Genomic DNA, 72,089 nt, shown 5'->3' on the forward strand with positions numbered 1-72,089 from the left:
ATAAAGTGTTTTTAACTTTAAAAATTCTAACGGGCACATACAAGATCGATATTTCATTGCAATGTTTTTTATGAATATAAATATAACAATTATATTATAAATAGTGTTTATATTATTAATACTAGCAAAGCTGCCCGTTTATTTTCCAGTTGGCCGTGATTACCAGCAAAGCCGAAGGTCCTGATGTGAGTTCAAAATGTTCAAATCCCGGAAAGCAATTGATTTTGTATTGAAGATGAAAAAAAATTGAATTATTCATCAGTCATGTGTTTTCTGCGTATTTATGTATTATACTACCTAAATATATTACTTTGAATACCTGTACCCCTAGTGTAACTTTGATCGACATCATAACGTGACGAACGCGTTTGCTTTAAGTCTCATTTTGTATAGGATTTTGAGGTTCCAAAACGTCCCGCTTGGCGCGCTCTTTCGAAATCCAATACAAAATGAGACTAAACGCAAACGCGTACGTCACGTTTGGAAATCGAATTTATTTACACTAGGGGTACTGTACTTTCCTTTATGAAGAATTCCATACTGGTAGTCCCACGGGAAAACCTCGTCCCTGAATCAATGTGTCGTAATAAAATGTCTGTTTATGATGATCTTGGTCCTTAGTGCACAGGAAGCATACGGACCTTTATCTAATGGAAAGCCACATGACGTCCCAATTTTCCTCCCTGGAAACATTGTGGAAAATATTTTTACATAATTTATTGTACAGTCAGCGTCAAATACTCTGTAGCAGTCAAAGTGGCCAAATAGTTCGGTACACCATACTAAATATATGGTGTACCAAACTATTTGACTACTTTGGTTGCTACAAAGTATTTGACGCTGACTGTATATTAACGATAACTATGCCCCCACGTTTGATTTTTTTTGTTTTGTTTTTTTTTTTTATTATTATAAGTAGCTTCTAGCAAAAACTAATTACATACAAATTTTCAAAAGCTACTTACTCCTATAATAATAATAAAACATTATTATTATTATTATTAAACAGGATTCTCTGCCTCTGGCTTGCCTTAGCCGGCCGGCCAGAGTGGAGTCGTTAGAGCTATAAGCTCCAGGGGTGGAAGTGAAAAATTGCATAAGACGCGAGTTGGCACTGTGGCTGCTCGCAGCCACTGGGTAGAAAGCGGCGTACACCTCTCAACACCCCTGAGCCGCTCACACCGGTGTTGCCCTTGAGCCATCCTAGATGTCGCTTTTTGTTGGGGCCCATCTTGGGGGGCGAGTCACCGTCTGCCGGAAATAAAATTGAATACCGTTTTATTAGGCAGGCGTCCGGTTTTTTATCCCATAGCCCAGTATTTAGTCCATCGCTTTCACCCAATAGCCCAGTTCATTTTAGATTCCATCAACTCTCAAATAGTCCTTACACCCTGGCGGGTGCTGCCTCTCCGTGCGTCCCACGGGCAAGGGCAACATCCGCTAGGTGTACCCCTTACATTTCATTAAAGTGTCAAAAGGGCCTCTACGTGTTGGCTTCGGCTCCGCGCACGCCTCCCAAAGGTCCGGAACACCATTGTTCCGTGATGGGAAAGACAAACATTATTATGGCAGCTGCCCGGACAAAGATACAACAACTCAGTCTCATTATCCATCCAAACTACAATCCATAGACCATTATACTGTTCACATTTTCTGCAATATTCCCAATGCCTGCTGCGACCGGTACATGGGTATCTATTGTTGCGACTATGAACGTGTTCCAGCAGGCGTTCTACATGACATTAACGCTCTCCAAGGAGCCTCTACGAGTTGTATCTATGTCCCTAAGCAAACCTATCAAAAAACGGAATTTATAGGCCCGTGAAATCCAAGGAGTTACAAATAAAAATACAAACGAAGGGGCATACCGGTGGTTAATACACATCAAATTGTATAAAAATATTTTTTATAACATTAATATCCAGGGAGGAAAATGAGAACTACGTTTGTATTGAGAAGTGGTCGTTACTTTTTCTTGTTAAATAAATAGTGTTCCGAAACGCGAATAATTTTCATTCGACATTTTAGCGTAGGTGAACTGCGTTGCATTAGCGTCAGCTCGTTCAATCTCGATTTCTGGATGGCTGCGTAAATAGTCACCAAATTCCGCAAAATCGTCGTTCCTGTGCATCTAACCGCATAGTTGTTGGCCATGGTAATGTTGAGTATTTTCACTAGTGGCCAGACGTCTGAATTTTGCGGGACGTCCCAATTTTCAGCTACTATATTTGATCATTTCCCGAAATTTAAGGAGTCCAATTCAGGACAGAATATAATTTAAACGTTTACCATTAGGCCGGCGCCCCACTGCAGCGCACGCTATGTACACGACCCACGTTCCTATACAAAATTTCGTGGGCTTGCCCACGGTTTGTATTAAAACGTGGGCCGTGGATGTAGCGTGCGCAGCAGTGGGGCGCCGGCCTTATGGTGGATGTCACGGGAGGTCATGCCGACTACAAGACAAATTGCGTTAGGTTGCTGTTTTTTGTCTGAAATGTTTTCATAGTTAAGCCGATAAAAAGATTTTGATGACAGAATATCTCTGAACAAAATTGTATGCAACTCATTGTTCCGTAGCCAAATGGCAAAAAACGGAACCCTTATAGATTCGTCATGTCCGTCTGTCTGTCCGATTATGTCACAGCCACTTTTTTCCTTGGTAAGTAGATGTATTCTATGAACCGCATTAAGATTTTTACACAAAAATAGAAAAAAAAAAACAATAACTTGTGGGGGTTCCCTATACTTAGAAATGAAACTCAAAAAATCTTTTTTCATCAAACCCATACGTGTGGGGTATCTATGGATAGGTCTTCAAAAATGATATTTAGGTTCCTAATATCATTTTTTTCTAAACTGAATAGTTTGCGCGAGAGACACTTTCAAAGTGAAAAAAATGTGTCCCCCCCCCCCCCTGTAAAATAACCCTTCAGGAACAGAAAGTTGAATTCCTAAAATGTTGAATTCCCAAAATGTTGAATTCCCAGAAAGTTGAATATTTTTAGTTTCGCAAAATTTTGAATTCTTATAATGTTGAATTCCCAAAATATTGAATTACCAAAAAGTTGAATATTTTTAGTTTCGCAAAATGTTGAATTCTTATAATGTTGAAATATCAAAATGTAGATTTCCCACAACGTTGACTTTGTGATATCCTAGGAAAGTATACAATTTGGGATTTTATCTTTATGAGAATTCAACTTTTGGCTCCTAAATGCTCAAAGAGTTACCTCGATTACTTATAGATCCCATAATGTAACCGAAGACCTTTGAAATACTTCTCATCGCTGGTCTGCCGTAGTCTAGTTTTACTTTATTAGGCGTCAATTATGGAAATTTCAATTTAAGATGCTGTTAAAACCTCTGCCGTAATACCGAATCATGACTCGTTTCTATAGGCACTTAGTAGTTACTGCAAAATCTCTTTAGATAACGTTGATTGTCAAAGTCAGCCAATGTCACTATTAGAAGTAATCTGCTCTGTCAAGATATATTTAAATCATAATTCATAATTTATTTATTCGAAATGAATCCCTTTAAAACTATTTATTTTAGTAAAAATAAAAAATAAACCGGAAACTTCTTTAACATTCTGCAAATTTAAATTTTTGCAATCTCAACATTTAAAGAATTCAACATCCTGCAAGTTCAACTTTTTGCAATCTCAACATTTAAAGAATTAAACATTTTAATAATCAACATCCTGCAAGTTCAACTTTTTGCAATCTCAACATTTAAAGAATTCAACTTTATGCAAATTCAACATTTTAATGTTCAACTTTCTGAGAATTCAATATTTTGGGAATCCAACATTTTAGGAATTCAACTTTCTGTTCCTGAAGGAAACTACGATATACATTACCATGCAAACTTCCACCGAAAATTGGTTTGAACGAGATCTAGTAAGTAGTTTTTTTTAATACGTCATAAATGGTACGGAACCCTTCATGGGCGAGTCCGACTCGCACTTGGCCGCTTTTTTTCTCCTATAATCTTCTATTAGAATTTTGTGAATGTTCAATAATAGAGTGAATTTTGGAAGCGACAAGATAACAAAATCAAATTTCCAAATTTGTGATCGCATTTCATGATAAAAATCGCGATGAGATCTTTGTAAAACAAACCTGCAAAGTTATTAAAAACGCAATCGAGACCTAATCGTGATTCAAAATCATTCATTTTAATTTGAAATCCTGTAAGGCGGCAACACCCTTATTGACGCGCTTATTTACATCAGGCTTCAGCTGAATTGCAATAGATTTTGCAATATCGTATGCAATATATTGGGAGCTGAGATAAAACCATATTCGTCTAGACGGCAAAACGATGCATTGGATGATATTGGATAGCAAAGTTGTTTCAGATGTTTTGTATATGTTTTTTCATATAATACCTACAAATATAAAAGCATTCGTTAAAAGTCAATTTTTCTATTTTGTTGTATGTATTTCCTGTGGTATGTTTGTAATTAGGAAATTTCTTTTACACTTTATTAAATTCGTCGCGTAAATTTTAATGGCATTTTTTTCATTCCATACTTCGTACGACACAACGACAATATTGTACCTGTAAACCATAGCATGTTATGCAGGAGAAGGACTAGGAGGTCTATTTAGATGGTATACATATGTAATTTGTGTTGAGTGACATTTCTGGTTGAATAAATGTCAATTTTATATAACAGCTGACAGATCATATCCATTACAACTGAGGGACAGAGGCTTCGCCCCCCGGGCTGGATATTATCTGGTCCAACAAATATCCGTAGCCATTCAGCGTGCAACGCAGCCGGCATATTTGGAACGTTCGGGCCAGGTAGGGAACAGTTCGGGGCTTAAAAGGTAGGTAATTTTTGGCGGGGCTAGTTCTTCTTTTATTTCTGCATATAGGTAAATATATTATAATCTAGTGTAACTTCGTTTATATTTCACTTTATAATTAGACAGTATTTTAGTCTTTAGTTAGCTTTATTTTAATCTACAAAATGTACTGTACAAAATTATGTTGTAAATAAATATCCAAAACCAATTAATAACAATAAATGACTATCTGAATCTCCATGTTGTTAGTTTCCTTCCAAATTAATTGTTGAAGCTACGAAACCAACTACAATTGTTTTTTTATTTTCTTTTTTTTTAAAGAATATTGCATAATTTGTGAAGCTGTGCTCAGTTCTTTCATTAAAATATCCCCGCTCTTATATTGAGGCCGCCGGGACTCTACTAGTCGTAATAGAGTTGTAAATTAATAAAGTTATGACAAAGCGGTCTTTCTTCATTTAATAGAAAACTTTCAATGCAAAGAAGAGACAACTTGCTAACTATCAGGCCAAATATTAAACAACGCTCGCGTTCACACCTTAATCCTTCGACAAGGAAAAATGTTTTTGTTAATATTAAATAATAATTAAATTAACAATAAATAAATATATATAAATATATATTAATAGTAAATAAATATCGGTGAAAGAAAACATCGTTAGGAAACCAGACTAATCCCAACAAGGCCTAGTTTACCCTCTTGGTTGGAAGGTTAGATGGCAGTCGCTTTCGTCCTACTTTTTAAAACTAGTGCCTACGTCCAATCTTGGGTTTAGTTGTCAAGCGGACCCCAGGCTCCCATGAGCCGTGGCAAAATGCCGGAACAACGCGAGGAAGAAGAAGAAGAGTAAATAAATAAAGAAATATTATAGGACATTAATACACAAATTGAGAAAGGTAATTTACTCGTACTTGGCGCCATTCCGTGGCGCAAGAGTTGGGTGTATTGGGTGGGGATGGAGTGGGAGGAGGACCCAAGCTGCCCAGGACCGGGGTCAGAGGAAGAAAATGGTTCGAGCCCTACACCCCAGCAGGGGGTAACAGGATGGAAAGAAGAAGTAAGGTAAGTATGTAAGCAGAACCGGAGCAGCTAACAAGTTTTTTGGATAAAATATAATATTATTTTACAAAAATATTATTTTGTTTGAATTTAATAAAAACCTATGTATTTTTTTATAACACTATATTGCTAGCTATAAGCTAGTGTTTAAAAAAACAATTCTGAAAATAAGTACAAATGTAGTATATTGTTTATTTTGCGCCTTATTATTTTGAGCTGTCAACCTTCGAAGCTCTGTTACGTGGTTTATATTGAAATATATAAGTAAATTAATACGAGTTGTTTAAAAAACACTAGAAAAACACGCTTTCGTGTTCAAAGTCCATTACGTGACCTTTCTCACAAGTGCAAACACGACTATGATACGATATTCCATCATGGAATGCCAGTGTCTATCTTCCGGCTTCATCATCAAACCTTGAAACCTAATCGTGGTCAAAGTTCATTACAAGACTTTTCTACCAAATCCAAACACAGCTACGATACGATGTTGAAGTTTCAGTTCATATCTTCTGGCTCCATCATCAGACCAGTTCGACAGTACCATATTATTGTATTGTCATCAGAACTACATATAGCTGCCAATTTTCATGACGCTACGATCCTTGGAAGATTAAATTAAATTAATTACCTTAAGGTAGATTCCATTACACCGAAAATTGGTTTGAACGAGATCTAGTAAGTAGTTTTTTTTAATACGTCATAAAATTAAAAAAAAAAAAAATCTTCAAACCCATACGTGTGGCATATCTATGGATAGGTCTTCAAAAATGATATTTAGGTTTCTAATATAATTTTTTTCTAAACTGAATAGTTTGACCGAGAGACACTTCCAAAGTGGAAAAATGTGTCCCCCCCCCCCTGTAACTTCTAAAATAACAGAATGAAAAATCTAAAAAATATATATGATATACATTACCATGCAAACTTCCACCGAAAATTGGTCACGAGATCTAGTAAGTAGTTTTTTTTAATACGTCATAAATGGTACGGAACCCTTCATGGGCGAGTCCGACTCGCACTTGGCCGCTTTTTATGTTTTTACATTCTGCCTCTTTTGCAAATTTGCACTCACGAAATGTACATATACGTGATGCCTTACTTTTGCGCACTTGAATTATGTTCAAACGTTAGCGTCATTAAGTCCGATACATATTATTAAGTTCAAAAAGATAAAATGATAATTCCGGTATATTATTCACGAGCTATAAAAGCGGTAGGTGGTTTTTAAAGGAGTAATAGTGTTGTAAAGGTTTTTCAAACAATTCTAGCACGTCATGATTTACTTATAGAATAACACGAATTGCTTAGTTTTATTTATTTATGTAAACTTTATTGCACGATATAAAAATCATACAAATATCTGGACTAAATGCCTTAAGGCATTCTCTACCAGTCAACCATTGGAGAAAACAGATACTTATATATATTCTATTTTTACAAGGTTTTATTTAACTTGCAATGTTTGTTTGTTTTTTTGTAATATGTTTGTTCGGGTCAAATCTTAAAATCTTAATTTAACCCAATTTCCATTTTTCAATGGGGCTGAAACTTCACATACATATGTGTAAGTGGGGTGACGATGCAATATTATGGTATCATCAAGCTGATCTGATGATGGACACAGGAGGTGGCTATGGGAAGTGGGAACTCTGTGTTAAAACAACGCAAAGAAATAATGTTTGGATTTGTTAGAATTATCTCGACGACCATTAGTTGCCTGGTGTAACAAATTTAACAAAAGTGCAGTCAGTGATTAAAACTTACATAATAATATATCCTAAATGAAATTATTGACAAAAATCTTTTTCTTTGTGAACCTATATATGTATATTTTTAGTTTAATTGATTAATGTACTTAGCCTCAACAACAAGTACAATGAAGTTTGAGGTTGTGAGGAAACCGACCTAGCCTAGGGGATGCTCCCAGTTCTGAGTTTGTATGGCGAGAACCGGGATTTCCAGGATCTGGAAAAGTCTTATTTTGAAAATCAGTAGCAGCCATATATGCTCTAAATCGACCTTAACCAGCATAGACACTCATATGAGTGTTAAATGTTGTGATCAAATGAAACAGTGAGAATGTATTGATCAAACAGCATATGATGTACACGTATTAACGGAGAAAATCAAAGGAAACATGTTAACTGATCAAAGTGAACAATGAACAAAGGTACTTCTTGGTAACAGACAAGGCCATAAATATAGAAGAAAAGACACATTTGCCAAAACATATTGAGGTCTTGGATATGACGAGATTAATTTTGTAGAGTAGAGAAGTCATACTCACTTTAACGACAGTCACGGCCGCTCATACTCGTACACTTGTAAACTGTCATCCCGAAAGAAACTCACGTTGTTTAATTTTTCAAGTTTACAAAAAAGAACTCCTTGTTACATAACTCTTGAGTATTGTTACGTAAATTGTGACGGGAAATAAATAAAAGAATTTGTATATGTCACTAAACATAAAAAGGCCTAAATTTTTAACGGTTTAAGTCAGCGGTTTTATAATACTTTAGGCCGATTCTGCTTCATGCATTTGATATGATTTTTATCTCTTTTTGGGACGATATTGAGGTGTGTCATCAGGCATCTCACGAGAAAGTGTGAGCAAACTGCTTTATGAAACGACTCCACTTATACCACTTTCCACTCCATCAGAGTGACCCGCTAACACTGATTGGCTTACGGTTCACAAATATATTAAATTGTTAAAATTTAATCGGCCTCTTGGTATCCGAATGCCACAATTCTCTACGAAATCCGCACGATCCACAGTCAAATGCCAGCTTAACTCCGGCACCTGCAGTAGTTCGGAGTATTTCAGTGCTAGCTCGGCAATCTAGTTAGCTTAGTTATCGAGTTGAAACCGTTCGAGTTTAATTCACACTTTACTCACACCGTATGCTAGACTGATAGCCAATTAATAAGGAAGCCCTCTTCATTAAATTTATTGTAATAGAGAGGTAAAGTCTAAGACGAGGTATGGACTAGCAACAACTTGCATGCAATTTTCATTACATTGCGGTATCTGATTAAACTTTTGAATGTAGTTTACCTTTGTAGTCGGCAATGTAACGTAAGTTGCATGCAAGTTCTTGCTAGTCTAAGCCTTGCTTAAGGAAAAAACGTGCCCCTTAGTTTAACATCCAAACCAGATGGCGCTGTACTTCACCATATGTTTTTCGGTCACTGCATCGTCAATTTTTGACAATCAGAGTTACCGCAAAATGTATGAAGCCGTACAGCGCCATCTCGTTTACCTATCTAATTGAGAGCACGAAATTGTCTTAAATTTTACACATCTTACTCAATCAATGTATTTTTGATACAAATCATCAAAAGAAAACATTAAATAGAGCCGCCTGTTGTTTACCTCTTATCTGCATTTATTATATATGTGTTTCCATGTACCTTTGTTCTGAGGTTGTGTAATAAAGAGGATTTGTATTGTATTGTATTATAATAGAGAAATATATACAAAACGCAACATAAATGGGGCATTTTCAAAACCGTGGCGAAAATTTAACTGCTTTAGCACCGATCGTTGTGGAAACTCTTTTCTTCACGATGATCTATCCTTTCCTAGCAATGTAGGTACGCGATAGTATTTCATACTCGATCACTTTGAATTAATAGGTAATGTATCTCGGCCTACAGCAGATGTGGAATTACGCAGAGTAATTACGTTTCCTCCGATTGACGCCTGTTTGCTAATCCATGTATTTGTTGACTCAACTAGATTTGAGTAGTAAATCGCAATCAAGAATATGTCAGGTGCGGAGATAGGAATATTTCATATTTAGTTAGTTCTGTTCATTATGGAAAGTGGAGAAATCCAAGTCATATTATTAGATTTACCTATTAGAAACCTGCAAATACTAAACAATCAATACTTTCTAGCATTTTGGACAAAAAAAAAGGGAAGTAATAGGTCTGGTATAATGCACAAAGTCAACCATTTTACCACGGGAAATTTATCAAGACTATATTATCTAAAATACTCCAGCTTCGCTCCTCGGTAGAGAGCCGAGGTTTTCTCAAGGTATAGAATGGAGTTCTGAGCGAATAGATTCCTAGGTTTATATAATAAAGTACTTCAAAACCAACGATCTCTGCGTAGTACATTCGCCCCTGTTTAGCGAAAATTCTACGATATTAAACTTCTCCTAGCATATTGGAAATGCATTTCGATTTGTTGGGGCGTTATTCAGAAACTGGAATAAAACGTAAATTAAAAAATAAAATAGTGTATCGCGTAGCTACTGTGTAAAACAAACCAGCGCGAAAAACTAATTCACTTTTAGTGTAATTTTATACCTTAATTTTAAATTTAAGAATAAGGAATAAGGGGCACGCTGTGGCTGAGTATTTTCACAACGTCACGAGCGTATTTGCAACTGAAGTACGGATCATATTTTTGAAATTCTAGTCTGCTGCATTCTCGATATGCCTCAATGAGACTGTAATCTATATGCTTGCGTACAATTCTGTTTATTCAGAACAATTCCATTTATTTCAATTCCCATAAACACACACTTACAATGGACCTGTTTATTAACTTATGAATGACATAAGTTAGTTATTCGTGTCCCAAGGGAGGAAAAGTAGGAAATTGCGTGCCGCGTGTAAAATTGTTACCCGAGGCGAAGGCGAGGGTGGCAAACACGCAGGATGGAATGTCCTACGATTCCTCCCGTGGTGCGCATACTATTTTTCTGCTCTACGGAGGCGGAAAGCGGCAACTTCGTTTAGCGCAATGGGAGCAAAGTTGACACTTTCCGCCCGGAGGGCAGAAAAATACATTGTGCAATAAGGGAGGTATGGCCAAAATTGTTAACGAGAGTTTTTATGACTCGAATTTTCAATTTTAATACTAAGCTTTTAAATCAATGTTATATAAGCACAGTAAAATTACAAATAGCATTCGCCATTTTGTTTATTATTTGACGTAAAGGCATGAAATGTTGAGACCCATTCGGCTTTCGGCCACGAGTGAAAATTGTGGTAAAAATATTTTTCATCACACTTGCTCGAAAAAGAGTTTATTTCATGCAGGTGTGTTGAAGGACAAAGGCCAATTTTGTTCCCGCGGGAGTCATGGATTGTGAAAAAATAAGCTATAGCTCCCTAGGGAGTTATACCTTTTTTTTAATATGTCACTTATTCATACAAACCTACTGGGTTAAATGAGTTTTACTTTTAAAATCCAGAGGTCCTTTGAAATTCAAATTTTCTTATCATTAGTTACTTATAATTGTAAAACTACTAAGGCTAGGTTATATTTCCTGAAATCCTAGTTGCTATTATACCTTTCGTGTCAAATGATGGTCCCTAGGACAGTTCATTTCTATATGGAGTAGATGTCATCTAAAATGATCGAAGTAATTTTTTGACATATTCATTTTTATAGAAATAACCAAGGGCCGCACCGTGGGACTAAAAGCGGACTTACTTTTCACCCTTACATCCTTTACTCTGCCACTGATTCGCACTAAACGCTACGCATTCAGCTTTATCATGCGAAGGTCTAAGTAGTGGAATTCACTTTCTTTGGAATTCTTTTAAGTAAGCATGTTCACTTACCATTGTGGTCAAATGCTTACCTTTTCTTAAAACAAAAACAAACATTCAAGTATTAAAAATACGGTTTAACGAATTATCGTTTTTGTTAATCAAGTCCAACCAAAAGACAGTTAAAGGAACTGTCATTAGGGCATTTAGGACCATCATTCGACGCAAGGGTATAGGAACTGGCAGTCAGCATTCAGCAGGAAAGCATATGGATTTGTGGATTCAAACCGTTTCGTTAAAAATTTGTATCTTGAAACTAATGTATACCGTTTAATGTTTATACCAATTGCTGTGCGGTGAAGAAAAACATCATCAAGAAACAAAACTAATCCCAATAATTCCTATTTCTTCTTGTGTGGCAATTCACGGAATGAGATTACCAAGCGGACTCTAGATTTCCTCAGAGAGCATAGGCAGGAATAATATTTTCTAAATAACGAAATGGAACATTCTTCATCATGTAAACATGATTTTATATGAGTACCTACTATTAACTGATACTGAAGACAATAAGTGTATCAAAGTACTTAGTTCACTTTTTACACACGAGTTTTTTCGACGATGCACTTCGGAAAAAAAAATCTCACCCTTTTTCTGATAGGTAGAATATACAATATGCATATTGCACATGCTGTCTGCCAGACATTCGCTATCGGTATGCAGTTTGTATCAAACTTTGTTTACTGTTTTTGAATAATAAACCACTGCTGCTGGCTTTGTTACTTCCTGTCCTGCTACAAGCTTTTATTTAACTTGCCCTATTAATTGGTATGTATGTTAGTTTGTTTTTATTCAAGCTGTTAATGTTGAGAAAGTACAGTGGGTTATAAATGTTAGTATTAAGAATAAAACTTACAAACTATTTACCGATTTTGTACCTGAGTCATGAGTGTTTTCTATGTATTTATGTATTTGTATGTTATATATATACATATATCTTTGTCAGAGTACCCACCACACAAGCCTTCTTGAGCTTACCATGGGACTTAGGCAATCTGTATAAGAATGTCATATTTATTTTATTTATAAAAAAAAACATATATTGAACTAAAATTCCCCAGTAATTATTACATGAATTCAACCTTTTTTTAAGCCTGCGGCTGATCGCGGGTTGCGTGCAGCCGCATACGGCATGTGGTCAACCAGGCTGAAGACTTAAAATTTCAACAATTCCCGATGTAACGGGTACCCGACGGCCTTAAATTTTAAGTCTCGGCCTATGTACTTGTACAAGTGCAAAATGAAACTCTAGTTCTTATAGAAGTAAAATATTATCGTTCACTATTGGTTAAAGTTTCATGTCTAAGCATTGCATAATAAGGGAATTTATACGGATTCTAACTCGAGAAAAGGGTTCACGGAAAAATTATATACTTACTTGTAATATGGTATATTTTTCGAAATATCTGTAGACATAATTAAACAATATATAGCAAGCAAAATATGAGATACAGAACATTTGTTCATACAACGTTCAAGCATGCTATAGCGACTTAAAAACAAATTTGACCTCTTAGTCCCTTAATTTTTTTTTCTGGAACCATATTCACCTCTTCTTTTTGTTACTTTAATATTCAACTCATAATGTTTTCACAATAATAATGATTCCCGTTTTTGTGAATCGATGAAAACGAAATATTAGGTTAATAATGATCATTTGTTCAATACTAGTTAATGCTGGCAAATCCGGGGCCATAAGTAGAAACATAAGTTCAAAGCCAATATAATATCAATTTAATATGAAATGTTCATCACTCTCTTGCATAATTGTAGTTCGTTTTAGAAAGACGGAGATCACCCGTTACTAAGACGATTTCTATATAGTTCGTGATACTGTACCGAATTAGAGATACGTTCAAGAGGTATTAAGTAGTATTGAATAAATTACCATTGCTTTGGTTTGCATTACGCAAAATCTTATTGTAACTTACAATAAAATAACAGTATGAAAATCTTACATATGTGAATTTCAAACGTTAATGTTAAAAAGGTTTCAACATTAAATAAGGTGATTGTTTTGACTTTTATTTGATACGATCAAAGCACAAGATATTTCAAAATTAATAATTTTGAAATGTATTCTGCAAGGAGGCATCAAGGGCTCTTGCTGAAGTCAGTACAATATTATATAAAAGGCCTCCATAGCAGAGAAAATAATAATGAGATTTAAGGTGTAAAAGGCTTTCTAAGCGTCAAAAGTGAAGTTATATGAAATACCAATAAGCTAACAGTCTTGTAAACTAATGCTAAGAATATGTACATAACTAGTATGTAATATGTATCCAATAAGTAAATATTATATAATATTATAGAGACGTATAATCTCACTAGTAGGTCCACACGGTCTAAATAATACCTAATAATAAGATTTGGAGGTGTTAAAGGTCTGCACGTGTCAGATAAAAAATAAAAAAGCGTATAAAATAAATAAATGTTTCACGAGTTCACGACTGTCGAGGGGCCGATTTTTTAATTTCGAACGCTCGACTTCGTCACTCGAAAAACTGTGGATAACGGTGAAATTCATTAATTACGCCGTTATATTATTAATTATTATAACGTGCATTTCATTAATTTCAGTGATTGTACACTTTTGTTTGTGTTTATCATTGATTCACCGTTACTTCTGTTTTACTCATTTCCTCAAAGGTTAACTGGAAGAGATCCCATACAGGGATAAGTTCGCCTGTGTTGTATTTAATTTACTCTGCAACTGTGTTTTTCGTGTTTTTATTTCTATGTACAATAAAGTATATACATACATACATACATAAATGCTATTTTTAAGATACGAGCCATATAAATTGGAGATACAGTATGCCAGTAGTGGGGATAGTATTGTATTAAAGAGAGAACACGAAATCGAGCGATCGAAACTAAAAAAATCGACCCCTTGTAAAGTACAATGTGACCACAATCTTAAATTAATTCAACAAAATACAAAACTAGTATGTATTTAGTAAGTCAATAAACTGTCAAAAATCTTAACGGTCGAAATTCTGAATCTTTCGCATTACATTTTAATCCGCATTTTTATTCCTGTAATTTTCCCGAAAACATCTTATTGAAAAATATACCACGATCACGTCGCCTGTCGTCGTCGTCGTCTGTCGCTACGCCGCAGCCCACAAAATGGTTTGGCGGAATTTAGCGATGATGCTTCGTAGAGACGAAACGTATTCTCAGGTTGCTATGCTATGAATAATTTATTACATTCAAGGTTCGGAAATTCGAATGCATTTTTTACCTAAACTTTGGCGTCGATGTTGAGTTGGATTCGGTATAATTTAATAATAAATTTGTCAAGATTTTTAAATAAAGCAATAAAGTCAACATAAACCAACACTTACCTATTTATTTCAATGGTTTATTTTAAGTTATTTTACATGCACCTACAACACGTCCACAAAATATTATCTGGGGGCACGGCAGTGCCCCCACCAAGTCGAGCAAAAAAGCACGGCCGTACCATCCTTTTCTCGAAGCAATTCAGACCATTTTCGACCCCCTTTAACTTCGTTGTGGATAAAACTAGAAGACTGAAATTTTCAGTAACCATGCAGGCATTGTAAAGACACGGTATATTTCAAATTTCATTCAATTTGAACCAGTATTTTAAGAATTATAACGGGTCAAATTTCTTAATTTTGTCACTCACTGACTCACCGAACATCAAAATTCTAAGGCACTTCTAGCAGACCTAGAAGCTTCAAATTTGGAATATAAGTAGTGTTTGGTGTATGAATCAAGGAAAAACTAAAAAATCTAGAAAAGACCGCAAAGAAAATTAAGCCCATACAGCCAAGTCTTCAGTAAAATTTTTCAATATTGGCTTTATTTGTAACGATGTTTTATGTTTTATTTATACATATATACAATAAGTAGAAGGTACCGAAAAGGAAAAAAGTAGAACTGTCTACAAAATACAAAAAGAAATGAGATCCCATCAAAAACAATACTTGTCAAAAAAACCAAGTCTCGCAACTCAGTTGTTCTGCGGTAAAAAGTTGTGAGATCCATGTAATACCAAGTCGGTTATTAATTTATTCAGTCTCTACTTAAGCGAATTTCTGTCTTAATACGTCCAGTCTCTAAGACCACGGTCGTGGTCCATAACAATTGAAAATCAATTGTGTCTGGAATCTCCGTACTCGAAGCATTAAGTTGTTACGTAATAATTAACAGCATCTTATAGTGACGCATATCAATATTAAAATTCTTTAATGTTTTATATAAATATATTGAGACTTGGCCATCGCACTAAATACCTAATTGAATTTACATTTGTTTTCAGGCGATTGAATTTACACGTGTTTTCAGGCGATGGCCATCGCTTAAGTAGAGACTGAATAAATTAATAACCGACTTGGTATTACATGGATCTCACAAGTTTTTACCGCAGAACAACTGAGTTGCGAGACTTGGTTTTTTTGACAAGTATTGTTTTTGATGGGATTTTATTTACCTACCTGCAATTTATATATTTGCTTAATTTTTTCTATGGTTTTGACACCTTTAGGTAAACATGCATCTGCATTTCGGATCCCAGATTATATTGCATTGGTTTTTCATAAAGATGCAAAGTTATAACCATAAAAATATAGTTCATGAGTTATCAATTTATCATATCAAGCACAAAACTGCGTTTATGAATCATATGTGTTTTATGGGAAAGAAGGAACGCCGCAGATCGAATGCATTATGGATTCCGAATGCATACCGATTGTAATAAAGTTTTATTGACGTTTGCCACAGGGAAATTTTCCGATATTTTGGTTGATTTTATGGTTAGAGGAGGAGTAGAATGCAGGCCACTCGAAAGATGTAAGTTTAAAACTTAAAAGTTATAGTATTCCAAACGAACTGTGTAGTTTCGTTACTTGCGAAATCATAAACCATATTCCGGGGCTAGCTCTCCCTCTGTAACCATTACATAAGGTAAGTACCTACCTAAATTCAGAAAATTAGAGATGACGTCATACCAAGTTTTGTAAGGCGATGATGTCACGCCAAACTGTTGAATTCTGTAAAACAACAGACCATAAATAAACCGCGGCTCCAATGACATAACTGTTGATATAAATGTAACCAAATTACGAGTTAAGAGGAAATACCAGCTAAGCCCCTTCTCAGATTTGAGAATTTTAGGTAAATATCTCCGTGTCGCTAATGGGGGTGGCTCCTAAAATTACAACACTGACAACCTTAGGCCAGCCAGCCAGCTGCCAGCTTAGGCAAAAAATCCTGCGTGTAAATCTCAGAAAACGAGGATTTGTTCTCGACAGTCTCCTCCTCCAAAACTTAACCAATCGTAAAGAAATTTTGGGAACGGAATGAGAAAGAAATCATCCGTGTCTGACCGTGTGGACTTTTATGTTTATTGCTGCCGATTTTGTATGCTAGGCGTCTGTTGACGGCGCTTTGAAAGTAAACTAATTCTTATAGAAACTAGACTATCAAATAAGCAAAACGTACACACTAGTAATATTTAAAACATAAAATAAACATCTAGGTCCAAAATTTAGAGGGAAAAATGTCGAGAACGTTTCATCTTAAACGAGTTAAGATCCCTGGAAAATTATCACAAAATTACCATCGTTAAACAGCTAATTATAGTCCAAAATCTAAGTATTTTTAAATTTTTAGCTAACCGCGAGGTCTACAGCTCACAGAGCCACTACCCACTAGTTGTAGTACTGGACAACAGTTTTACGGCACCTAACAAATTGTATGCAAAATCGCAACTTTACTTTCTGCTATTTGAGCGCTTTGACTCGAGTTTAAATAAAATATGAATTATTATCTCACCAGCTCGTTAAGATTTACTTTAATTGTTGAAATCAGAAGGCATTGCATTGTAGCCTGTGAGAGGGTTAATCATCCTAATAATTTAAACTATCATTTTCAATTAGTGTGATATTGTGACAAATCAAAATTAAAAGTAAGTAATTTTGGTGAAAAAATAGTAAATAATTTATGATATTTTTTATATTATTATATTATCAATACGTATCTTTCTTTACAGTACATAATTATACAGTACATATTTCGCACTTGTGTCGTAATGTACAGCTATTATCGTATTGTAAGATTTTGCATCCTATTTTCCACGTTTTTGCTACAAAATGGTATCCAGGTATATAATGCCTATTAAACTGGAAGCTTTGCTAGCAGCTTTATAGTGTTCATGTACACATACATGTATGTTTGCCGGTCAGTTGGAAGCAATATAGCCGGTGTAAATCCCCAACGCTCGGATAGCGGGATTTATTCCCTTCCGCTACCCTTTACTATAACATAACAGCCTTAATACAACAGCCTTTTTTCTCCTCTGTTTCATATTCACTGCTTGCTGGGACAGTATGGAATGATAGGGAGCCCTCAAGTAAACGCAATGGATGAGACTAAAAACGGGGTTGCTGCTGCTACGCCTGGTCGTGGTAAAATGCTACTGATAATATTGTAAAAAGGCCCAAAAAGAAAAGCACTCTTGTTGACTATACAATAATGTAATAAATTCAATAGAGGTACAACTGTTATAAAAGCTTGACAATGTTTAGTACCGGCCAGACGTCATGTTTCTCGGAAAAATCTTAACACCGCGATCTAGGATTTTCAACACATGGTATAGCGACATCTAGCAGGCAATTTGACAACTAAAATTAACTTCTTGCAAATAAAGTTAGGAAATACATACAGAGGTTGGACATTCCGCCCACCAAGGACAATAATAACACGAGTGTCCTTATTTCCGCCCACCATGAGACAACTAACTCTAACAAAAAAACAAAATGTCATGTAACATGGCACAGTGGAAAGTAATTGTAACATGTGATATCCAAAATGTATAACTACAAACTCAGAATTAAAAAAACTTCAACTTATATTTGGCAAGAAACAAGACACAAAAAAAAAAACAACTAACAACCTAAGTTTCTATTGGCAAAAAACATAGTTTGCCAACAGGTCGTTTGATAATATTCCCTTTGCAACGTAAACTAACTACTCTAGTGATTCCATCCAGACCTGGGTATTTATCAGTGACTACACCATATAACCATCTTGCTGGAGGCAAATTATCTTCCTTTACTAACACCACACTACCTACCACTGGCTCGGGAGTTTGATGGGCCCACTTATAACGGTGGTAAAACTGAGTCAGATATTCACGCGACCATCGGCGCCAGAAATCTTGGACCATTTTCTGTGTTAGCTGCCATCTTCTTAAACTACCTACATTGGTACACTCATAGTTAGAGTCCGGGACAAGTACTAGGGGCTCTCCAACCAGAAAATGCCCAGGAGTGAGTGGTATAGGATCATCAATGTTGCTACTATTAATTCTTGACATAGGCCTTGAGTTAAGGCAAGCTTCGATTTGAGCTAAAACTGTTGCCATTTCCTCAAATGTCAAGGTGGAGTTTCCAATCACTCGTCTAAGATGATGTTTTGTGGATTTGACTCCCGCCTCCCAGAGGCCTCCAAAGTTTGGAGAATGTGGAGGAATCCAATGCCAATTAGTGGAATTTGTAGCAAGCTGGTCGGCAATTTCCACAGCTATGCTTGATCGTTCTTCCGCGTATAACTGCTTCAGCTCACGAGCAGCTCCTACGAAGTTTGTTCCATTGTCGCTCCACAAATCAGCGCAATGACCACGGCGTGCTGTAAAGCGTTTAAAGGCCGCAATAAATCCCTGAGCTGTCAAGTCACTGACTGCTTCAAGATGTATTGCTCTTGTAGCCATACAAATGAAAAGGCAGATGTAGCCTTTGTAAGAGCGGTGGCCTTTTCCCTTTGAGGTGCGCATGTTTATTGGACCAGCATAGTCCACACCACTCTGAAAAAAGGGGCGATTGACAGTTCCTCGAACTGACGGCAGCTGTCCCATCAGTGGATGTCGCGATGCAGCAGCATAGCGAGCGCAAGTCACACATTTGCGAACGAATAACTTAACGGAATTGGTTGCTCCGATGACAAAATATTTAGATCTTAAGTAATTGAGCATCAGTTGTGGGTTGCCATGCAGAGTTTTTTCGTGCGCGTTGTCTAAGACCAAAGTTGTGAAGTGCGACTTATGTGGAATTATAACTGGGTGTTTCATTTGTTCACTGATTCCAGCATGCTCTAATCTTCCACCAACTCTCAGGATGCCATCTTCATCAATTATAGGGTTTAGTGAGGTAAATTGACTCTTCTTATTAATTGTTTTATTTTCGTTCAGATTTTTCAATTCTTCTTTGAAATGATTCGCTTGAACAATCTTTATACACATTTTCAAAATCTCTTGTATTTCAGTGCTTGTTAACCATAAACTTACTTTTTCTTTTCTAGCACATTTCAAGAAACGTTTACAGAAAGCCAGAACGCGTAGCAGTTTCCACAATTTAGAAAACCTTGAAATAAGTGTTTCTTCGGCATCTGCTGTGACATCATTACCACAAGTATTCACGAAGCATGCTTTAGTGCTTTTTTCTTCTAAGTTCGTGTCCTTTATGTTTGGTTTTTTGTAGCTAATTTCTTTATTTTTCAGCCACGACGGACCTTCTATCCAGAGTTCTTCTTTACTCAGGTGCTGTGTACCTCTAGACGCGCAGTCTGCAGGATTATCTTTCGAAGAGACATGGGACCATTGGTGCGGCTCAACTGATGTTATTATTTCAGATACACGGTTGGCGACAAAAGTTTTCCATCGATTTGGACGACTATTTAGCCAAGAAATGACCACTGTGGAGTCAGTCCATGCATGAATGTTTGCCTTGCTGATACTCATAACGTCGGCTACTTCAACTAGCAATTTGCTGAGTAACACAGCCCCACACAATTCCAGTCGTGGAATAGAAATTTGTTTGATAGGAGCCACTTTAGTTTTGGACGTGATCAGTGACACGTGCACCTTTCCTTCTTCATCTACAGTCCTCAAGTACACAACAGCAGCAAACGCTTCATTAGAAGCGTCGCAGAATCCCTGAAGTTCCGCAGTTACATTGGATCTAGCGTTGTTCCACCTAGGCAGCTTGAATTCGGTAAGTTGGTTTAGACTTTCTCTGTAGTTTAGCCAATTCTTCAGTAATTGTGGTGGAACTTCATCATCCCATTCGATTCCCGAAAGCCACAATTTCTGGATGAAAATCTTAGCCACTATGATCACTGGAGCTAACCAACCAAGTGGATCAAACAGCCTTGATATGTCAGATATGACACTTCTTTTTGTTACAGGAACTTTGAGTGGAGGAAGCTGTACCGAATATTCAAATTCGTCATTTCTGCGATTCCAGACCAGTCCCAGAATTTTCATGACAACGTCTATCTTCAACTGGAGACTTCCTTCCTCTTTGCCATCAGTTTCTTTCATGTAACGCATTAATTCTTCATTATTACTGCTCCATTTCTGTAATTCGAATCCACCATTTTTCAAAAGTTCATTCATCTCTTGGTACACTACTTTACCCTCTTCTACAGATTCACACCCTGTTAACAAATCATCTACATAAAAATGCTTGAGGACCCTATCAGCAGCATTTGGATACTGTGATCCTTCATCGTGGGCTATTTGCTGAAGAGCACGCACTGCGAGATGGGGTGCTGATGCCGTACCAAAAGTGACTCGGAGCAGTCTCAAGTGCTTTATCTTCTCCCCCGAGTTTTCACGCCATAGGATGCGTTGAAAATCTACATCGTCTTCGTGCACTTTCACCTGCCTGTACATTTTAACAATGTCTGCTACCAGACATATAGGATGGCAACGCCAACGAAGGATGGTATGACGCAAAACAGGTTGCAGAGTTGGACCTACTAATAGGTCTTGATTTAAGGATACGCCATTAGAGCCAGGACAAGACGCGTCATAAACTACCCGAAGCTTTGACGTGGATTTGTCATCTCGGATGACAGCATGATGTGGCAAGTAAACTGCATCTGGGTTGTTCTCCTGTCCTGGGGGAACTTCTTCCATGTGTTCTAGCTCAAGATATTCATTGATGACATCTGTGTAGCGTTTCTTCATTTCAGGATCTTTTGCGAACCTCTTTTCTAATTGGTTGAGACGCCTAGTTGCAATAGGCACAAAGTTTCCGTGTTTGCAACTGGGATCTTGATCACGAAATGGTAGTTTCACAATATATCTACCTGTGCTATCACGTTCAGTGGTAGCAGTAAAAAATTCTTCACATTTCTTCTCGTCTTCAGTGTAATGTTGCTTGGGATCTGTCGTAATGTGGTCAGCCTCGAGCTCCCAAAATTTTTTGAGTAACTCATTTTCATCTAAATGAATGTGGTTAACGCTAACGCTTTTACGAATTTCCGACTCACCTAAGTGAGTTGGCCCTGAAACGATCCAGCCTAAAGACGTTCGCTGAGCGATGAGTGCTCCCTGTGGAGCTTTGATCATTTCGTTTAAAAGTATTTGACCGTACACCTCTCCTCCTAGGAGCAAGTCGATTTTGCCGGGAATGTTGAATGTGGAATCTGCTAAATTTAATTTAGACAGTTCAGACCACGAATCAATGACAATACGTTTTCTCGGCCGATTCGATGTTACCTTGCCCAAAACATGAGCATGCACGTTCACTTCAAAGTCAGGTTCTAGGAGTGATGAAATTTTTACCTTTACCACCGCCTTAGAGTTCACAGGTGAACTCTCTTCACCGCCTAGACCCGTGACTGTGCTCTTGTGGGAAACCTTGTTTAGTCCCAGCAGTTGTGCTGCAGACTCCGTTATAAAAGAGGCTTCCGAGCATTGGTCGATTAAACATCTGAGGGTTATACCTGAACCTGTTTTCGACTGAGCTTGAACCAAAGCCGTTGGCAAGAAAACTTGCCCACGACTGGTCGAAAAACAAGTTGTTACATTATTGGGCTCATCACACGATAATGATGGAGCTGTTGTTGCATGTGCAACAATACTGCCTTCAACCGATTGAGTAGGTTTGACTTGAGAATCGGTTGCTTGAGTGCTAGTTTTTGGGTGCAGTAAAGAATGATGTTTGCGCTTGCAAATTCGGCATCTACTAGATTGGCGACAGGAATATACGTTGTGACCTGAACCTAAGCAATTGAAGCAAAAATTACCGGACTGGATGAAATCACGTCGAGCATCAACATCGATTTTTGCAAAACCTTTACAATTACACAATTTGTGATTCTCTGAACAATAGCAACAAGAAATTTCAGTGACATGATGCACTTTAAAGTTGCTACTACATTGTGCATTGGGTTTCTTTGAAACAAAGCTAGTCTTCGATGATTTCCCATCAAAACATTCGAGTGCCCTAAATCGGGTTTCTAAAAATTCTCGAAGTTGGTTGAGTGTGGGCAAATCTTCAGAAGACTCGCTAACCTTAAGTTCCCACTGTTTCCTAGACTCGTTGTCTAATTTAAGACAAATTATATGAATCACAATTATGTCCCATGTATTTGTGTCGATGCCTAAGTTGTTCAATCCATTTAAACACTCATTTGTAGTGTCCAGCAATTCTTTGAGTGCATTCGCGGACTCCGTCGTAATATTCTTCTGACTCATGAAGCGTTTGAGAATGCAGTTAGAAAGATACTTCTTATTATTATAGCGCTTTTCCAATTTCTCCCAACATGCGCTGTAATTATCCTGCGTGATCTGTACGTGACGCAAAAGCTGTTCAGCTTCACCGACTAAATAACCTTTCAGGTAGTGCAATTTTTGGACGTCGTCTAAATTTCTATTCTTATGGATGAGCGACGTGAATAGATCTCTGAAGCTAATCCACTCAGAATAATTTCCTGAAAACGTAGGAATTGAAATCTTTGGTAGCTTTACCATCACCGATTTGCCTTGATTAACATCAAACTTATTCTCAATTGTGGTAGACTCAGTGCTCTTTCCAGGAATCGAAACATTTAGTTTGTTTAAGGCAATCTTAAGATCCGACTTATAATCCATGAATAACTCTTCCGCATTAGAATATATGTCTTCAGTAATATACTCGCTGAACTCAAGTGTAGTAGACTCTTGAATGATTTTAGTATGAGTTGACACAAACTTTTCCCATAAAGATTCTAAGGTTTCTAATCTTGTGCTAAGATAATCTACAGAGTTAAGCCGTTCCTTAGGCGATTTTTTAAAGTTAGTGTTAGCCTTATCTATTCTCAAATACAAGTCCTGTTGCACTTTTATAAGAGCCTCCATGGTGAAATTTTCTAAGTGTTTGGAACTTAGCAATATCTAGGCAAAATTGGGCGTGGATTCCCCGTCGTTCCACTTTCTTCGAAACTATTCTAAGTCCAAACTTGCTAGGAATTTTTCTATGTCCAAACTTGATGAAATTTATTCAAAGTCCAAATTTGTTGAAATTTCACTAAGTTTTTGACAGTTGCACTACTTAATAATTTAATGTACTCACGGTTGCCACTTCACTACGTCACACATATAATCCGCTTACGTCATACTGCTGCTTCTCACCGCTGACGTCACGATGCATTTGCTTACGTCACACGCTGCTCCGGGAAACATAGGCTCTTCTCGCCTTAACACCGCTGGCAGCAAACCACTACCTTGCCCGGCGTCCGTTGGCCCGAAGTTTACCGAATCCACTAGCCGAACTCATCCGACTCGGAGGACCATGTAAAAAGGCCCAAAAAGAAAAGCACTCTTGTTGACTATACAATAATGTAATAAATTCAATAGAGGTACAACTGTTATAAAAGCTTGACAATGTTTAGTACCGGCCAGACGTCATGTTTCTCGGAAAAATCTTAACACCGCGATCTAGGATTTTCAACACATGGTATAGCGACATCTAGCAGGCAATTTGACAACTAAAATTAACTTCTTGCAAATAAAGTTAGGAAATACATACAGAGGTTGGACAATATAGCTGAACTAAAAAATAATTAAATTACAAAGTAAAAAACCCATTATATATAATTAAAGAACAATAAAAATAAAACAACACTAATTTCGGCAACACAAAGGCGTGACGTCGTTGAATTGTCTGCTCCAGTGAATAATTATTACTAAATAAATCAATTGGATTAGGAGAACGACAAGCAAGTGATAATGCCAAATAAAAAAATAAACCAATGCAAAAGTTAATAAATCACGTGTGTGATAAGCTACTTAATAAATATGCCGTACTTTTTTATTTAAGAAGGTAAAACGATATTTCCAAACATAAATACTTGACCCAGCGTTCTAACAATCAAAGATGCAGAAGCTATTGATGATATGATGATGATAAAATAAGGCAAGAAATTATGAAATCATCTTTAGGCTTTTATTTTTGACGTTAAAGTAATTATACAATTACATACGAGTATGTATGTTTTGTTTTAAAGAGATAACGTTAACAGTGCTAGTAGTCAACTACTTACTCTGTTAACACGATTTTAGACCAAAAATGTAAAATTGATAGATTTAGTCGTTAAAATTTACAGCTTTTGTACGTTATAGCTAAATAACAAGTATTGGTTCCTATTAGGACTTCTTCTCAAACTTTCCACTTGTTTTTGTAAGGTCAACATTTAACTTGTCCATTTGTCCTCTATAAACACCACACTCAAAAGATTTATAGGTAATCTCATAATGGCAAAATCCGGAAGCCGAGCGAAAAATAAAAGGAAAAAGAAACTGAGGAAATCCCAGATACAATTGGAAGCGAAAGATAAAGTAAATCAACAGAAAACGAGGACTCTTCATCAATGGGTTAAACCTAATACAAGGTGTAACAAAAATAGCCGGGATCCGTTTACATTCTGTCCTGATTAGGAAAAAGAAAAAATATATTTTCACGCGAAAAATGTAAGGCCTTTGTATGGTGGATTGGCCGACTTAAACGACCTGCCCTATTAAATTGAAATTGAATTGAACTATTTATTTCAGGTAAACCCATATATGTAAGATTAGTTACAAATTTTCTTTAAGACTATGTCAGTAACTTAGTATCCACAGTATAATCATTACATTAATTTTAAATAAATAATCACAGTCACAAATAAATAATTAAATTAAAATTGTTATTAAATAATGAACTAGTATAATATATCAATTAAATTAATATCACAACTAGAATCAAGTTCAAATCAAAATTAAAATCAGATTAAATAGAGTATAAAAATAAAATGTCAGCAACAGCATGTCATAAACCCATATGAATGTGTGGTTAAAGAAATTTATTTTCTCAAAAGAAATTTAACATTTCACTTAAATAGAGAAAATACAAGATAATACAAAATATGAGTGAGCATGCAGGTAATTAACAAATTAAAATAACTAATAACTAAAACTAGAACATGTCATTTACGAGTATTACATCCAAAAATAGGCACACGAACATGCTCAATAAAGTAAAGCTGTATAATATGTACTGAATATAAAATAAACATGTGGGTATGTCCAAATTAAATACAAGCTGCTTATTTTTCACTAACTAAAAACTGTTGCTAAGTAATTTTATCACTTATACTTTAGCCGTATTGCACTTTGAACTCTAAACACATACTCGTTGAGTTGAGTGACAATATTTTACTTAATAGTGCAATATCTTTTGTTCCCATGTGGAATGTTTGCCAGGGCCGTATTTAGATATTATGAATTACGTAGTCCAATAGTTTTCGCTTGTAAACATTGTAATTTTTGCACTGTTTAATTTCTTTAGGTAGGCTGTTGTAAAATTGTGCTCCTTCATAACCAATATTTTTTTTGCCACATTTCGTTCTAGCTGGCTGAAGACAAAGATCGTTAGAATTACGTAGAGGTCGTAAGCCTTTTTGTAATTTAGTTGTAAAACTTAGTTGTGAGTGGATTTTGTTATGTAATGTAATGTCATTCCATTTCTGCACAAAAGGATAGTCAAATTTGGATGATAATGTCTTCAGGAGCGCGCCGGGGCCGCCTGACAACCTGCGCATGAGAGACACCACCCTCTTGCGGATGATGGCGTGGAACTCATCGGTGTGTGCGGCCGCAAACATACCCGATGCGCTGCAATGCCGGGGCAGCCGCAGCAGGGTCCTGAATGCATTATTATATTGTATGCGCAGGACATTATATGACCGCTGTGTATAATTCGTCCATAGGCTACAGGTGTAAAATGACTGGCAGAATGCTTTAAAAAGGGTTATTTTAACCTCCCTAGTGCATTTAGCAAATCGCCTAGCCAGCATATAACACCTGACAGCCAATGCCCTACGCTTTCTCTCCATGTCTACATCGTCAGTAAGGTCCTCCATCACCCAGTGCCCAAGATATTTAAAGGATTTCACACACGATACTTTGTCAGATTTTTAAATACAAAAAAAAAATCGCTTCAATATTTTTTTTTCTAATTTTAACACAATACTGAATATGCCGTTAAAAGTACTTAGCCTGTATAACCTGTATAATATTAGACGTTAGGAAAGCTAGGTTGCCATCGTAGACCGCGGGCCAGGAGCATATTTTGTCAGTCATCGTCTCCCGGCTGATACTTTGTCAGATGATTGCTTAGATGCTGTTTTAAATTAAATAAAAACCCGTCAGCCGGTTGTATCGCGGTGGAAAAACCGTCAATTGTAAAATGTATCAAATTGTAAAATGAAACAATCAATCAAACCTATACGTGTGGGGTATCTATGGATAGGTCTTTAAAAATGATATTTAGGTTCCTAATATCATTTTTTTCTAAACAGAATAGTTAGCGTGAGAGACACTTCCAAAGTGAAAAAATGTGTCCCCCCCCCCCTGTAACTTCTAAAATAACCAAATGAAAAATCTAAAAAATAATAATAATATACATTACCATGCAAACTTCCACCGAAAATTGGTTTGAACGAGATCTAGTAAGTAGTTTTTTTTAATACGTCATAATATTTAGAAAAAAAAATGATCAAACCCGTACGTGTGGGGTATCTATGGATAGGTCTTCAAAAATGATATTTAGGTTCCTAATATCATTTTTTTCTAAACTGAATAATTTGCGCGAGAGACACTTCCAAAGTGAAAAAATGTGTGCCCCCCCCCCTGTAACTTCTAAAATAACAGAATGAAAAATCTAAAAAAAATATATGAAAATTGGTTTGAACGAGATCTAGTAAGTAGTTTCTTTAATACGTCATAAATTAAATAAAAACCCGGAACCCTTCATGGGCGAGTCCGACTCGCACTTGGCCGATTTCTTTTATAAGGATCCGTATTACCTGAATTATCCGGATCCGTCAAATTTTAATATCCGAAATATCCGGATCCGAAAAAATTACGGATATTGCAAACCCTAGCGTTTAAATAAAGCAGTTAGTACGAAATTATTTTGATCAATCTGACTTAGATGCTTGGTTTATGTGACCTACCTAGTTTTAGTGCCATCACTTAACTACTTTCTTTTAGAAAATTACCGCTAAACTGCTTTACCATCCGCCTGAGATAAATGACCTATACTTTAACGACATCTACGCAGACAAACCTAATTTCATTGGAGGAAAAAAAGAGATTTTTTTAGCCCATAGTCTGCAGTGGTTTGATTAGCTGCAACTGTCACAGAAACATTTTGAACCATATATAAATAAGCCACGCTTCTGAATAATTTACGCATGGGAAGAAAATTTCGAAGTTTTGTTTAGGATGCCAACGAGATGAACACTAAGATGGGAAGATAACTGTCTGTTGCAATATTTTAACTTAGGTCCAAATAAAATGGTTTCGCGAGCCTACTTTTTCATACCCAATTTCCTTTGACTGTTTTTAAGACCCATTTCTAAACAAATCTGTTAATTCGGAAAGAAACACAAAAGGTAACACTTAAAACTTTCCCGTGAAGTCTATGTTGAAATGTCGGAAATTTAGGTAAACAAATTTGTTGGCGATCATGCCATGCATTTCCGCTGACTCCATATGTTTGCAAGAGCTTTTAGGGAATTGTTGTATAATACAAAGTAACTTGATACTGAGTCGCAATAAGTGAATAACTTCATTGTCGTTGTCTCAGAATGCCAGGCACGAAGTTACTTCGCCACAGTTGGAGAGACATCACACATTGTATACAAAGAGCTAGGTCCAGAAAAGGTAGTTATACTTATATAATTGTTGAGAGCAACTAAAATACTATGAATCGACTAAACCTGTAACCTTGAATGATTTCAAGCTTTTAAAATTAGTCGTTTTGTGCTTCATTCATAAAGTCAGTTTATGCTTCATGTCACAAACATACATACATATACCGGAAAACATATAATATTTCCTGAGCCTAAAGCTGGAACTTCACATATATTATTGTTTATTTAATGATATTACAACCCTTTGCAGGCCTGTTTCTCTGATCTCCACCGAAGAACAGTTGCCATAAGCCCAGATTTTGTAATAATTATAGAGTATTTCAAACTGACTAGGGGATATCATTACTTTCAACATTTTATAAGTACTCGTAGGTAGCTTTTTCAGAGGCTAGCTCTTAGTATATAACAGTTGTATATCTTTTCTGTATTTATCTTTGGTATTATACTTCGTGCCACAGTCTCGCTCGATCTTATATACCTATCACTGCTTACTGCCGAGAGAGAGAGAGAGAGAGAAAGGTCAGTGATATCACGTCACATACGAGTGTGGATAAAGTCATGCAGAAGTGTTATTAAATAAAACGATGGGTAAAACTATTATAAGAACGCCCTTGAATACTTATGAATGCTACGGATTTCAAGTTCACTTTAAAATGGTTAAGTCAAATATTCAACTAAAATTCGCTGGAAATACAGCAACACGACGGCGCGTAATAGTCTCAAGTTATGCAAGCATTGTGAGCATACGGCACAAACACTCACATAACTACAGTCTACTTAATACGGACTCTACAAATAGTGACAGGTAAGGCGACAACTTTCTTCATCGCTGTGTAAGCCAGTCGAAGTCCTATCCACAGACACTGCATTGCCTGAGATAAAAACGAAGAGACACGAGTTTGCCCAAGATCCTATCGACCTCACTAACTGGGTCCGCGGAAAAGATAAGTCGATACGTGGAGATTCGGATCGGCTGCAGATTGAATTTGACGTTATTAACTGAACCTAAATTGCATAGAATAAAACGTAGTCCTTTGGAAAACACAATTATTCGTATCATTATAAATAAAATAAGAAAACACAAGCAGTATAGCACCAGATTTAATCAAGAACTTTAAATATAGACCTGTCTGGACTAGTGGGTAGTGACCCTGCCTATGAAGCCGATGGTCCCGAGTTCAACTCCTGATAACATTTATTCGTGTGATGTGCATGGATATTTGTTCGGAATTCATGGATGTTTTCTATGCATTTACTTAAGTATTTCTAAATATGTATATATATCGATGTCTAAGTACCCGCAACACAAGCCTTATTGGGCTTATCGTAGGACTTAGTAAATTTGTGTAATAAAGTCCTGTAACATTTATTTATTTATTTAAATCAGTCAGTGCTGATTTGTGCGCGCTTAGAATCGGACGCACATTGCTGCATATTATCGAATAATTTATATTTATTCACGATCGGCGCGACTTAGATCGCTGCCCCGTATTTTTCGCAATGGGTTCGAATGGGCAAAATAAATGATTTACGTTACAACTCATAGTGAATGAGTAACTGGCGTTCGTGCAGAATGCCATAGACACCATGGATGAAGTTAGCATCAGTGGCAAGGCGCTACTCTTCCAGACGCTCGGCAAAACTGACCAGATGCCATCCCGTCGGAGGGATGGGGGTGTGAAGAGTCTCCAGAATATAATTAAAGTGTTGAAGGAGACCGATCCAGACGACGTGCCTGCCTTTGTTGCGAAGCGATTGGACTGGTTACCGCCGGTTACCTTCGATCACGTCGACGTCACCAGGCTGCTGAAGGACATAACATTAAAACTACATGCAACCTGTTCAGATTAATCCCTGTGGTCTCTTGCCATCATTATCACTTAGATGGTTGGCAGTCCTCAATTGTAAGTTTCTCTAGAAACTTATCTACTCTAGAAATGATCTGTCGCCTGCGGTATTTCCGAAGTGATACGACCCTCAAACCTTCAAAGAAAGAGTGTATTTAAATTCCGACAACGTTCTTACCTGGTGTTGCGGGTGTCCATGGGCGGCGTTTATCGCTTACCATCAGATGATTCATCTGCTCGTTTGCCTCCTACATAAAAAATGAGCACTTTAACATTTTCTAGGTGTATTATTTAATATTTTTGTAATTCATATTTTTTATTTACCTACTTTTATATTTGACGTCAGTGTACGTTGAAGTTAGCCAAAAAGTCGTGAGTCCTGAAAGTGCAGCATTAGCTTAGACAGACTTTTTGTATTTAGTTACCTTTACAATTTAGTTAAAATGTGTCGTAAAGAAGTTCATGCCAGAGGTAGTGACAATGTCAGTTTATGATGGCTTGTCACGGATTCATGACCGCAAGTCCAGAGAGGTAATAAAGAACTTTAATCGTTACTGGGACGAGAAACTAAAACATACTACTTTCATACAACAACAATGAAAACATTAAGTAGTAAGTATGAAAATGAGGTAATATAATGAAAATATGATAGTGATTATAGCAATTAAACACAAGCTTCTTAAAAACTCGTGTGTTGTAAATACCTAAACGCCCTTTATTAACTATTTTAATATGCAGGTATGTCCCATTAGGTACAGTCAGCACTTGCGATGCGACCACCACCCACTTGCACTTGCACCAGCAACTGCGAGTGAGGTGGTCAAAATCATCCTGTCAGACGAGGTAAAATTGAATCCTGCTTTTCACGTCAGACCGTTTTATATTATAAGTATAGTATGATATTTATTTAGGTCGGGATCGTTGCTATATTTTTACAAATTGTTCCAAAGCGAACACATCGGCACAAAAGATCAGATTTACCAGACAGTCTGGTGAAGCGAGATTAAAGTCAACATGCCGCTAAGCCGCCGCGTGCCAACAATAACAAGCCCAAGCTTATGGAAGCATTGCCATTTATTATTTCTCGCTGATTATTGTCAACAATATCTTACGGAGTGAGAGCGATATAGTGCGTGTAGAAATTGTTGAAAGGAAGCAGGATATCATTTATTTTTATTTCTCACTTGTTTTATATTTTATTGTGTCAGTTATTTTTAACTAACTGCCAACGTCCCGCAACGATGAAAAAAAATGTATTTTTTTCTTCTTCTTCTTCTTTAAGTGCCTTCTCCATCCCGGAGGTTGGCGACCTTATGTCTATATGCCATTCTATCTGAAGTCATGCGAATTAGTTTCTCTGTACTGCCCACGTCCAACCAGTCTCTTATGTTCCTTGTCCATGATATTCTCCTTCTCCCACGTCCTCGTTTCCCTTCAATCTTCCCTTCAATGATTAGTTTTAATAAGTCATATTTTGAGTTTCTATATATATGTCCGAAATATGTAGCTTTTCTTTCTTTAATAGTTGTTACGACTTCCACCTTTTTCTTCATTAATAACATGACTCTTTCGTTACTAATTTTGTCGGTCCATTTTATCTTAAGCATTCTACGATAGATCCACATTTCAAAAGCCTGTAATTTACAGATCAAATGTTTCCTTAGCGTCCAGCTTTCGGAGCCATACATGAGGATTGGAAGAATATAGCATTTCACCATTCGCCATCTTAAGTTTAAATTAATCTTCCTGTTGGTCAACAGTTTCTTCATATTTTGAAAGGCGCTCTTGGCAATACCTATTCTAGTTTTAACTTCCTGCTCAGGATCCCACGTTTCATTAAGCCAGCAGCCGAGGTATTTGTATTTACTAACTCTTTCCAGACTATGTGATCCTATTTTTAAGGGGGGAGTTTGTGCACTTGTTTTACTAACGACCATGTGTTTTGTCTTTTTAGTGTTGATTTTTAAACCATACTGTTGAAGTGCATCATTTAATTTTTCAAGCATTATTTGAAGGTCATCGAGGTTTTCAGCCAGAAGAACAGTATCATCGGCATAGCGTATGTTATTTATAAGCTTACCGTTCACACGAATGTTTTTTTATCTACCGCCAAATTAAGTTTATTTTACTTTGTTGATCGTGTGGGTATTTTGGAATCTGCGTTCGATTTGTGAGTTGTCACTCGTTTAGTTTTAATTCTAGCTTAGTTTTAAGTAAGTGGCAATATGAGTGGGGATAATATTGTATAATATTGTGGACAAATTATGATGTTAAATAAATATATTTTCTTTCTTTCTTTTTTCATAGCTAAAAATTGTATTATTAATTTCTGAGATTTCATGCTTCCTTTTGTATTAAAAAATATTTTTATTCGTGTCTGTGTGAACGCAGAACAGTAAGCTATGTAAATACCTAGACGGGCCCTTGGGAGTCTGTTTTTGGTTCTCCCGAGGGGAAAGCTTTCACGAAGATATTAAACTTGACTTTGACCTTTACGAGAACTTTGCCGACCTAAACCTTTTTAATTTTTCTAAGATGATGGAAATTATTACAGTAAGTACCGTAATTTTAAAATAAAAACAACAAATTGAAAACTTATACTCGTAATGGGTAGGTTTCACTTGCAAACATTTTATTTGAGTATAAGAAATATAGCAATTGGCCTTTTAAAATTGAATTGAATTAAAATGTTTTAATTTTGACTATAATCAGAGGTACCTACCTCTAAAATACATAGTTGAAGTATAGACTCAAATTTTAGATTCTATAAAATATTTCAGCCTGCTTAAGTATTCACTTTGAAACATTCCTTCGTGTAGCCCACTAAAGGATTTGTTACAAAACGTTTAGGTATAATTAATAACTTTATGTACCTCTAGGAAAGTATTTTCTTTCTGTGCCTAATTTTACATTGAATTTATAAAAAAATAAATAAAAAAAATATGAAAAAAACGCAATTTTAGTCACTATATTGCTTACTGGTATGTCATATGTATTAGAGATCTAACCTAGAAACCGTCTAACTTTGCCCTTGAAGGTCAATGGCGTCCTCCATTTATCCCACGAGTGTGTAATCCGTTAGTACCAAAATATTTTATTCATTTTACAGGTTGATTTTGTTATGTCTGAGTCTGACCATACTCTGAGTGGTAAATAGGTAGCTCATACTAAGCAACTATTAGTATGGAGCCAACCCCAAAATCGCCGGAAAAAAAAACTGGTTCCATATAAACCATTGACATAATTATAATTCGCCGAAATGTATGAGGCAGACGATTTTATTATGCTAATTCGGGGTTGGGCTCGTAGTGAAAGTTGTTCAGTATGACCTACATTATATATACACCCATCAGACAATGGTCAGACAACAAAATCAGTCTGTATATACGTATTTTTTCAAGATTTTTGAATGCACAAATTCTCAGGAAACATGGTAGATTTCACGGTAATATTAAAAACGTACCGTCAATTTATCTATTATCTTGCGCATGAGATAGACTACCCATCTGTGTAGCTAACTGTATTGATTAGAAAGGGACAGGCAGTCAATCTCACTCGTTCAGATATAACTTTTTTCGGTTTTGATCGTATTTTGATATGACGTTGAAGATCCCTCACGCTCATTAGTGAAATGAAATGAAAGTCGTGAAATGTGCGCCAATCATTGGTGATTCCCTTGGGAGAATCGTTAAAGTTGTAACGAATACAACAAATTGTTAAATTAGAATCGAGCTCATTTTCGCCCCGTACCTCCTCATGCTAAGCCTACAGCGCACGCTTTTTTACTTGTAATCGGCCACTAACCGTTACTCTGCCAGCCATCATTACAATCATGTCCCGGTCTATATGAGTAGTAATTAAACAAATTAAACGTAAACGGAAATTCACGAACATTTTACACTTTATGACTCCTTTGGGCGTTCCTTGTTCACTCTTTCCTAAAGGATTACTTAACCATAATTTGAAACGCGTGCTATATCTTTATAGAATGTGTTTCAGCCAGATCTGTCACAGAATTCGAATCACTCATTACAAATGCTAATATACTTGTAGAGTTGTAGCGCTCACAAAGAACTTCCTAATACAGTCAGAAAATATATTTGTTTGAAGAAGTTAATATGCCGTGTTCACGAGTACATACTTTGGAGACACGCCTGGGAAATACCTTCAAGAAAGTTACTAAATTTTTTAATGTCCAAATTGATAGTTATTGCCTCTACCTATATTAAAAAAGGAACACCTTATTTAGTTAATACAACCCAGAACTGAGAAACTTGGAACTATTTTTTTCAAAAACCCTACGAGCAAAAAATTGCATACCTCATAGTTCTGACATGGTTCTGACTTTATAAACCTTGTCACCTTGTCTTGTCCTGAAACATACATGTATGTATTATATTTGTGATAAAACGAAACAAGAAGGAATGTAATATTATACCCGACAGTGTAGCCGTTGCTGGGATTCATTCATCATTTATATACCCACATCCCGTATTTCTTGTTTTCCATTCTTCAAGACGGCTTGTCTCCGAGTTACCTCAAGCGTGAAATTTGTAAAAATGCCAGACCCAAATAAGTTTTGACAAAAAAATCATTATATGTACCAGCTTTTATCGGCGACTGTACTTTTCTTTCCAAAGGCGAGTAATACTCAATTTTAACAACTTTGCGTTGTTTTATCACAGAGTTCCCATACCCACCTTCTGTCTCCATCATCAAATCAGCTCCATCGGCCCGATTCGAACTTTAAGACACGTCAAAAACATCCTAAAGATACGATATGGATTACATAATATCAGTGTCAAAAGAGACGTTTTTGTTTTAAGAAACGTCATTTTTGACACTGACATATCTAATACATATCGTATCATAAGGAAATGTTGGCTTATCTTAAAGTTCGAATCATATATATGCAAAAAATTTGCTCAAATAGGAATCGGGAAGTGGGTCAAACATAAATTCACTAACACACATACTAACAGGGCAAGTTAAATAAAAGCTTGTAAAATATTACTTAAAAGGAAACATTAGTGAACATTTTTCCATACAAAAATTCTCTCGACATTTCCTCTCTGGATTTGGGTCATGTATGAATATTTTTTTTATGAGTTTACTATTACTAGTCTGTATGTTATGTTTTATTTGATTTTCTTAATTGTATAACAACTGTATAACAACAATTGTATAACAACTGCCGCCCAACCCAGCCAGGAGAATTCAGCTGGGTTGGGCGGCATTTAATAAATTAGCGGACATCCTGAGACCTGCTAACATTCCACAATGCCTGAAAACTCGCCTCTTCAATCAATGTGTCCTGCCCACCATGACCTACGGTGCCGAGACATGGACGCTCAACAAGGAGGCTGTGCATAAAATTTGTGTAGCACAGAGAGCCATGGAGCGCGCCATGCTCGGTATCAAGCTTCAAGATCGAGTAAGGAATGTCGAGATCCGTCGTCGCACCAAGGTGCTAGACGTGGGTCGCGTCATTACCAACCTAAAATGGAGTTGGGCGGGACATGTTGCTAGGCAGAGTGATGGCAGGTGGACTAAAATGTTAACGAAATGGTGGCCGCTTTCAGATGAAAGAAGCCCCTGGCGTCCGTTGGCTCGTTGGGTGGACGACATTCGGAAAATTGCGGGACACTTCTGGATGCGATTAGCTCGGGATCGGGACAAGTGGCGTACTGGAAGAGAGGCCTATGCTCAGCAGTGGGCGATAAAAGGCTGATATGATGATAACAACTAGTTTTCTCTAACAAGCGCGAAAGACTGCGCCGTAAACAGACGCCTAGCATACAAGATTGACAACAATAAACGCAAAAATTTATTATTACCGTAATTGTAGTGAATTGTGCGTCATTCATTTTGATTTATATGAGTTTTAACGAATAATTTTAGTTTACCTAAAAATATAAATTAATTATGTATGTATGAAATCTAGATTAGGAATATTCTGTATTTTGCTAAGCCCTATCCGGGTCCTAATAGATATGTATGTACCTAGCATTAAGTTGCATTTGTCTACTGTAATCTACTTTGGTTGCAAATAAATATTGAAATTGAAATTGAAAACTTAAAACGGTCAGACGCGGATAATTTCTTTCTCATTTTGTTCCCAAAATTTCGTTATGATTGGTCAAGTTTTGGAGGAGTGAAAATATCGGATACGAAACCTATATTTATCTTTTAAGTATATATACTTACATGTCTTTTTTTATAGCCCACATCGTGTCCCACTGCTGGGCAAAGTCTTCCGCTCCTCGTCACGGCTTTGTGCATGCTCCCGCCAGTAGCCACAAAATGAGTCCAGGTCGTCTCGCCATCTCGTTTTTCGCCTGCCTCTGCCTCGTGTGATCTGTGATGTATATTTTAATTAAGTACAGTACTTTGGCCCATCTATCCGGATTTAATCTATCGTTACTTATTAAGTTATATTATTAAGCTCAGCTTTTCAGTTTCCAATTTTAGATTAGTTTTGAATAACTAAATTCTTCTTGAACTATTGGATTCTGAAAGTAAATACAACCGCTATTTCTCAGATTAGCTTGATTACATTTAATCGCAATATAAAATGTTTACTAAATCTGTTCGTGCTTTGATTCGATTCGCTGTTTTGAAGATTATTGATATCGGAGGTCTTGTTTTAAAAACAGTGTTATAGTACATTACGATACAAGTGCGAAAAATAGGAAATTCGAAACGAGTGGCGATAAATTAAAACACGACCGAAGGGAGTGTTTTAAATCGACACGAGTTGCGAATTACCTATTCGCACATGTATCGTACAACGTTTTACAGTACATATGGCCATTAAATGCTCGACACAGTAACGTAATATGCTACTTCTCGCACTAGTGCTATAAAGTAGCCCCATATGTACCTACTGTAAAATATGGTTAGAGTATATTAAGACACATATTCCCTTTTATACTACTCTCTGCTTTTATATGTGTACTGTATCCAAAGAGTACTTGATCAATAAAGGGTACAGTGATTTTAAATAAAAGCCATCATTTCTTTGGCGCTATTAAGTGTTAAATTTCAAACCTTAAATTTAATTAAATATAACAGAAATTATGACCGTTTGGAGTAATGAATAATACATAAGATTGAAATTTGAAATCCTCTGTATTCATTTTCAATAGTCATCAGTTATTTCTATTATTAGACAGACATATCAAATTACAAATGAATTGATAGGACAGACAAATATCAACGTTAAATGATATTGAATATGGTTCAAAATTCATAATTAGTAGAACAAGTTCTGGCTCAATATTTGTTTCCACCGAATTTCAATGGCCGATTAGCCCGCATAGCTAACATGCCAGTCGTTAACGTTCCGTAGTTAACGAAACGCAACTGTCACTGTCGCATTAGTATTGAAGAGTGGTAAAGAGAGACAACTACACTACGCTACGAAGCGTTAACTATTGGCATGTTGGCTACGCGGGCTGTACAAACAGGCCATTGAAATGCTACATTTCACCTTGCCTTAAATAAGGGTCGGTTGGTATTTTCATATGTTAATAGTGATAAAATACGAGACTCTAGAATGCTGCGAGTTAAGTGTCTGGCTTTGAAAACCTGGTCATTTGTAAATACTTAGAAAGCCATGACTTTTTGGTTCAGTTTTGTATTTTGAGATTATTTCCTATTAATTACTTATTAACACAGATATCATAATAGGAAAAGGGCGAAAAAGCACACTGAACTTGCTACACTAAATTGAGTCTTATTTGGTCTACAGACCTATTAGGTCTTCAGATACAGCGCTGCCCAAAGTTGTTTGATTTTTAACTAGTAATTATCATAAATTCTGACCGTTTTCTGTGAGTACATCACTAATCTGAAGGATTTCATTTCTCTTCATTACAAGCGTTGTAAGCTTTGCATATGCTGCAATTGAAAGAGATCCATTTATTCAATGGAGAAATATGATTTAAATAGTTTTAATTCGTCATTCATCAAACTGAATACTTCAATTGGACAGTGTTATGGAATAGCGAACTGAGCGCCAAAATCCGAAAAAAAAGTTATGAATGCAGGTCGGATATAAATGTGATAATAGTATTGACTATTTCTTTGTTGAAAATCATGCTTACAGCCTTATTTTAAGGGGTAGAATCAAGCGACATGTTAAAATATGTATGGCCCTATGCACTAACTCGTTACGTAAAAACGAATTGAACGCCAAATTTACTTTTACAAATTCATCAACAGGCAGGTATCTCTCACTGTTAGGTACCTAACTCTTGTCTGGGTCCTATAATTTGGGATATACGTACAAAACTTTACCCCTCTTACATGTGTGAGTGAAGTGCTCGAATAGACATTCCATTCAGATTTAGGTTCGTTACCTCTGGTTTGCAAACACTTGCTTGTCCTTCACTTTTCATTATTCCTGTCCACTATCATCATGATAAGATATATAAGTAAATAATTGACAATTTCTAGTATTTTTTTGCATCGTTCATGAATGTACGAGTACAATTCAATATAGTTTAGCACAGAATTACGTTTATAAACATCGAACTTGAATTCATCTAGGCAAATTAATAATACAGCATTTTCTATAACCAGTAGAGGATGACCACTGCATATCCATACGAACAGGGTTTTGTGCAATTTTGTACAAATATTTCCAGGAAAATAATTTAAACACCCATAAATAAATCTAACCGAAAATCACGCGTTACAGTTGACCAATTCAATCAAGAGGTGTGTGAGAACGATATATAATTTTAATAAGTACATCACAACTTATATTAAATATTTATATAATTTATTATGTTTTTTTTTTGCAAACTACGTGCAAGAAAAGCCTCAGTAAATTATTTTACTTATACGGACCTGTTCGAATTGCCACGACAATTTTTGAAACAAAATGAGATATACCTACAATTATTAATGTTAAATGTTATTTTAACAAATCGCTGCTCTAAGGTGTAAAATCAGTAACGAACAGCCAAGACAGTTGGGGCTGGAATATATTAAGCGCAAATAATTCATAATAGAAATTCTTGGCCTGGCTACTTTTACTACTAGCGCTGTAAATGTTCAGTTTTTTTGTTTGCTTAGTGCTATTTTATAATGCAACAGAGAGATTTCTTAATATAAATAATGAATGTTTTAATTTAAGTGCTCGTCCCACCAGAACACCATAATGGTGCTTTCGAAGGCTACATTTTATGAAATAGTGTTTTTTTTCTCCACTGTTTTTCATCCCTTGGTTAACAATCTACTGTATAAAACCTCCTTACCAGTATCAAAGCACTTAAAAATATTTAAGTGCCTGATTATTTGAACTCGGTAAGATTGGAGGCATATATACCTATATCAATGACCCATCGATCATTTTGAAGCGGGTAAGCTATAAATCTAGGGTTCCATTGAAAGAGCGTAATTCCATCGATAACGTGAGGAAATATAACCTTTTCTTCACTAATATCCGGGAATATAGGACAAATCTGTTAGCCAGAGGTATGATTTATGGGTTTAAGTATAAGACGCTTTCGGCCCTTCGTAGCTATTAGGTACGATCGAGGGTATTAGCTGAGTGAGAAGTGCGTAGTGAGATAAAATTGATGAGGGTAATTAAAGTGACTAAAATGTGAACTCAAACTTTAATAAAATTGGACATTTTAACTCTGTCAGATGTCAAAAAACTAATCTATTAATGGCCGCGCCCTCACCGCCGCTTCTCCTCCTGCGACTTATGAGCTGTCAGGATTCTCCGCTGACAAGTCAAGACACCTAACGGCTGTGTCGCGGCCCGATTCGAAGAATGAGATACGATAACGATAAGATTTAGAAAGTTCTCATTTACATATCGTTTGTATGTCGTATAATTGACAGGAACTGCTCGATTCGGGCAACCAATGTCACTTTGACGTTAGAAATATCATAGATCTTATTGGGATCACAGCGGAATCGACATAAACGTCAATTTTGACATGTCGTTTAGTTATCGATCTTTTTAAAATCTTTCCGTCTTAAACATGTCTTAATCATTCTTCGATTCGGTCCTTCGGTTCAACTAGTATCTAACTATCTCATTCAACTAGGCGTCAGAGGGAAAATGAATGTGTTTTGGAGCCGCGTCCGGGAGCGTGTAATTTTAGGGGGACTTTTTATATCTAGTTTCTCTTTTTCAGTACATATTTAAAGTTTATCTAGTTGTGGCTTGTTTCAGTTTATATTAGTATATGGGCCTGTTTCACAATGTCCAAGTAAAGTATTGGATAACTAATCAACAAATAAATAAACGGCCAGATAAAACTCCCCACAAAACTTCGCACTATATCTACCAGTTAAGATTGTGAAACGCCAACGATGACTTTATTCGTCAGATAAGTAGGGCTATACTTGGACATTGTGAAACAGGCCCTTAGCTAACTTTAAGTTTGATTTGTTTTTATTATAACTATCTTGGTTTATGTTTTAAATAAATTGGTATTATTGAAATATTAGAAGAAAACCAATTAATATTTTTTTTATTCGTAGCAAGGCGAGTTCATCGATGGTGGAATATTGCAAGGTATCCTATTGTAAATTTCACATTACAACCAGTACAAACAAAAAAATAACTATCGAAATCAATCCAGTCATCTTCGAGAAATCGATAAATAAAAACTATAATGGTCCTTAGATGACTACCGACATCTAAAAAAGCCAGATGAATGATAACTACCCTTTAAAGTCGATTGATACTTCCTCTTCCTCTCAAAATGTTTCTTAAGGAAAAAGCAGAATATAGATAAAGAGAAATAAATGGTGTTTTCTGACTAACGTTTCTGCTGCTGATTTGATACAATTTGATACTTTGCTTTGCTGTTAATATTGTTTTCTGATGGAACCTAGTATAAAGTAACGGTGATCATTGATCTCCGATTGTACACAGATGTTATGGGTCTTAACGTCGTCTTTGAACTGGTTGTTCTGTGATGATAGTCCTGTGAGTGATAAGAATAGCAACCCTTAACAACTTGAGTGAACACATACCTATTCAAACGTTATTTCACAAAGAACACAATTCCGATGCCACAAGTGTCGGCAGGGTTTTATACCTACTGTCATTGAATGAGTGGGTTCGGATGAATGTTCTTGGCCTTCTAGGGTAAACAAGTGTTACATGGCCTTTAACATTCATACAAACTATCCGCAATCGGAAAGCGCTATGTTATTGGTTCGCTTGAGTTATTCTCTCGGCAAAGTTGTACGAATAACACCTCAGTTTGAAGTGCTGTTATTTGAAAGTATTTGAGTTTGTCGACAACTTACTTACCTAAGACTGGTGATCCAATATGAAACTTCATATTCAGATGTTAAAGCTGTAATTGAAGTGAATTATTTTGTTAGAATTTGGCTACCTTGAATACTCTTCAAAGTGTACTCTAGTGCTTTTAGAGGTATTACTTGTAAGTGTTATTACTTCATTGTTGTATCTTGTCTTAGTAGTTGTTATTTTTGGAAACTAGTTTGGATATCTACAGATTTACGTTAAGCGCCACACAAGCGTCACCACCAAACAGCCTCTGTCAAGTTTCGCCCTCATTTTAAAAGAACGGGTATCTTGGCATGAACATTTACATGACATATAACTTTATGTATGGTCGCCGGACTACAATTGCAGAGGCGAAGGCTATTGGGAAGACTTGGAGCGAACTCAAGCACGAAGCTCAAGACCGATCCAGATGGAGGCGCACTGTGGACGCCCTCTGCCCCATCTAGGGGACATAGGACAATAAGTCAAGTAAGTCATGGTTATTACTTTTCGTTGCAAGTAATAAAATTGTAAAAGGTACAAAAAAATAAAGCGAGTTAAATTTGTGTATATGACTTCTATTTAATCTAATATTCTTCTATTTCTTCTACTCTGTCTAAGCAACGAAAACTAGTACCAGACATAGATATACGAGTATATATGTTACTTGAATGTTCATGGTAAATTCCATATTATTTCAGTAATAGTATTTAAAACGTTCTTGAGACTTACGGCCCGATTCAAATTTATTAAAGATACGTCAAAAATTTCCTAAACATAAGATAGGGTATATGTCAGTTTCTTCAAACAAAAACGTCACTTTTGACACTGGCACATCCAATCCATATCGTATCTTTAACAAATGTTTGACGGATCTTAAAGTTCGAATCGGGTCGTTGATATTGGTTAGTACGGTCACGTCTGAAAATATTGATACGAAAAAAGTGCCAAAAATACACCGTGTCCAATAAGTTCGAATACAGTTATGATCCTTAATAAAATAAATTTACGCGTAGTTTATGTTATGAAAATTATATTAAATGAAAGCCACATTTATATACAATATTTACAACAAATGTTTTGGAATAACTCCACCTTTAACTTTTTTTACAAGTTTCAAACGTTTCTCAAAAGAGTCACAAGCGGCACGCACCGCATCCATCGGCATATCGTCCCATATTTGCATGATAACCTTTTTAAAATGGCTCAGGTTTGCGACTTTATAATTATTTAGTTTCGAGAGCATGTATGACCATACGAAATAATCTAGTACGTTTAAATCTGGAGAACTTGGTGGCCATTCAGTTTTCGGCAAAAAATCGGTCAAATTAGCCTTGCACCAAGCTTGAACAGCGTTTGCCGTATGCGACGGAGCTCCGTCTTGTTGGAAAACATAATAATCGTCTGCAAACATATTTTTTAAATTTGGGGCAACATTTTTCTCCAAAACCTCCGATTTATAGTATGCCGCATTGATTTTGACGCCTTTATCAATAAAAACTAGAGGCAGTTTGCCCCTCTTACAAAGAGCACCCCAAACCATCACTGATGGTGAGCTCTGGAACCTAGGCACATTCTTTTCATACTCTGGAATGTCTTCCATCCGTGCTGCCCACAACCGGTCGTTCTGGGCGTTATGAGGCTGCTCTAACACAAAGAGTTTCTCGTCTGAGAAAACAAATTCGTCACCTGCGTGCCAAGAAAGTATGGTGCTACATCTTTCTACTCTCTTTTTCTTGGTTGCATCTGAAATGCCATGTACTTTTCGTTTTTTATAAGCATGACATCCAAGATCTTTTTTCAATATATTATGTACAGATCCCCTGGAAATTTTCAGATCAGCAGCTAATTTTCTAATAGATCGGTGTTTTTTCCGCCGAATTCGCTCTCTTATAGCCTTTACCACTTTTTCAGTTCTAGCTGAGCGGGGCCGACCGGATCTTTTCCTGTCCTCTGTAGAAGAGATCTCTTTATACCTTTTTATAGTAGTATAAACCAGATTCCGTTTAATTCCATGCGGTTGTAACGCCTTGAATATAGCACATGGCCTGTCGCCTTTAAGGAATTTTCTAATAATTTCTTCACGAACGTACTTCATCGTGTATTCAAGCCAAACTAAAAATACGTGACTCATGAAATTATAGTACTATGTTTATGTCAATATACTTTTTAAATTAAAATAAGAATTTTATATCCAGCGATCCGTATGTCTATACAGCAAGTGCTAAAAGTTTGTATTCGAACTTATTGGACACGGTGTATGTCTATACGACTTTATTGCCCATATATTAAGGTAGTGTATACATATTTTGTCACATTTTTCGTATCGATATTTTCAGACGTGACTGTACCTATGTATGCGTCAATACTAATGCGGTACCGTGACCGCCGTAAGGTCCCTTTTAATATGGATTGTCACATAACGAAACTGTTAATAATGAAAACCAAATATTCTTAATATATGGTTAAGCATATTTAGAGTCAAACCAAGCTAACTCGGCAGCGTTTTTGATAGCACATGTGCAAGTGTTATTTTAAACGTCATCATTTCATAGAAGTTTCACATTTAAAATAACAGTTGCACAGTCTGTGCTATCAAAATCACTGCGGAGTCTGACTCTAGTCGCATTATCGCCGTGTTTTACATATTCCGCCATTTTTATAATTCACCTACCTACCGATCTAAACACACAAATTTTACATGAGCCACGGAAATTAGACCGCAAATAGATTATGAACACAACGGTGCTACTCGATTTATATATATGCAGAGCATAGTTTGTACATAATTATTTGTATGTAGGTATTATCAAACCGCGATTAGAATGTGATTGAGCACGTATAAATTTTGAATAAATACATGAAATAAAATTGCCAACGGATTAGTATGCAGATAAAAAAAAATACTCATGCGTTCCAAAAGTAAGGAAAACATTTGAAACATTAGTAATAAGTTAGTGGCAAAAATTAAATTTTTGGTACAAGCTTTTTTCGCTGACTGTACTTTTCTGACCATAGGCAACTAATACTCATCGAGACAATTCTAAAAACGCCAAACATATGTAATTAGGTTACGTTGTTTTATCACAAAGTTCCTATGGCCACTTCCTGTCTCCATGTTAGCCAGCTCGATGGTACCATAGTATTGCATTGTCACCCGAAGTATATGTAAGTATACAAATTTCCAGCTCAATCGGAAATCGGGAAGTACTTCCAAGATTTGACCCACACTAAGTAACACACTAACTAACTTACATAATAACAGGGTAAGTTAAAAGCTTGCAAAAATCAATCACTCATAAACTCCATCGTATTGTCATCAAAACTGTCTGTGTACACTTTAATTAAAATACAAAATATTACTTTGCTAATCCGCGAAAAGATAACGTGCTAGTCAATCAATGCTAACCCGTTATACTTACTCGCTTATTTCTACATGCAATTAATGTTCCCACCCTCCCACCACAAAAATAAATACGAAAAAATGAGATGATGCTGATATATGGATTTCCGCAAAGTAACGCCTGATTCTGTTCATTATTTGTGAACACTTTGTCACAGGTAGTTACAAAATTACTTTAAAACTAGTATTATAATGCGATTATCAAACTGGTGTGGTGCGGATCCGTACGCCTACAGTGAGAGCAGTATATGTTACTACCTAGGCATGTTATATTTTATTATAAGTAAGTCCTTTTCCTATATCGCTTCAAAATATTATTTTATTCCAAGTAAATTTAACGGAGACGTCAGTTTTGAAATGAGGCTTTAATCAAAAAGTTCAATCATTTTTCATTACTCATAATATGAGGTATATTATACCTGAGATATTTTGTATCTTTGCGAACCGTTTTAATTTCCGCCAATGGCAAGAATCGACAGAGTGGAATTATTCGTGTTTGTACAAACGAATTGAATTTCGAAAAAATGGGAACTCCGATTTTGTTTTAAATTTAGGTATTTTGATTATGTCGTTGGATGAAAGAGCAAATTAAAACCTCGGTTGAATCTTTTAGGTATAATTATGTTTTCTAGGTTCTCGCCAACAGGTAATGAGTGATCCTCAGACAAAGCATGGCCACTATCTATTAAAATTAGAAAGGAACAAAAAATATGGGGTGCCGCGCGAAACATGCGACGGAAGATTAGACAACTGCGCGGGTTTTGAGGTTTCTGATTAAAATTTAGTTGGTCAGATCCCTCGGCTATATCATTAGGTAGGTATTCTTTACTAAAATTACGACCCAACATGCTTATACCTGGTAGTGAAATTGCAGCCCGAAGCATATCGAACATAGCGAAGCATGACGAAGACTGGGTCGATGATTTAAAGCAAAAAAGATTTCGGACTTCACAGGCACCATCAACAGATTCGCACTTCACCTGCAATCTATGTGGCAGGAAGTGCCGTGCTGCGATTGGATTTTACAGTCACAGGAAAAGATATGCCGCATCTCTGATATCCGACGGCGCACGGACCTATTCTTCTTAATAAACTGTCGCTGCAACAACCATCTGTCAAGATGCTGTAGCCAATGATGATGATAATGATGCCCCACATACACCTTTATTACAATCGTCACAGGTTAGCTCATAAACTCTAGACTTCTTTCCATTCTCAATGTCATTTGACTTAAAGACACATGAATATCGTTAGATCTCAAGTTTGTGTGAATCGCATCTACTAAATTGCGAACATCATCGTCTTCCCCGCGTTGTCCCGGCTTTGTGCGCCGGTTCATAGGAGCCTGGATTCCGCTTGGCTATTTGTTCCAAGAATTGGGTGCCTAGGCCAGTAGTTTTAAGGAAGCGATTGTCATCTGATAACCCAGAGGGGAACAAGACAAGTTATTCTCGCTTCGAGGTACGGTCAACAACCTATGCATCTAAGCGATTGCTCCATCGACCCTGAACGTTGAGAGAGCTTGCTGGAAGAAGGTCTTCTTGGCGTTCTACCATCCATAACCTAAGCCTCCTGCATGTACACGTTCAACGCAGCTGGCCAACTTTATTGTCACGCGTGTAATAGAGTAATTAAGAGCAAGTTCGCTCTGGCTAGCCACATTAGAGCTCACGCTAGACAACGTCCATAATTTTTATTTAGGGTTGAAAGCGATAAGGAGGACTATATGCATATAACATTGAAAAGCAGATAACTTAAGCTACATCGGATGCGTGGAGTAAGCCGGGATAGCCGTATCAGTATTTGTAAGCTGACGGTAAATTTGGAACCAATGCCCAATATTTGCTATAGTGATTATTAAATCTAGGAAATTAAGTGAATTGTCTTGCTCTAGTTCCTTTAGAAACTTGATTTTGGGTGCTTATTATTTAAATAAAAGCACTAATATACCATCAATGTTATATACCTTGCCCACAAGAGGATATGCCTTCCTCAATAATGTCCCAAATACTAGCGTAACAAATTCACTTGCTAGAAACATTAAATCACATCTTCATAGGAGGTTTTGACTATTATCTCAGAAAATGTAAACTGATTATATAGCGTAAAAGTAACTTAAAATACCTACATGCCGACGTGTCGAAGATGAATATGACTGTGAGGTCGGACTAAATCTAACGCGCTCGAGTAACTACAAAACTCCCCACTCGGGCTCCCCAAGCATTATCATAGTTGTAATGTACAATTACTTATGTAGCCTTATGACCCTATTTTGAATGTTTAACCAGCCTTAAATATATAGTATTATTTCATGGGTCGTAACTATCGTGATAACCGAAGATAGTATTAATATCTCAAAACTTTTAATCAATATACCCGAACTTATTCTATATCACAAACTTAGTAGCAGAGATTAATTTAAAACAGATACGCTACTATACAAAAACTTTGAAAATAAAGACGCTTGGAGCGTGTGGTCCATGGCCGAAGCATTAAGATACACGTTATGTAACACAAGCCGCAACACTACACCTTAAATCAATTATTGCCCGTATGAAATATGTTTCGTTGTATCCAAGACATTTCAATAAAATGGGTCGATCAATAATTTCTTGTTGTTATTCTGTTCCATCAGCCAAGAGATAATATTAGCATAGTTTCTTAGAAGAACTGGTGTACCACAACTACGATCTACTAAACATTCTTAACAGATGACCCACCATGGAAAGGATTGATAACTACAAGAAAAAAATCATGTTTTTTTTTTAAATTTAAATACCATAAAACCCAGCTTTCATTGATTTCATCGGAATTAAGAGTGACCCAGGAGAACGTAATCATGGCAACGTGTTACAAAAAAGTTGATTCACCCAAATAATTTAAAATAACTGCGAGTGCACGAGAACTTTCAAGGATAATTTAGTTGGTAGTAGCTATAAATTATTATATTTTAGAATTTAGTATCTGCGTCATGGGATTAAGTCTACCTTTTGTACTATAAGGTTTGCTTTTATACAATAAAGGTTAAATAAATGAATTATGTAATCTATGGTACCGAAGTCTACTTCAATATGCCAGGGAAATCCCTTTAGATTAATCATGCAGGGTTCTCCTGAATACAGTCAAAGTAAACTAAACCTGAAGTTAACTAAGTTTGTCATGTCAACCTACTTGGGAAAAACAAAATTGGGTACGAACTTTTTAAAAGGAGCCCCTTTCAGCTTCCGCGAGCAGAAGTTTAAATTGAATATGGGATAATCATGGCTACTGTATAGGGGAAAAGTTGGTTACCTGCAGCTTTGGTTGAAACACATAAAGGTTTTATCATGTTAGGGTTCTGTGGGTAGCCGAAGGGTGGAATCAGGAATAATATATGTAAGTAACGAGTTAACGCTCACGGATTATGTATATTTTTACTGTCGCTTTTCAAAAACTTAAGGTTACAGAGTTAAATATTAAATAGTAAAGAGGGTTTCCATAATAAAAAATACTCACGTATTTTTTCTTACCGTAACGCTATTTGCAACCGAACTGTACTTATCTCAAAAAGCGATGATATTTTCACAGTGTGTGTAGGGTATTTTGAATATCTAACCTAACATATGATGATAAAATAGTTTGATTTGAAACTGATGTTTATACGGAAAGTGAGCTCATATTTACTCGTACTTTTCTTACTATAGTCAACAAATGCACGTATACATTATGGAAATTCTGTAACGTTACCTACGAAAATACTATTCATATATTTTCTGAAATGCTCAGAGTTCGACCAGGAGCCCGATTCTGATTCTAATTTCTTGTTCCGTAATCGTTTAGTATATGATCTGTCAGCTGTTAACAGTGACATTTCTAAAATAAAATTAATTTTGCAGAAACTTCAACTTAAAGAAGCAGGGGGCCTACCGCGAAAATCGAAGTTCGTCAATTGCGAGCATTTTTCTCTGTCACTCTATTACGTCTTAGTGTGCGTAAAAGAGAAGGATCCCCGCAATTTGCGAATTTCGGTTTTCGCGGTAAGCCGGATCCTTAGAATTGTCAGAGACACGCATTTTTACGAAAACACTATCACCTAACCTTCCAAGCTTTACAACTCAGAGGCGAAACTATGCCTTTTCAGAATTATTCCGGATTCTAGTAAAATTTTAATGAGATTTCCTACATTTGTTCCAAAACCTCCATAGTATAAATTAATACAGAATGTTTATTTAGTCACCTACAATAATTTACGGAGTGAATATATAGGTCACACTGAGCAACTTTTACTATGTGACCAACCCCAAACTCGTGAAAAAAAAATGGCTGTTTCATACATTTTGGCTGACTGACCTTGACATTTACTATGGAAAAGTAAAAAAACTTCGCGATTTCAGGATTGGTCCCATAGTAAAAGTTACTGAATATGACCTGTTTATTCAGCCTGTAAATTATTGCAGGTGACTAAATAAACATCCTGTTTAGTTAAAACCCACGGTTTTAAGTCTCCCTTCTTACCAAAATTCAATAAGTTTTGTAACTAGGCCTCATGGGTTCTTTCACAAGTCAATAGACAACATTTACAGTGACATCATAGGTAATAGTGACATAAAATATTATTTTGTGCAACAGGTACATAATAAGGGTTCTTAAAATACAAGGGCTGAAATAACAAAACAAGACGATGTCAAGATTTGTAAACAGGCCCGAAAACTTTAAGACCTAATTATGTAACTGCACTAAATATGCAGCAAACACCTAAAATGATAGAATAAATGTAATTAAGTATTAAATAAAAGTGACCTTTGCTGTTGCTCAGAAGTTAGCATTAAAAAAAATACAGTTGTACTATATTGTATGAATATTCCTAATAACACGGCTATTGTGATCCTACAGCCAAGGGCCGACTCGCCCCACGCGCCGCACTTCTAATGAAGTTGATTCAGATATTACAGGCAGTAATGTAGATTTAGTAATTTAGAAGTGCTGCGGCTGTAGCGCGGTCACATTTATATCATCTGTCACCATGCCTGTCACGTTCTAACAAGTATGTAAGTGCGAAAGTGAGAGGCATAGTGTACCCTTGCAGTCCTTGCACCACAACTGAAACGGTTTGGTTAAAACGTTCGCAAAATTTTATTGTACGGGAAATTTCATGAGTCAGTGTTGAGTGGCGTTAATCAATCCGTCAATTGTGGTTAAAAGAAGGTTGAAAGAAAACAACAGCTGTACAGTCGGCAATAAAAGCTTTTATCAAAAAGGAAATTATTGGCAAAAACTTTTTGTTAAAATTAAATATATCAAAATGTACCAATCATAGAAAATCTTAAGTAAAAACTCCATTCAAATATAACATTAGATTTTAATTAAGATTATCTTTTTCGTCCACCGCTTTTGCTTTAATATGAAATTTAGTCGAGAGGATTATTTCAGAAGTACCAATTTTTAAACCAGACCTTATTCGTTTGTATTTAGTTTCAATTTTAAATGGACTCAAAATTGAAATAAGCTGTTTGACAATTTGCTTAGAAAGGCTAGTGGGTAAATGAGTGGAAAGGCGTATCTGACCTGAAATCTTTGGGCGTATTACACATTTTACGCTGCGGTAAAGTTGAACATTATGTGAATGACATTTTAAAGGGGTATTCGTAGAAAATATTAAATATTGTGGTACAGGTTGTGGTTCGCCACTATTTTAAAACGAGCAACGGCTGTTTATTTTCTGAAAAGACGGTTAAACCCCGGGTGGTTTCATAAGCAATCTCCACGCCATTATGCTTTGATGTTCAAATACGTCGCATGCGTAACAAAGGACAACGTTATCATCATTATTATTATCCTAAAGACGTCCACTGTTAAATGTATGCGGAACATGAAGGTTTTCATCTTGTCTTTTGTTGCACGCTGATTGGTGCGCATGAGATGCGCTTCGAGTCGTATCAAGGTCGTATCATAATGAGATCAAAACTTTAACAATTTATTTTATCCGAATCAGCCTCCTTCTCATCTCCATAACGACACGAATATTGTCAGCGCATGATCGATGGCAGTGAGTGTTTATGATACGCTCAGTCGCTCATAACACTGCTACTACTAGTGCCTGAGCAGGAAGGCGTTTAAAAAAAACCGGCCAAGTGCGAGTCGGACTCGCGCAACGAGGGTTCCGTACAAACCTGTAGGTATATGAGTAAAAGTTCACCCATCACGACAATCGAGTCATATCAATTATTAAAAATATTTTTATTATGTGATGTAACTGAAAATTTACGGTTTTCGCAATTTTTACTTTATCTGTGCTATAAGACGTTGCTTCGTACCAAATTTCAAGATTCTGAGTTCACGGGAAGTACCCTGTAGGTTTTGATTCCCTTGCGAGTATCGAAAATTTGCTGAAATTTGCGGCATAAACGGCTGCATCTTTTGATTGCGTTGGCTTAGAAGTTTGATTTTTTTCACAGCTCCAAGGAACAGAAGACCTGAGTATTTGATATAAATTCCATCTTGATACCTTCACACGTTCCTGAGAAAAATGGTCTTGACAGACAGATTCCTATAGGGGTTCCTGTTTTTTCCTTTCGAGGTACGGAACCCTAAAAAAAGTACAGTCGAGTTCACAAACATCTTTACAAGATAACGTTCCACATATCACGATAAAAGTACCAAAAATAGAAAATTCGCACATATTCGCCTGTTCTCCATTGCTAGAACTACTCTCGCTGGGTAGCGACCGCAATCATGGCTTCACGGCATGGCGCGCTGCTGAAGGCGCAGAAACATTTAATAGTGAAGTACGTTACGAATATGTGCATTGTCATTCAAGCTATTTTATCATTTCTCATTGACCATTCTTGATGAACTGACAAAATTAAGAAGATAAGGATTCAGAACTTCCTAGATTTGTTTTCGATTCGTTTTATTTCATGAAGTGCAAAATATTTATAAAGCTAAGTTTATTTTTGTTTTATTTATTGCGATGAAGATTACTCGATTACACGTGATGTAATTGCAAACTCGTCATGCGAAATAAACAGAAAGTAAAAATTTATCTAGCTTAGTGGTAATGATATAGTAATGAAGAAGTAAAATAAAGTACTTTCAATAGTTAATTTGTATATTTTTCAGAAACCGGGGCAAAATATCTTTAGAACCCACGAATTCAAATATATGATCCAAACTGCATTATTACTTTTGAAAAATATCGCAAAAGGATCTAGTTCTTCGAAATTATGTTTGTTTGTTGAATTGAAAGCGACCGGATGGCGTCATGAACGGCTAAGCTTCTGTCGTATTTTCCGATATCACTTAGCGAACACTGTTTTGTTTATAAATATGACATAAAATCGATACCTATACTCAAATACAATTTGGGAATCAAATCGAATCGTTTTGTTACATGTTGTGATTTGTCTTATGTCATACTAACTCCCATTATTGCATTAAAATATAAATTATAAACTGAAAGAGATATAACTAGAAAAAGTGAACAAGCCCTCCAGGGGCGAGACCGAAATATACACGCTCTTTTGGTCACAGAATTTGGTAATTGCAAACAATTTATAAAATCATAGTTTGTTCTGTATTTGTACTATAAAAGGTCTTTTATAGGTGAAAGAGATGTGTTTGTGTCAAAATCAGACTCTTGACGCGCCTGCGCAAATATCGCAGGCAAAGCGTCGCAGAGATCAACCGCCTCTAATGAGCCTAAATAGTCAAAATTTGCATGTCATTACTTATACCTACTAGACAGATTACATGACTCAGCTTATATTTTTAGAATTTTTCTACAATAAGCCCGTCAGACCCTTGAGCAAGTTGCGTACCTATTCGTAAATTGATACTGCACCATTATTCGGAACTTTATCACCGTCACTCAAATAATGCATATATTTTTATACATAAATATTACTCGAAATTTAATTAATACTATATATTAATATGTATATGTTTGTGGCTGAATCAACTTTTTTTGTTTTGTTATTCTGTCCCGTTGTCCAAGGGACAACAGTGGCACAGTTTGTTTGAAGAGACGTTGTATGCCGTTCTATTAACATGCTTAGTAGGGGGCCCATTATGGACATTGGTTATAACGACCACAAAAACGCAAGTTTAATACATTTAAGTACCATAGAATCAGTATTTCAATGAACTTTTGTCCCCTGGACAACTAATCGTAACCATGGCAACGAGTGACGCTAAAAAGTTGATTCTCCCTTGTATGTTAAGTACTCTACATTGTACTTCAAATCCATTTGTATATGTGACTGTTTGTGTTCTAAATAAATTTAAAAAAAAATATTATGAGATACTATTAATGGTAATGCTGGTACTCGTATCATAACAATGTAAAAACTTTAACAAATTGTAAAACACTGTATACCGCTCCAGCGCTCGCGCAAGCTATGAAAATAAATGACCGCGATTGGGGCTATTCCCATGCAAAGAACAGTATAGTCAACCGTCGTCGTGGAATACAGAGTGCCTGTTTAATTATTCTGACTGTACCGGCAACTTTACACAAAGGCTCATTAAAACAAATACCAGTAGGAACTCAATGCAGGTTGGTGTTAAGATTGCTGGATATTGACGAGGCGATATCAGGTTACATTTCGTTTACAACTGCTTTCATCATTTGCAATCAGAATGTAATGATAATAATCTTTCGGCATTTGACAGTGCCACCATGTCATTGTCACTGCCACAGTTGATAGCAATATGGCGCGGCAATGCTGACGCAACTGAAATGTATCCTTAGCAAATGAAAGTAAGTACTAACTCGTAATACGGTTGCCACATATGTCGCCACCATTTGTCACTTTCTTGGGCGGATTATTTCGGTCCTAGACCTCAAAACATATTTTATCCCTTTGTTCTTTTATCAAATTTAGCTTGCTCCAGCTAATTAAAATATTATTTTATCATCTAGTTAATTGTATTTTATTTTACAGGCTTTTAACACTTTTTTGAGAGCGTCTTCCAAGCTTTAACAAGGCAGGTAAATAATATACGAAGCCACCGAAATTAAATTTTCCGGGCTTATAAAATTTAAAATTTTCATTCGCCGCACTTCGAGAGATATTTTTAAAACAGAATCAACTGTATGTATAATGAAAATATACTAGGATGCCAATTCAAAATGAATTAATTATGTTATTTTATTATCATTTCTCCGTGCGTCTGCAAGTGCAACCGTTTACAAAATATCATAATCTTGACATTTAAATGTAGGTATCATCATCATCATTATCATCGTCATTTATTCAATAACAATATAACCATTTTTTTGAAAAATCTTAAACCTAGGCAAAACATCATAAGGCTAATAGGGAAGCATCTAAAGCATAAAGCATCTAAAAAAACTCGGTGTGCTCAATAAAACAAAGTGGTACCTTACTCCAGGGCAAAGACTGCTGCTTTATTAATCGCAAGTCAGACCCCATATGGAGTATTGCTGTGACTTTTGGGCAGGAGCATCTGGATGCCAGTCCAAAAGCGTGATGTACAAATCGACGACGATCCCAATCCCAAACTCACAAGTGGCATTGAACCTTTGAGTCTAAGGAGAAACTTTGCCTACTAATGTGTGTTCTACCGCTTGTACAGTGAGCTGTGCTCTAAAGAATTGTTTGACATGATGTCCACGGCTACTTTCTATCACCGCATTGCCCGCCGTCGGCAGGGTGTTCATCCTTACACCCTAGAACCGAAATGCTCGCGCACTGTGCGGTTTAAGAGGAACTTCCTCCCGCGGACGTTCCGGCTGTGGAATGAGCTACCGGTCGAGGTTTTCCCGAGGGTCTACAGTATGAGGTTCTTCAAAAAAGGAGTGTACAAATTTTTAAAGCGTTGGCAACGCGTATGTAACGCCTCTGGAGTTGCAGGCGTCCATAGGCTACGGTGACTGCTTATCATCAGGCGGGCCGTATGCTTATTTGTCACCGTTGTAGTATAAAAATAAATCAAAAGATCATCAATAAGTTTGAATTGGTTTTTGTTTTCTAGGTGGTAGAACAAATTAAATTATATTCAGAAAATATTTTAATTTGTTTTTATTTCAAGTAGAAACACTTTTAACACTTTAAATTGTCATATACGAGTACTAAGAACAAGTGACCAGGGTCTTCCAGTCTGGGGCACTGGAGGCCTTGGTCACTTTTTCTTACAGTGTATATTACGTTACCAAAATTTAAACGAGGCACTGCTGTGTTGGTCAAGAAGTCTTGATAGACCTGCAAGTTAACATTGTAAACAAGTGTATCTGAATAAAATATACAAATCTTGTACACCAAGGTACGGTCACGTCTGAAAATATCGATACGAAAAAAGTGCCAAAATAAATAATAAATAAATATAAATATTATAGGACATTATTACACAAATTGACTAAGTCCCACAGTAAGCTCAATAAGGCTTGTGTTGAGGGTACTTAGACAACGATATATATAATATATAAATATTACGATACGACTTTATTGCCCATATATTAAGGTAGTGTATACATATTTTTGTCATATTTTTCGTATCGATATTTTCAGACGTGACTGTACCTATAACAAAGAGTCCTAATACTCCAAATAATCCAAAATTTGCTAAAGGTACGAATGGATCAGATATGTCAGTGTCTAAAGTGACGATTCTTCAAACAAAAACGTCACTTTTGATACTGACATATCTAGAGCATATCGTATCAGGATTTTTTTTACGTATTTGAATGTTTGAATCGGACCGGTAGTGGCAAAGCGTCCCATATATCTGCGGTATTAATTGATCAACAGGTGCGCCTGACACTGTTTTGGTACAAACGGCCAAAGTGGTCCGACATATCGTAACACACCTTTGTTACCATGGAAATAAGATTGTGTACAGATATATTTGGCCACTTTGGCCATCGCTATCTAAATTAACTGTCATAATTATTTAGCTATGTTTCGGTTAATTTTATATATATTTATATGTATGTTTATGTACATCTATTTGTATTCCGTATGTGTATGTTTATTCACTGTAATTATGTGTGTGAATGTAGGCTTCATAACGGTTAAGAAACACCTACTTTTTCGATAACTTCTCTATTTCCGCTACCCAAAGGTTGTCTGGAAGAGATCGCTTTTTAGCGATAAGACCGCCTGTTGTCTGCCTCTACATTTAATCAATTGTTTATTTTCTTGTACCTATCTTTTTACTGAGGTGTGCCAATAAAGAGTATTCTATCTATCCATTTATTTGACTACGAACTATCTATTTGATGCTGATTGTATAACATGTATATATTAAATTCCCCTCTCTTGTCTTGTTATAATACGGCCACAAGTAAAAGGCTTGTACCTACATCCCAATGACTTTTTTTATTACCGGATAGGGCCTATAAATTATACTTTATCTCGTGTCGTATCGTGAAATATGCGTTTACTTGCTAAACCAACTTCGCCATAATAAAAGTACTGTTTGGGGAATAAGAAGGAGTATATGTTTGTTAGTTTTCGGCTTTCAGTATGCATGGTAACTATCTAATAATATTATTATGTTTTTTTATGATAAAGGACAGGTAGCGAAAATAGGCTAATTGCTCATAAAATAATTACATTGTTTCCTAGTAAATATAATTTAAATTGGATACAAATTACCACAATACTTACAGAAAGTTTAAACTTAGGAGTCCGTCAGCAAGTATACGTTTTGTGTCGATTTCACTAAACTGTTATTAAAATGCTGAACTATAAATACGATAACGACTTCACTGAGCCACACTCTTCTGTCGCCTAAAATATAGTGTTTACTTTCAAGATAATGAAATGTGTACCTATGTTAGTCTTAAAGGTATTTGTAATCTGGATCTCGTTACCTGATCCAAATTTCAAATAAACATAAAATATCAGTAACTAGGTAACGACTGATCGTTTTATTTCAGATATAGATAATTAATTTAACTTATCCTTAAGTAGCTGTAAAGAAATAATTACTCGTACGCACAATCACTCAAAGAACATTATTTATCTCTCCCTTAGTGTTTATATAGTACTTACATAGTTATTTTTACTCTGTGGCTGATGTCAGCATGTGCTGCTGTCATATTTAGCTATGTTTCGGTTAATTTTATTTATATTTATATGTATGTTTATGTATGTCTATTTGTATTTCTTATATGTGTGTGTTTATTCACTATAATTGTGTGAGTAAATGTAGGCTTCATAACATTTAGCAACACCTACTTTTTCGATTAACTTCTCTATTTCCGCTACTCAAAGGTTGTCAGGAAGAGATCGCTCTTAAGCGATAAGACCGGCTGTTGTCTGCCTCAACATTTAAATCAATTGTTTCATTTCTTGTACCTTTTTACTAAGGTGTGCCAATGAAGTGTATTTTATCTATCTATCTATTTATAATGAAACAGCTTAAACATTTAAGTAAGTATGGTAATAGTGAAATATAAAACGCTTGCAATTACCCCTTTCCATGCCCCGGCCTCGACCAACACCGACCTCAGATTATCCCGCCTTTATCCCGTGGCCGAAAACGTCCCACATTGTTTAGCCATCCTGTGTCATTCTTAACAAGTATAATGAGTTCATTAGTTAGTTAGACATTTATTAAGTGTGCTTTACGTGTTAATTTGGATTGTTTTGCCTTTGTGTATAATTTGGCTTATATAATACTCGTATGTAGAACTACACTAAGGTATGGGTAATTCAGGCCAATTTGAACGTACACTGATAAAAGAATGATATCATTAAACTATCCTGTGTCTCGCTTGCGCCAATGCATGTACGAATAAGTACGAGCGAATTGCGCAATAATAGAATGACATAATTTAGATGTCAGTGTATGTTCGAATTGGCCTGATTGTGTATCGCAGGAGATCTGTAATCAAGCGTTTGGCAATCCGACATGCCTAACTAATTATGCTTTTAGTACATAACTCAGCTAGATAGCTCTCTAGCTAGTAGCTAATCGAGCGTTTAATCCGGTAGGTTTAGATTGCCAACTGCCAGCATAAAGCATACAACGTGTATCTACCGATGAGGGTATTTCTAAATGTACAAAGTCTCATTCTCTCGAATGAGCCTTGGTGAAATGCCGGGACAACACGAGGAAGAAGACTATTCGTTGCATCACTAGTTTTAAAATGTTGGTATGGTTTAATGATATTTTGACATGACTTTGATTGTGAGCACCGATCAGCGTTAACGGCTTACACTAATTGACGCTGAGGACATGCAATCAGGCGTCTCATATGACCATTCGTTCGCACTTATTTATGTGTGTGAGAAGTTTGCTAACGCGACTCCAGCCAAGATCGTATCAATATGATATAAACACCTTATCGAATTGTTAAAACAGAATCAGCCTTAATAACATCATTTAAATAGTAAACAAAGGCATGTTATTTGCTAAAACATGTACATAGCTTAATGGCCGCTTTTAAAGCATGAGCATACATTTAACAAATAATGAATCACGCTGGCAAAATTTAAGGACAGTAACATAAAAAAAGTTTTGTTTTTAAAATGTTTATTCAACTAATCACTCTCGCCAAGGGTACGAGTATGCTCGGGACAAAAGACATTTGAAACAAAAGCACTAACCTTTTACACAACTCGGTGCAGAGAGTAATATGCGAATGTTCTGTGGTACGTGCGTCCAGGGAAATACAGAGATGTCGGCTTGTCATTACCTCCCCGTGTCATTCTCTGCCTAGTGATGTCGGGGAATATTAATATTTTCCATGGGCCCTGTCAAAATTTCCTGATAAATGATAATGTAGAATATTAATGATTTAGATAGATAATTTAATAAAATTATATTCTTTATAAAATGTATGTTTTTGTAAGCTTGTTAACTTAATCGGTAGTGATCCTGCCTACAAAACAGAAGGCCCCAGGTTCGAATCCCGGTTAATTTATATATATATGTATACTAGTGTTTCTGTGAGCTGCAGACCTCGCGTTAACCTTAAAAAATATAAAAGTGAAAAATACTTAGTTAGTCGATATCTTCACAGTGAACTCACAATGGTAATAAGCGCCATAGGCGCTATTGGCGCTTAAGTCTTTAAGACGATTTCCACATTTCGAAGAATTAAAAAAAATGATAGAATCTTGTCACAAAAATTTATGAGAATCGTTTAAGAATTGCGACCTGTAGAGGAGAACATCCGGACTATACGAAACCTTCGCTATCGCTTCGGTCATTTATAATATTATTCCTAAATCATGGATGTTATCTATGTATCTACGTATATACATTTATCTATGTAAGTATATATATCGTTATCTAGTACCCATAGTACAAGCTTTGCTTAGTTTGGGGCTAGGTCGATCTTTGTAATTATTAAATTTATTAGACTAATCATTTATAACGTTAATACTTAAAAAATCGGCCAAGAGCATGTAGGGCCATGCTCAGTGTAGAGTTACGTAGTTACCATTGTGTCAGAATAGGTCAAACTATTATTAAGTATCATGTACATTACAAGCATAAGGGACTAAGGAAGTACCTTCTCAGCGCTTTGTACGTCCTTTTACTGAGAAGAGAAAAATAGCAATAAATCAAAAACGTTAGCTATAGTTTTCATTGAAAGTATTTATTAAGCTTTAGTTTCACGATTTTTTTTTCACATTTTTTGGACCTATGGTTCATATGAGGGGGGGGGGGGCGTTATTTTTTTATTTATTCGTTTTGAAAGACGTATCCAACGATACCCCACAACATTTTGTATGGAAGGTACCCAAAAAAAACTTTTCTACTTTTTATTTTACCGTTTTGCCGCCATGTATAATTCATTTATCCCTGCCAAATTGCAGCTTTCTAGCACTAACGATCACGAAGAAAAGCTGCGGACGGACAGACAGATGGACATGGCAAAACTATAAGTGTTTCTAGGTGAGTACAAAACCCTATAAATGGATGTTTATTTTGAGATTTGACATTTAATAGAGAGACAACAAGAGATGGACAAAAAAATGTTACTGTATAAAAACATCTTTTTGAAATAACTCTAAAACGGAAGGACCAATCATGTTCGCTATAGTTTTTATTAAACTTTTGTTTTATTTTATTTTTGGACCCATTGTTCTAAAGTTGGAGGGGACACATTTTTTTTTCCATTTGGAGCGATTGTTTCCGGAAATATTGGCTTTATCAAGAAATGGTTATTATAATCCCGTATTCGTTTTGAAAGACCTATTAACGATGATACCCCACGCCATAGGATCGAATCGGAAAAATCGAATTTTGCTTTTTTTATTTTACCGTTCTCTCGCCATGCATGATTTATGTATCCATGCCCAATTGCAGTTTTCTAGCACTAACGATCACTGAACAAAACCCCGGATGGAAAGATAGACGGACATGGTGTGGTGAAACTATAAGGGTTTCTAATTTGACTACGGAACCCTAAAAAAGAGGTTTGTAACGTAAACACTCAGACAGCGTTTGTCAACTCAATTCAAAGTTGACAGCACGTGTGTGTGTGTGTGTGTGTGTGTGTGTGTGTGTGTGTGTGTGTGTGTGTGTGTGTGTGTGTGTGTGTGTGTGTGTGTGTGCGTGCGCGCGTGTGTGTGTGTGTGTGTGTGTGTGTGTGTGTGTGTGTGTGTGTGTGTGTGTGTGTGTGTGTGTGGGTGTGTGTGCGTCGTGTGTGTAAGGCGGTAACTATTGGGACAGTTTTCAGCACTGAAACAATATTAATAATATAAAGAGGCTGAATATATCAGATAAACAGAACTTTAACATTAACGTATAGAAAATCAAGACTAATCAAGATTTCTCTGAATAAAAAAATAATATGTTCATAAATGGCACATCACTATTAACCCCAGCCCCGTCATTATGCCCTCATACGTCAATGACGTGGCTCTGCAAGCACGATAATTAAATTGCAACGACAGTCCGTCATGGTAGGTAATAATTTTGCAGTGCAGCCTATATGCTATATGCAAATTTTAGATACTACGATTTTAATGATCTTGACGCTTGGATTGAAACCCATTGCATCTCTGAGAATATTGTTAAATTAGTAAAAATGAAATAAATAAAAAAACCTAGTGGTTTATTAAGCTCATCCGGTTTTTGTAAAAGTGCATGGCGACTTTATCAATGAATTCATTCATAATTTCTCCATGCAATTTCGCAGCGCACTATACCAACCTCGGTTTTGCATGTTAGGTTTTATATAGCTGTAAGTCTTAATATTAATTTTTATTTTTTACTTTGTATGTTACTACTTAACACACATGGGCTGTAAATGTCTAAAATAAATACAATTAGTACTTTTAAATTAAAACTCAAACAACAACTTCTAGAATATCAAAGCATGCTACCTCCTGGTACTAGAGTAAAACCGTCGTATCTGTAGTGGTCGAAATCGTTCTTATGCGGCGTTAAACTTTGTTAATCTCGGTATCTACTTATAGTAAAATTATTACATTCATATTATTTATTTCCTCAATATATACTTCATTACCCAGCGTATTTATTTTGCCTAAACATTAAACCTACGTTCACATATGTCATAGTATCGTACAGTATAATCTTATAAATATATCCATAAACATAAACATATATTTGCATACGTATATTATTTTCTACACAAACTAAAACAGTCTTAGCCATACAGTTTCCGACAAGCAGCAAGCAAATTCGAATTGTACGAAGGGTCGGCCTGAAAACCAGCGTTGTAGTAGGTAAGCCTGCTGCAACACCTGCTGAGGTTCGCTCCTTTTTAGAAGTTCATCAATTTCAAATTTGAAATCATAATTTTAAAAGTTTTTTTTATATCTACATGTAAACATAAATTTGTGCCTAATTAAGTTTCATTTTAAGGCTTGTAATGTTTTGTAGCATTGCCTGTAAACATTTTTCAATGTGGTGTTAAATAAAAAAATTCTATGTCTATGTCTAAATGCTTGCTATGCCCTTACAGGGTCCATGTGGAACTACCCAGACTTTGTAATATCGTTATTGTTTGTGTTATCGTATTGTAGACTATATACATACTTCTGAAATCAATCACACAAATCTGCGTATTTATATATTTACAATCTGTTATTTTTGGAGTCGGTGCCAGCCTCAAACAAACTTGAGCACCTTAGTGAAGAGTTGAACGCAACACATTCCAAAACTTTAACCTCCGCTAAGCGCCCAATACATGGCAATACAAGGGGCGTCAAGGAAGGTGTTAAAAAATAAATGAAAAACACACCCTAGAACTAGTGTTTTAAGGTTATAAATTGTATGAAGATGCAGCTGTCACTGTACTAGTGTCGTGTGTTAAACTACTAAGCCGACATTATTGAATAATTAGTGGTCAATCGAGTCATTGTAGCAAATGTATAATAATATTAAATTGACTTATATAAAGGACCGCTACAAAACTTTAACAATTAGATACTGTAGCTCTATAGGTACCTCTATGCTGTAGTCATATTCCGAATACTATGCTGTGATAACAAATACGGACCAGTTAAAAAAAAATGGTATCTATAAACTAACGAACCTATGTCGCAGCCCACAGATTACGGCGATACCAGATATCAGAAAATATTATGTGAATTTGTACACATTTCTTCCCTGTGTTTATGTTCCTTAAACTACGTAATATTATGGGGAGCATGGGACCCGAGCCGTTTTCCGCAAACATATATTAGCCCCATAAACTGTGGAACCCATAGAGCAGAGCAGATATAGGTTGTACTACAATACCTACCGCAGATAATTTTTTTTATTACACCTTTGCTGTCCAGGCCAGTCGTGTCTAAAATTCATTCCCTCTCAACTCAACATAAGACTTACCACTTAGATGGTTGGCAGTCCTCAACTGTGCGTTTCTCCAGGAACTTTCTGCCTCGCACAGCTAAACTGTGGAATGAACTGTCGCCTGCGGTATTTCCGGACCGATACGACCTTCAAACCTTCAAGAAAAGAGCGTACTCCCATCTTAAAGGCCGGCAATGCACTTACAATCCCTCTGGTGTTGCAGGTGCCCATTTTTATGGGCGACTGTAATCGCTTACCATCAGGTGATTCGTCTGCTCGTTTGCCTCCTCTACCATAAAAAAAGACAAACCCCGAGCAAATTTGCTTTCCAGTGATCGCATAAGCATCTGCTGACTTATGTAACAAACTGTCATGCAGTTTGGCGAAAATATGTAAAATGAATATTGCTGTGTATTTTTTATTGAGGAAATAGATTTAAAAAAAAAAATATATACTTAGTAAATATACATTAATTATATTTATTATAGTATTTTATTTGTAAATTATTTTATTATGTTTTTAGTTGTTTGCAATAGTTCCAAATTACAATGTTCTTACTTTTCTCCTTGCACCGTTTTTTTTACGTCTCTGTTTAGCCGTAGGAATGGCTGAAAGGTAAAGAATACCATTCGGCATTAAGTCCGCCATTTGTAATTTTTTTTGTACTTTGTACAATAAAGTTTAAGTAAAGAAATGTAGCAGATTCTGAAACTGTGTGTTTGTGTACAAGTCGCTAAGCTGTGGCGATGCGACATTTCTTTTACTTAGCGATTATTATGGAGTATACGCGGCATCGGGACTAACAACATCGTCCCCATAAACTAGCGAGTATATGATGCGGGCAACACATTTCGGTTGTACTACGTAAATACCTAAAATAACACGGATATGATTGCAGTTTCTGTGACTCTGGTACAATTGGTATATGGCCATGTTTATGGGGCATAGGCTCCGTAGTACTCCGAACAAACATAGCATAATGCGGTACTTATTGCAGTTGTTTAATATCACATAACATCTTCTTCAACCTAGCGTTTTCCCGGCCTAACGCCACGGTCCGCTTTCCTACTTAATCTTCTCCACTTTGACTGGTCTTCGGCATCCTCAGATGTGAGATTGTTCTCTTCCATGTCCGCTCTCACGACCTCCAGCCAGCGCTTCTTAGGCCTACCGCGGCCGCGTGATCTAGGATTCACATAACATAATTATACTATATCTGCAGACTTCGGAGGTAAAGAATGTCAGGCGTAAAATTTGAAACTCACGAAAAACTTTTATATTAATTATGTGGGCAGATACCTACGTCTCACGGATGATGTGGGCTGAATATAGAACCCAAAGTTGTTATTTCATTTTTTTAAATATTGATATAGGTTTTGCCTAGCATTTTTGTGGTAACTTTAGCATTTGGTACAATTTGGCATAATTAGTGTCGAGTTGTGATTTTTTTAAATGTGTGGAGTATGAACAAAATATTAATTTATTTCAAAAACCGCAAATCAAACCGTAATATCCTCGCAGATGGCTATACTATGAATTATTTGTGATTTTTTGCCGTACTACATATTTTTTTAAATGGTTTATTGTTTCTGTGGAAAAGACACAAAATCCAAAGTTGTAATTTAAAAATTTTTTTGAATGAAATGGGTTTTTATGAGCATTTTTATGCTAATCTATGAATTGCAGACGATTAAACATGGAAATTATCAAGTTATAATTTTTGTTTCAAAACAATGTATGGAGAACGTTAAAAATTCCAGATATCTCGAGAACCGCAAACGTGATCGTAACAATATCGCAGATCGTCATACAACGAATTAATTGTGATTTTTTGGAATACTTAAGTTTCTCATTAATATAGCAGCTACGGGTTTGTTAAAACAATAAGAAACAAGAAAAATATATCAACTCGAAACTATTTATACCAAATCGACTGAAATTCATAGGATAGCATAAAAAAGCTCGTAAAATCAATTTCAAACAAAAAAATCTTAAACTTTGGATTTTGTGTTAGTTTCATATAAAAAATAAACGATTTTATGCCAAATTATCCCAAATTGAAAAGTTACCATAACAATTCTAGGCAAAACCCGTTTCAATAAAAATAACAACTTTGATTTATTTGTCAATGGGAGTCGAATTTCAGCCCACAGTGCGTCAGGTATAATTTACTTAAAGAATTGTAAGACGTTAGTTTTTAAGCCAAGATAAACGAAGGTTTACTCCGGCTCCGGTCTAACCGTGCTCGGTCACCACGTTTCACTCCCTGGTGGAGGATCGTTAGACGTAAAAATGCAAATCCTCAGGAACCCGAGTATTCTCAATGGGTTTTCGTGAAACCTTTTGCTATTGTCAAAATATGAAATGAAAAAGTTTAGGTACCCATTTTTATTTGCCGACCTCTTTTTTGTTTTTGTATGAAGAATATTTCAACATAATCCGAGCGCTCTAAGTGCTTGCACATAATCACAACGAGCTCAAGCGATTTTCAAATTTAGTCCAAATAAAAAATAAATTTGGTGATTGCCAACATATAATAGTTAAATTGGGTCAATATTGTAAAGCATAAAATTTTTGCATTATTTACACTTCGCATAACAACGTTTGGCATAACTATCGATCCGAATAAATTGATTATCCTAATTTTCAACACAAGTAGAAGCATCTGTTCGAGGCATTGAATATTATGAACAGAGCCCGTAACTTTCATGCCGTTGACAGAAAAATGACGTCACGCTACATATGTAGAGTATGATTCCAATTAGGATTTTCGTAATAATTAATCATTTGTCAACCTCTTTAGGTAACTGATACATATACTTGACAATCAGTATAGAAACGTCTAACTGACTTTCATTTTATTGTTACACAAATAAATAATAGATTATTAATTTATGAAATAATACATATTTTTGGTTTTTAACAGCGTAACAAGCTTTTATTCACGTAAAAAGTATTTATTATGATACCCATCAATAACTTAGTTATTTAAATTTGTAGTAACTCCCTGTATGTTAAATTACGTCATTTTTGCGTCAACGGCATGAAAAGTACGGGCCCTGATTATGAAGTTGGAAGTTATAAAAATCCGACATTAGTCATTTTTGTATAAGGCCAAAGAATATTATGCGCATTATAATATATTAGGAACATAGCTTTTTAGGCGAATGGAAGCATTATTTTAATGATATTTATGCGAAATAGCGTTCTGCGAATCGTGTTATGCCTTGTGAAAATATGACAATCAATTTTATGCGAAAAAAAAGGACACCCAGTTATATTTTATTATTGGATCTTTTGATAAATAATGCAAAAGGTTACATGAAAATCCGTTCAGAATACTCGGGTCAAAAACTTACGGCACTAAGCAGACGTATTTACATAAGGCGCTCTCTCTTCTTAGCACTAACGCTAGTCCTACAAATATGAGTACTTATACGTTTCTTTCGGGATCCTACGGGTACAGAACAGTAAAAATGGCCATCTACTGTGGCAATAAGATATAATTAAAAAGGGCGTATTTCCGCCTTGTAAAACAACCGAGCCTTTAATGGTGAAGATTAAGTTCCCTTTTCGGCGTTGAGTAATTACACCATCCCGAAGTCGTGTTTCAGCTTTCCTCGGAATTTTTGTTTATTAAAAGCATTACCTAATGGAAGCAACATTTTGCTGCTGAAATGCTAAAAAATCTTGCAGAAAATACAACATTAACGTTCTTCAATGTTTTCACTTGCTTATTCGAATATAATTTCGGAATTTCGTAATACAAATATTAATTTTCATAATAAATAATTTTAGTTTTATGCAAATTGTTAGATCCTTTTAAACACCTAATTACTAACAATACTTTAATGTCGCATAAAAGTATAAATTATGTCGTGTTTGCGTATAAGGTTTAGGTTTAAGATGTTTATTTCTCAAAAGATTACAAATAATCACTTACTGAGAAATACATATTTCAACTTAACATAACACAAAGGAGAGGGTAATTATGCAACTTTCAAAGCCAATTTTAAACTAAATATACAACTATGTAAACTATACTACTACATATTAAAACTAAAGTGGGTAGATATAAGCAACGAAAATACGCATGCGCTTCTACTAAGTTGTATTATACCAGGTTCGGTTAAACAAGATCTGTACCTAGTGGTTAACCGCCGGTTAAGTATAAGTATAAACGAGAATAAATCGTGTAACAATATAATTTTATAAGTCTAATTCTACGAAAATTCTATTATTGGAAAACATCGTGAGGAAACCGGACTAATCCTAACAAGGCCTAGTTTACCCTCTGGGTTGGAAGGTCAGATGGCAGTCGCTTTCGTAAAAACTAGTGCCTACGCCAAATCTTGGGATTAGTTGTCAAGCGGACCCCAGGCTCCCATGAGCCGTGGCAAAAATGCCGGGACAACGCCAGGAAGAAGGAGAAATCTAATTCTACGCCTCAAAAAAAATCTTCAAGTTCCTAAAGTTTACGCTTCCATGAGCTTTGTAAGAAAATATCATTTATCTTTAGAAAATGCCAAGGTTTTTGTTAATATATCAGTTGAAGCCAAATAAATTACAGATACGCCTACTTTCCGAACTTATTACCTTATTACAGTTGTATATACATATTAATATGTCAACCTCGGCAGTAGTTACATATTTGCGGCGTTTGGGGTTGAAACCCTAGGGCCGTGGGGGCCTAGCGCGCGCCACCTCTATAAGGAGTTAGCAAAGAGCCTTATAAAGGCTTCGGGTGACCAGACGGCTGGCCTGTATTTGGCCCAGCGGATAAGCATTGCTATTCAGAGGGGCAATGCAGCCAGCCTTCTGGGCACCCTACCAGCAAGCGGTTTTGACCTGAGACAATTTTTTTCTTTATTTATTTTTAATTTAAGTTTTTAATTGTGTTTCCACCCATTTGTGTTGTAATAATTAAATAATTATTAATTAATTACAGTTGTCATAATAGCGGATGTTGTCCGTAGTATTAAACACTGTATAATATTATTGTCTTTATTGTATAAGTATACTTAAGTAATTACTGCGCTGTGTTTATTATACTTGATAGACGACCATAGGTGGGCGTGGGACCGGGTATGGGCGATTGGACGAGACAAAGTCTGCACTGCGCTTATACTTTACTTATTCGGGAACTGTACTTACCGTGTACGACTCAAGTTGCTACCTTAGGGGGTGTAGTCCGTACTAAGTCGGGAATTATCTTTAGAACCATTGTCTAAATAGATTGCCTGGCGATCGGAATTTATACCATAGAAGGTTTACACAATTGTTGTGTGTTACGAAAAGAGAGATCTAAGCCCTCCTACGTGTACACGTTCAAAGCAGCTGGGGAGTTGTCATGCGTGCAATAGATAGAGTATTTAAGAGCAAGTTCGACCTGGCCAGCGACATTAGGGCTCATGCTAGACAACGTCCATAATGTTTGTCCATAACGATGAGGAGGACTATATGTATATAATTGTCCCTAGTGTAAGGTGTTAGCTTGGAGCTGACCCGGTAATCAACTAATTTAGCTCGTGATCTGGCGACCTTTTGACCACTTGTTGGCGTGGGTGAAGCGACGCTGATCTGAAGCGCGCAACTGTTGCATTGTAAAAAAAATGGCGAGGCGACGGCGTCATTCCACGAGCGGCCGAAACTTGCTACCTATGTCACGCATCAAGCATAAGTTTGAATATTTTGATTGTGTTACGGGTATCTATTTTTGGGATTCACTATTCAAAAATATCTATTAATTATAAAACTCGTCTACTAACCCACTTAAACAAAAATTACATTTTATCTATTTGTATACCAACATAAATAATCTGCAATGAATTCATAATAAATTTCACTCTATTTGTCAAGATGTCTCACAATCCATTTTCATTCATTCAACATTCCTCTTCTCTATGGGTTTAAATGTCAATAAAATACAACTCATCATACAGATGTCGTTCACATTCAAATCCTCGACTCTTATTGCACGTGTTTGAAGCTCTGGGGCCGAAGTATGCCACGTCGGCATCTTTGTTATTCGTAACAAGCACCCTGAGCGACACGGGTCTGCCTATTTAAGTTTACCACCCAAACATCCTTATAACAAGAGAAGTAAGGGTTAAATTGCCAATTTAGGATTGTATATCTAAATTTGCGCGCCTGACAGATGGAAGTTTTATTGAAAACAAACAGACAGTGATTGTCTGCCGACTGACGCCAATGCTGGCCTGGCGTCGTGGCGTGACACGCCACCGTCGCGGAACAAAGCCGAGCCCTTTTCAATCACAACACAATACAGCGTTCGTAAATATTCTATTAGCCTGGAAAAACTTCTAAAACCACGGCTGCGAAGTAATTTTATTCTTTATTCAAAACTGGCCAGCCTTGCGGAAAAATGTGGACAGAAACTGTATACGAAATAAATGTAAATACCTAACTGTTGCAGCAAAAAACTCTAAAACTTCGTATGAAACGTCGAGCTCAAAAATGTGGTTAACCGAAATTATAAATGTAGGTTACAGTGGTACAGTATCTTTAACCTAACGGTTAAAATCCCTTGTCCTGTAATTGAAACAATCATCACCTAACTAACAAATACAAATAGTAATGAGTAATGAGCGAGTGTTTTGGAAGTTTCCTTTTGTGTTTATGTGTTGTTCTTTAATTGAGAATTGAACATTGATAATATAAGCCTGGCCTTGTTAATATAAGTTTCAGTGCGTCGTGCTTCAATGTATTTACAATTTGGACGTAGCCAGCATCCGTTCCATTTTAATTAAATACACGTGGATATTTGGACTGGACGCACGCGGTGCGTGGCGCGGCGGGCGGTGACTGTCGTGGCCGCCACTGTCGTCCAAAATAGGTTCATTCAAGTACATATAGGTATATACATTTTGATCGTGCCTCTCGGGCGCGCCGCGAGTTTCCGTCCAAGTTTTAGTCCGGGACCTTCTTGGACCAGCCTTTCAAATTCGATTGACCGCCCGATTCGAAGAATGAGATACGATAACGATAAGTTCTGGTTTAGATAAGTTCTCAGTTGGCAACTAATGTCCCTTTGACGTTAGAAATATTGTAGATAGATCTTATTAGGATCACAGCGGAATCGAAGTAAACGTCAAGTTTGACATGTCGTTTAATTATCTATCTTTTAAAGATCTTTCCAAGATCTTAAACGTGTCTTAATCTTTCTTCGAATCGGGCCGTGAATATAATTTGGTGCTTGTTACTTAAAATTTAGGTACCTCTTAAGAGCTTATCCTTGAACGCATTTGTGGGTAACCCATATCTATACACTTTTCTAACAGAAAAAAATGTGGCATTATCTAGCAAAAGGGACCTTAATGTCGATGGCGCTGACGCCGCACTGCGTAGCACAGCGTTGTATTTGTATCGGCGCATCGTTTATGATGGCGGAAGCGCCGTCGACAATAACGTCCTTTTCATAGATAATGTCACAAATAGTCTGAGAAACTAAATTTTGTTATCGGCCTCTTAAAGTACTCATATTTTTACCTTCTGGGCTTAAAGACTTTTCCTTTAAGCCTTTAACCGTCGCAAGTTGCGAATACCTAAAACTCGATAGCTTTCTCAGACCTTTAGTTCCTATAGGTATTTGTGTTATTCAAGCCACAGTGAGACTCGAAACTCGTTTGGTTATATGACTGTCGTTATACTCGTGCTACTGTCGCTGTCGTATTAAGAGATATACTCACCTAGCTGTTTACTTTTAGATAACAGGATTTTCAGATTTTTAGACGTCAGAGTTTTATCTTATTTTTTATGGTTGTAAGGCTTTTGTTTGGCTTAATAAAAATACACCTTTTCTTTAAAAAATCTGTCTTAAATAAGTCTAATGTCAAGTTTAGTACTAGCTAGGCAGCGTTTTAAGATGGTATTAGGTACCATATATAGTTGAGTATTATAAGCACTTCGTTATAATAAAGGAATTTAAGAGGAAAGAGGACAGCCTCTTCCCTATTTTCCTCACTGAATAGTGACATTATGAAAAATCTTTTTCCATTATTTGATATATAGTAACCATAGCTATACCAAAAATTTGGGAGGTCGTGCCGCTCCCGCTTCGGCCTCCACAGTCACCAAACCTGTAGGGCTAAGATGGTTGGCTCTTTTTCATTTGTCACCATGCCTATTACGTTCTAACAAGTATAATGTATCGGCGAAAGTGACGGGCATAGTGACAAGTGATAAAAAGGGAACCATGCTACCACCGCTGTTGTCTAAACAGCAATGCTAAAATCGTCTCAATAGACGCAAATGCCTGTGACGGAGATGGTGATGAGCTATGCTCCTACATTTTTTTTTCCATTTTTTTACTATCGTAAACGTTAGAACCGACAAACAGATTTCATGCAAATTTTGAAATGCTTCTAACTAATAAATATTAAAATTTAAAAAATCAAACGTGTGCTATATTATTTTCAGTTTTGTTAATATACTGAGAGGGAAATAAGGACTATTTTTGTATGATAAGGCAATTTCGCGCGTAACCTCAATTTTCGTCTTAATACAACGTATAGCCTAGACTAACTATGCATCAATCAACCGAACGAGTATCTTATAACTTGATACAGTTATAGTTATAACCTTCGGCGTACTCTTGCTTCTCTATATAAGTTAGGCGAATATCTGAGTGGCAGCATGTAACTTGTCTGACAAAGTGGTCAAGCGTCACTATTCTAGCTTAAGGGTGCCTTTCGACCAGTGATGTGCTACGCTTGCTATGCTATATTTTCATAAATTTGAAACGCAGCTCCAGCTACAGCTACGTTTCAAGTGTATGAAAACATAGCATAGCACAGCATAGCACATCTCTGGTCGAAAGGCACCCTAAGTGGCTAGTATTGAAATATTATAGATCGTGTCATTAACGAAGACGCGTGCCTTGACTCGTAATGTCATTTTGTTAAAAGTTAGATCACAACAAACAAATCTACGCGTCATCGTGGATGACACGAACTATATTTGGTTTCACAGTAAAATTAATGTTTTTCAAGGAATATTTCTAGAAGCTTTCGTCATAATGATGATACCTTTCATTCATGAATGTAAATAAATGTGGTTAACTTTTCTTGATGTAGAATTTTTTTAACCTTTTTACGTTTTTATTTTATTAGTGATTTTAGTTTCCAAATTGCGTACGGTCTCTTAAGAGCAAGTCTTCATTGGAGCTAAAGTGAGTAACTTTGTAAACGCGGGAGCACTTGGCTCCGCGGAGTTGTAGCTTCCCAGCAGATTGTTATTGTTATTATACCTGAGTGTTTGAAAGCCTAACGCGGGGCTTTTGGTTTACCTTATTGTTCCTTAAAACCTGGAGGAACTGGGTCTGGATAAAATTTCCTTTATGTTACGGCCGCTTTAGTCTACTTATACT

General features: G+C 36.2%; 1 protein-coding gene across 1 annotated transcript; it reads right to left on the bottom strand.

Annotated features, from left to right (window-relative positions):
* Positions 1 to 10,092: 10,092 nt before the first annotated feature.
* On the bottom strand, positions 10,093 to 26,881 carry LOC133524555 (uncharacterized). The gene is made up of 4 exons (XM_061860640.1): positions 26,793 to 26,881; positions 26,333 to 26,443; positions 19,897 to 22,211; positions 10,093 to 10,103 (listed from the first exon to the last, which is right to left on the bottom strand). Exons 1-4 carry the CDS (start codon positions 26,879 to 26,881, stop codon positions 10,093 to 10,095), a joined length of 2,526 nt encoding a protein of 841 aa, XP_061716624.1.
* Between the last annotated feature and the right edge of the window lie 45,208 nt (positions 26,882 to 72,089).

The sequence above is a fragment of the Cydia pomonella genome, chromosome 13 (genome assembly GCF_033807575.1).
Source record: "Cydia pomonella isolate Wapato2018A chromosome 13, ilCydPomo1, whole genome shotgun sequence".
Classification (NCBI taxonomy): domain Eukaryota; kingdom Metazoa; phylum Arthropoda; class Insecta; order Lepidoptera; family Tortricidae; genus Cydia; species Cydia pomonella.

Bases quoted from the DNA above. Each gene is read 5' to 3' on its own strand.
- LOC133524555 (XM_061860640.1), bottom strand. From the start codon at position 26,881: ATGACTGACAAAATATGCTCCTGGCCCGCGGTCTACGATGGCAACCTA. The intron at 26,444-26,792 runs GTACTTTTAACG...TAATGCATTCAG, and splicing joins ATACAGGTTATACAGGCTAA to GACCCTGCTGCGGCTGCCCC. The intron at 22,212-26,332 runs GTTGTCAGGCGG...TATAACCCTCAG, and splicing joins GTGGTGTCTCTCATGCGCAG to ATGTTTAATCGACCAATGCT.